Source organism: Apium graveolens, chromosome 11, assembly GCF_009905375.1.
Source record: "Apium graveolens cultivar Ventura chromosome 11, ASM990537v1, whole genome shotgun sequence".
NCBI lineage: Eukaryota > Viridiplantae > Streptophyta > Magnoliopsida > Apiales > Apiaceae > Apium > Apium graveolens.
In genome coordinates, this window is record NC_133657.1 from 109,794,967 (window position 1) to 109,867,055 (window position 72,089).

The window sequence follows — 72,089 nt, forward strand, 5'->3', positions numbered from 1 at the left end:
AAGTAATAAGATCCCGGGTATGATCCCTCAAACGATAAATGAAAACGAAAGTTAAGCGAACCGTATAACAGATCAGCGGTCATTAGGCAAACAATTAGGAAGTTAATCAAAGGGATTAGAGAGGATGATGTCACCCAACCAATGAGAAGAGGACAAGGAGGGAAAGATGACATCATAGCATGACATAAGCATGACATGGGAAGGAAGGAAATGTGGTGGAATATTAACCACACAAAAACAAGGTTAAATTGGTAATTAACCAAAAACAACTCAAATATTCAACCAACCAAGCTAAACAATTCATTTTTCATCAAAACAAGAACACAAGGCATTTTATTTTCTTCATGCTCTCGGCTTTTTCATTTTCAAGAAGCTAGAATTTTCGAAACTCAAGATCAAGGCTTCCTAAATTGGTAAGATAATTCCCTAGTCATCCTTATGCATAGTTATGGCTATATTATGAGTTTAAGCCTTCAATTCTTTCTCAATTTTCTTCAATAAATCAATGAAGAAGATAATGAATAGTGACTTCAAGAATTTTAACTTGATTTTCTTGTTTTTCCTTTAAGATCCAAGCTTCCCTAAGACTTCTCAAGGCTTCTTAAGGCTTCTTAGCTACTCACACCACTTCAAGGAAGGTATACCATCTCCAAACCCTAGCTTTAATTTGTATATTAGGTTGATTATGGTTGTGAGGGTAAAGGGTAGCTTGAAACTTGTTTGTTTAAGAGTTTGGGTTGGAATGGTGGTGATTGATTTGTTGAAATCTTAAGATTTGGTTAAAGAATGTAGTATAGTTTAAATTCAAGTTTTAGGAGTAAGTAAATGGATTATAATGAGTTGGTTTGGGGCTGTTGTAATGTATTTGGATGGAGTTTTGATTGGGTTGTGAATTGGGGTTGAATTGTGATTGTTTTGAGTTGGTTTAAATTTGGGAAATCGCGTAAACATAGCCGTCGTAATGTCCGATTTACTTTAGACTGCTTTTGTTCATAACATTTGGAACCGAGAACTCCCTGCTAGATTATGACCATTGCCATGTTTATATAGTTCATGTTACGAGCTTCGTTTTGATATGTAGTTCGTTTGATTCCGATGTACGGTTTAGGAGAAACGACCGTTTTAAGTAACGGCGTTTCGCGAACGAAACTTTTCCCCTCGCCTTACTTTGAAACATAGGTTAAAGACCAAAAAGGGTTAATTAATGTATGAAACAATTATGGTAAGAGTGTTAGGCAGTTGGTAAGACACTCGGGAAGGAATCGCCTTAAAACTCGTAATGGTTAAATTATTAAAAATGGTGGAGCCGAGGGTACTCGAGTGACTTAAGAGAATCAGTGAGCGCAAAACGAGCGTTAGAGTCTAAGTTGGTTAAAGTATAGATTTACAAGTGACTTTGGTTTAATTCCAACTTACTTGTTGTTTATAGGTTACCAGACTCGTCCCGAGCCTCTTATATCCCCCAGTCGCTCAGGCAAGTTTTCTACCCGTTATACTGTTGTTGTGATGTATATGTGTATATGCATGATCTTGCGATAAATGCATATTTGTTATTAGCAAGTTCTTGCGATATATTGTAGCATGTGATATGGTATATATACATGCCTGTTTCATATTCTTGGATTATATATCTGTTGGTTAAAATGCTTACAGTTGCATAATACCTATGCTAGAGATAAGCGGTATTGAGTTTACCCTTAGTATAGGGGATCAAAAGGTGAACATATTTCTAAACCGGGAGTCGATGTTCCCGAGTATAATATATATATATATTTATATATATATGGCTATAGTTTTCAAAACTATTAATCGAATAAGATTTATTCGATAACTTTAACTTTATTTTATTTTTGAATATTATTTCGAATATTCATCCGAGGACTTATGACTCCTTTATTTTATTATTGAATATTATTTCGGATATTCATCCGAGGACTTATGACTCCTTTATTTTATTTTTGAATATTATTTCGAATATTCATCCGAGGACTTATGACTCCTTTATTTTATTATTGAATATTATTTCGAATATTCATCCGAGGACTTATGACTCCTTTTATTTTATTAATTGAATATTATTTGAATATTCATTTGAGGATGTATGACTCCTTTATTTTATTTAATGAATATTATTTATAATATTCATTCGAGGTATTATGACTCCGCTTATTATTGAAACATATTCTTTATTTTATTAAAGAATAAGGTGTCAATAATCAAACTTATTTTCGATTATTCAAATAAAGATAGTACTTTCATATAAGTATATCTTTGGTTATTTAATATCCATTTCAAGTATAAGTTTTAAAACTTCTACTTCGATTATTTTTATAAGAATTATCTTTATGAGAATATTATTTAAATAATAATAGTCAGATATTTTCTAATATATCGGGACTGATTTATTTTAATAAATCAGCAGTACTCCAAACATTCTTAAAAATGTTTTCGAGTCTTCAAAATGATTTTTAAAGTTAGAGTGGACCCCAAAACTCATTTTTTTATATTTAAGATCTTCCTTTCAAAGGGGATTTAAATACTCGCTCAAAACCTGGGGGATCCAGCTCTGTGGTGCATTTTACATTCGCAACGCGGTTGCTGTTTTGAGAAAACAAATGAATTGATTACTTACCCAACGTTCGGGAAGTAAGCCCATCTAATTGAGTCGGCATAAGCGACAGGCTGCGGTACGGTCTATCAAAGTGTAAGTGGCTGGGTGGCAGTCCATCAATGCGTAAGAGGTCGGGTGGCGGTCCAGCACAAGGTCCTTATGTGGCCAGGGTGATGACCGGTGGGGGATTCATCCATCTACTAGTAGAAAAGGTTACTTATTGGTATATTTGCCTGATCAGCAAGATATCGGGTTTATGCCAAAATTCTTTTCCTTTCCGAAATTCATTGGATGTTACAAACTCTGTTCATACTTTACATAACAGAGGTTCCAGGAAATGTTTAAGAGATATATATATGGATATATATCGGGACTAAATAAAGTATCTCGTAACTTTATTTTGTGGTCTCATCTATGGGATGACGTTTTTTTAAACCTATAATACTTTGAACAGTGGTAGTTCAAGTAGCTTTATAAATGATATAAGTATAGTGAAGTATTTGGTAACTTCATCTTCCTTTAAGCTTATATCCAGTAAGTAATTATCTTACTTTTGATAAAGGTTTTCAGTATGTTATCTATTAGATACTTGCATTATTGATTACACTATATATTATCTTGCGAGTTGTAATGCTCACTCTTGCTTTATTTCCTCTTCACACAACAACAGTTAGGAAAGATGGCCAGACTCCAGCAGACCCAGTGCAAGCGCGTGAAAAGCGCCCCGCGCCTTCCCGTTGAGATCATAGCTGCTATAGCTGCAGAGGTAGATCTATCTGTAGATCAGACCATCTACTTTTGAGAATCAATTATGTATAATTATAACTTGTGGCAGATAATGGCAATTTATTGTAAACTTATTAAGTAATCATTTTGGGTTATAATAACTTTTAAATTGTGGATTCAAAGACTTGTACTTATTTCAATTTCATCTCTGAGACTATAACGGGTTGTGGTGTGTGTTAGTGTGGGGTCACAGCATAAGGTTATTTATTATTAATTAAGTGAAGTGATAATGTGGAAAGAAAGACCGTGACGACCCGGATCCCTGACCCCGGATCTGGGGGTGTTACAGAAATGTTATCAGAGCTAAGCGTTATAAACCTCAGAGATGATGCGACGATATAATAACAAACTCACAAAGATAATAAGAACTCTTGCCAAGTTCATGGTTGGACTACTTAAAGTAGTGCTGACAGTTAAAACCCTTACGGGAACCCTTATATGTATCATGATAGTAACTTAGCTCGTTTAATGTGTAGGCGCCTGAGATAGAGGACCCTGAGATGTTCGAGCGTGAGCATGATGAGGCACTGCTAGATGTTGAGGATCAGGAGGAGCCTGAGATGGAGGAGGATGAGGAGGACCCCTCAGAGGAGTCAGAGACGGAGGTCATTGTTATTTCAGATGAGGAGGACCCCTCAGAGGAGTCAGAGACGGGGGTCATTGCTATTCCAGATGAGGAGGACCCGGATGAGGTCCTAGTAGCTGAGGAGCGTGTCGGACCTATGGTAGTGTATGCTGGTACCCCTTTACCCACACTTCCGGTGGTCAGAGCTCCTACCCCTCCACCACTATCTTGGATCCCTTATGATGACAGCTCAGAGACCCATACTTCCGAGCCTAGGCAGACTAAGGACGCACCCCCAGCGGCTCCGGATTCACCACCTCTTGACCCTGCCCACAGGGAGTCTTCGTTAGCCCACGGCTATGTTCAGGATATATACTGAGGACCCGAGTGGCTGTTGCTGAGGCCCGACTGGATGAGGCCAGGAGGGAGTTGGATGCGGAGAGGGCGGGTAGGCGCACCCGAGCTTATGAGACTAGGGCTTCTATACCCCGATCCTTGAGGAGGGAGCTTACGGGGATAGAGCTCACGTCCCAAGCGAGGCTCAGATCGCTCCAGGGGGACAGGCATGGTAGGATCTCCAGGCGGCAGGCCGACTATATCTTCCGTCGTGCGATGGAAAGGGTATGGGAGCTGACCCGCTCCGGTGTGTGATTCAGGACTGACGATGGAATAGTCTAGTTGTCTAGTTAGCCGAGGCCTTAGTAAGAGCCAATTTTTCGGGATAGTTGACTTGTATATAGCATCCCTTTTTCTGACTAGACAGATAGACTCTTGTGTATCACTTTTGGGACAGATGGCTGTAGCACTGTTGTACTTTTGACCATATCAGACTATGTATTTCTCGCATTATGTATATATTTATTTCCTTTCGGTTTAGTTCCTTAGTGACGAGATCACTGTTTTTATCATTATTATTACTGCCCTTCGTATTAGAACTGTCATAAAATAATAGAATTGTGATATACGTTCTCCCCATTATAAGAGCTGTGCAAGGCACAATGTTGTATATGATTGTGACCTAACGTTGAATTTCCCAATAATATTTTTTTTATCAGTATCATGCCGCCAAGAAAGATTGGAACTAGGGCGAACCCTGGATCTGAGGACCAGGGAAGCCATAATCAGGACAATAGAAACCAGGAACACAGTGAAGAGGAAGACGAGGACTATGTGGAACAGGATGACTCTCTGTATGAAGAGGAAGAGGAAACATATGATGTTGAGGGATTTGAGATAGAGGCTGAAGAAGGAGAAACTGAGGTTGAGCAACCAGTACCAAACCCAGGCATGGATCCCATGGGCCAGTTCATGCAACTCCTAAGGCAAAACTTAGAACGTCAACCCAACCCACCCCCTCAAGGAAATAACAATGTTGTGGCAAACTCTTTCAGGGCTTTTAAGTCCCTTAAGCCCCCTAAGTTCCACGGATCAGCCGACCCAGTTGAGGCAAGGGCATGGTTAAAGGAAATGGAGAAATCCTTTGAGATTCCGAGTATCGATGAGGCACAGAAGACTGTATTTGCTACCTACCTTCTGAAAGGAGAGGCTAACTACTGGTGGGAGGCCAAGAAAAACATTATAACCTGGGAGAGATTCAATCAGTTGTTTCTAGGAAAGTATTTCCCGAGGTTTATGGAAAACCAGATGGAGCTCAAGTTCTTGGAGCTAAAGCAGAATAACTTATCAGTAGCAGAGTACGAAGCGAAATTTACTGAGTTATCAAGGTTTGTGCCGGAGTTTGTGAGCACCGAGGAAAAGAAAGCTAGGAGGTTTCAGCAGGGACTGAAACCGTGGATTCAGAATAGGGTGGCAATCCTTGAGCTTACGGATTATGCCACTCTGGTGCAAAAGGCAACGATTGTCGAAGCCGGAAGTGAATAGATGCAGAAGGAAAGGGAGAAGAAGGGAATAAAGAGGAAAAGTATGAGCATGGGTGGGGGTTCAGCAGGAAGGAGCTTCCCAACTAGATTTAATCGAGGAGCAGTGTCCCTACCGGGAAAGAACACTGGGTTTAAGCGGCCAATGAGCGTGAATGTGAGCCAGAGTGGCCAGAAGTCAAGAATGTCCTATTCCCACCAGTCTCGACCCCCATTGCCAGCCTGTAACACTTGTGGAAGGATGCATTCTGGGGAGTGTAAAGGAAAGCCGGTAATCTGCTTCAAGTGTGGTCGAGAGGGTCACTATTCGGACAAGTGCACTTCGCCAACCCCCATTACCCGCCCAACCACCACTTGTCATCAGTGTGGACGCCCGGGTCATTGGAAGAGGGAATGCCCAATGAACAAACCAGCAGCTTCAGGAGCCAGCAGGGCTGCCTCCAATAAGCCACCTACTACGAGGACTTTCAACATGACAATCCAGGATGCTATGAAAGACTCAGACGTGATAGCAGGTACCCTTTCTCTAAATTCAGTCAGTGCAAACGTTTTATTTGATTCGGGAGCAACTAAATCTTTTATATCAAGGGACTTTGTGTGTAAATTAAGACTTAAAGCTGAACCCTTGATAGAACCCTTACAAGTAGAAATAGCCAATCATGAAATTATTCCTGTTAACCAGATTCACCCCGCCTGTGAGATAGGCATAGGGGAGCAATCTTTTAGTGTTGATCTGATTCCTTTTAAATTAGGGGAGTTTGATGTAATTTTGGGAATGGACTGGCTATCTAGCAATGATGCTCAGATAGACTGTAAAGGGAAGAAAGTTAAGTTAAATATCCCAGGGAAGAAAGAAGTTATATTAAGAGGAAAGAGGCAGACGCAGAAATTTTTGACTATGGCCCAGGCTAGAAGGATGCTACGAAAAGGAAATGAGGCCTACCTAGCCTATGTGGTGGACACGCAGAAGGAGGTGCCCAACTTACAAGATATTCCAGTAGTCAACGAATTTGAAGATGTATTCCCACAAGACCTTCCGGGATTACCACCCGATAGAGTGATTGAATTTGCTATTGAATTGGCCCCCGGGACGGCGCCAGTTTCAAAAGCACCTTACCGGTTAGCCCCGTTAGAAATGAAGGAATTAGCTATCCAATTGCAGGAACTCTTGGATAAGGGTATGATAAGACCCAGTGTGTCTCCGTGGGGAGCACCAGTTTTATTTGTTAAGAAGAAAGATGGGATCATGAGGCTGTGCATCGACTATCGAGAGTTGAACAAGCTAACCATAAAGAACAGGTACCCATTACCTAGAATAGACGATCTGTTCGACCAGCTAAAGGATGTTGTTTATTTTTCCAAGATCGACCTGAGAACTGGATATCACCAACTAAAGATTAAACCCGAAGATATTTCCAAGACAGCGTTTCGTACCAGATATGGGCATTATGAGTTCTTGGTAATGTCCTTTGGATTAACCAATGCCCCAGCGGCTTTCATGGATTTAATGAATAGAGTATTTAAGAAGTACTTGGACAAGTGTGTGATAGTTTTTATCGATGATATTTTGATCTACTCCAGGACTGAGGCAGAACATGCAGAGCATTTGAGGATAGCTCTAGGAATACTCAGAGAGGAGCAGTTGTATGCCAAATTCTCGAAGTATGAATTCTGGCGGAATGAAGTACAGTTTTTAGGACATGTGATCAATAAAGAAGGAGTATTGGTCGACCCCTCCAAGATAGAGGCGGTCTCAAATTGGGAAAGGCCAACCACACCCACAGAGGTAAGGAGTTTCATAGGATTGGCCGGCTACTATCGTAGATTTGTACAGGACTTTGCGAAGATCGCAGCCCCTTTGACACGACTTACTCGTAAGACAGAAAAGTTTGAATGGACGGAGAAATGCGAGAACAGTTTTCAAGAATTAAAGAAAAGGTTGGTAACGGTCCCGGTGTTGGCATTGCCGGACGGGAAAGGAGATTTTGTGATATATAGTGACACGTCGCACAAAGGATTAGGGTGTGTGCTTATGCAGCACGGTAGAGTGATTGTGTATGCATCGAGACAACTGAAGGAATACGAGATTAGATATCCTACTCATGACCTTAAGCTCACGGCAATAGTATTTGCCTTAAAAATTTGGAGGCACTACTTGTATGGAGAGAAGTGCGAGATTTTCACAGACCATAAGAGCCTCAAGTACATATTTACGCAGAAAGAGCTCAACATGTGCCAGAGGAGATGGTTAGAACTAATCAAGGACTATGATTGTGAGATTCTCTATCATCCGGGGAAAGCCAATGTGGTGGCTGATGCCCTTAGTAGAAAGGAAAGACTCAGAATGATAACGACTTCGGAAGAATTGATAAGGGATTTTGAGAGAATGGAAATAAAAGTAAAGGTAACCGGAACCGGAACTGAAAAGCTTTTTAAGATCTCAATACAGCCAGAGTTATTGGAAAAGATCAGATTGTGCCAAGAGAAAATAATGAATGAAGGCAGAAAGTCAATGACTGGAGAGGAGATCCATACTGAGAAAGATGATAAAGGGATAATGAGGTACTCTTACCGGATTTGGGTTCCGAATGTTCAAGAGCTTAAAGATGAGATTTTGGATGAAAGCCATAGTTCAAGGTATTCCATTCACCCGGGAAGTACCAAGATGTATGGATTTGAAGGAATATTACTGGTGGCCCAACATGAAGAGGGACGTAGCAGAATGGGTAAACAAATGTTTGACTTGCCAAAGGGTAAAGGCAGAGCACCAGAGACCCAGTGGACTTTTACGACCCCTGGAGATTCCCGAGTGGAAATGGGAACAGATAGCGATGGATTTTGTTGTAGGCTTGCCAAGGACGAAAGCCAATCATGACGCCATATGGGTAATTATAGACCGACTGACAAAGTCAGCTCATTTCATTCCTATCAATGAGAGATACACAGTCGATAGACTGGTGGACATTTACCTTAAGGAAATAGTGACGCGACATGGAGTCCCAGCGTCCATTGTCTCAGACCGAGACCCCAGATTCAACTCCAGATTTTGGAGGAGCTTTCAGGAATGTGCGGGGACCAAGTTAAATATGAGTACCGCGTACCATCCCCAGACGGATGGGCAGAGTGAAAGGACCATCCAGACACTAGAGGATATGTTGAGAGTCTGTGCAATAGACCTTAAAGGAAGTTGGGATGACCACTTGCCGTTGATCGAGTTTTATTATAACAATAGCTTTCATGCTAGCATCGAAATGCCGCCTTATGAGGCCCTGTACAGAAGAAGGTGTCGATCTCCCTTATACTCGGATGAAGTAGGAGAGCGGAAGATGCTTGGACCCGAAGTGGTCCAAAGGACCAAAGACATAGTGGATCTTATCAGAGGACGGCTTGTAGCAGCCCAAGACAGACAGAAGAAATATGCAGACCTAGCCCGAAAGGACAAGGAATATGAAGTCGGGGACTTAGTACTGCTAAAGGTATCCCCTTGGAAGGGATTAATGAGATTTGGAAAGAAAGGAAAACTAAGCCCAAGATATATTGGACCTTTTAAGATATTAAGACGGATTGGAAAGTTAGCTTACGAGCTAGCCTTACCCCCTAACTTGCAACAAGTTCATAATGTGTTCCATGTGTCAATGCTAAGGAAGTATCATCGGGATGCCAGACACGTAGTGGAGTACGAGCAGGTGGATATGCAACCAGATCTGACTTACGTGGAGAAGCCAGTAAGGATTATAGATAAGAAGGAGCAGGTGCTTCGGAACAAAGTGATCAAGCTAGTCAGAGTGCTATGGCAGAATCATAATGTGGAAGAATCAACTTGGGAACTAGAGAGCGCAATGCTAGAGAAGTACCCCCATTTATTTTCTATTTGATTCCGGGACGGAATCCTTTTAAGGAGGGGAGACTGTAATAACCCCCAAAATTTTCAACTTTTTATAACCCTTGTGAATAGTGTTTTTGCTGAATGAGAAAACTTTTCATGCCACACTATGTAGGGGTTCTGTTATGGATATTCTGAGATTTTATTAGTACTCTACATGGTATATAAGTGTTTGTAAAGATCGTCAGAATCCAATTCTGAACACTTTGATTTTTCCCGAAAATCCACTAGATACGGAAAGAATTGAGTATAAGGTAACATGATAAAAAGGATTTAAATTAAAGGATTATAAGAGAGGATCATAAAAGGAATATAATATATTAAGAAAGGTTAAGGGAACCTAAGTAATAAGATCCCGGGTATGATCCCTCAAACGATAAACGAAAACGAAAGTTAAGCGAACCGTATAACAGATCAGCGGTCATTAGGCAAACAATTAGGAAGTTAATCAAAGGGATTAGAGAGGATGATGTCACCCAACCAATGAGAAGAGGATAAGGAGGGAAAGATGACATCATAGCATGACATAAGCATGACATGGGAAGGAAGGAAATGTTGTGGAATATTAACCACACAAAATCAAGGTTAAATTGGTAATTAACCAAAAACAAATCAAATATTCAACCAACCAAGCCAAACAATTCATTTTTCATCAAAACAAGAACACAAGGCATTTTATTTTCTTCATGCTCTCGGCTTTTTCATTTTCAAAAAGCTAGAATTTTCGAAACTCAAGATCAAGGCTTCCTAAATTGGTAAGATAATTCCCTAATCATCCTTATGCATAGTTATGGCTATATTATGAGTTTAAGCCTTCAATTCTTTCTCAATCTTCTTCAATAAATCAATGAAGAAGACAATGAATAGTGACTTCAAGAATTTTAACTTGATTTTCTTATTTTTCCTTTAAGATCCAAGCTTCCCTAAGACTTCTCAAGGCTTCTTAAGGCTTCTTAGCTTCTCACACCACTTCAAGGAAGGTATACCATCTCCAAACCCTAGCTTTAATTTGTATATTAGGTTGATTATGGTTGTGAGGGTAAAGGGTAGCTTGAAACTTGTTTGTTTAAGAGTTTGGGTTGGAATGGTGGTGATTGATTTGTTGAAATCTTAAGATTTGGTTAAAGAATGTAGTATAGTTTAAATTCAAGTTTTAGGAGTAAGTAAATGGATTATAATGAGTTGGTTTGGGGCTGTTGTAATGTATTTGGATGGAGTTTTGATTGGGTTGTGAATTGGGGTTGAATTGTGGTTGTTTTGAGTTGGTTTAAATTTGGGAAATCGCGTAAACATAGCACTCGTAATCCCGAGAACTCCCTGTTAGATTATGACCATTGCCATGTTTAGATAGTTCATGTTACGAGCTTCGTTTTGATATGTAGTTCGTTTGATTCCGATGTACGGTTTAGGAGAAACGACCGTTTTAAGTAACGGCGTTTTGCGAACGAAACTTTTCCCCTCGCCTTACTTTGAAACATAGGTTAAAGACCAAAAAGGGTTAATTAATGTATGAAACAATTATGGTAAGAGTGTTAGGCAGTTGGTAAGACACTCGGGAAGGAATCACCTTAAAACTCGTAATGGTTAAATTATTAAAAATGGTGGAGCCGAGGGTACTCGAGTGACTTAAGAGAATCAGTGAGCGCAAAACGAGCGTTAGAGTCTAAGTTGGTTAAAGTATAGATTTACAAGTGACTTTGGTTTAATTCCAACTTACTTGTTGTTTATAGGTTACCAGACTCGTCCCGAGCCTCTTATCACCCCCAGTCGCTCAGGCAAGTTTTCTACTGGTTATACTGTTGTTGTGATGTATATGTGTATATGCATGATCTTGCGATAAATGCATATTTGTTATTAGCAAGTTCTTGCGATATATTGTAGCATGTGATATGGTATATATGCATGCCTGTTTCATATTCTTGGATTATATATCTGTTGGTTAAAATGCTTACAGTTGCATAATACCTATGCTAGAGATAAGCGGTATTGAGTTTACCCTTAGTATAGGGGATGAAAAGGTGAACATATTTCTAAACCGGGAGTCGATATTCCCGAGTATAATATATATATATATATATATTTTTATATATATATGGCTATAGTTTTCAAAACTATTAATCGAATAAGATTTATTCGATAACTTTAACTTTATTTTATTTTTGAATATTATTTCGAATATTCATCCGAGGACTTATGACTCCTTTATTTTATTATTGGATATTATTTCGAATATTCATCCGAGGACTTATGACTCCTTTATTTTATTTTTGAATATTATTTCGAATATTCATCCGAGGACTTATGACTCCTTTATTTTATTATTGAATATTATTTCGAATATTCATCCGAGGACTTATGACTCCTTTTATTTTATTAATTGAATATTATTTGAATATTCATTTGAGGATGTATGACTCCTTTATTTTATTTAATGAATATTATTTATAATATTCATTCGAGGTATTATGACTCCGCTTATTATTGAAACATATTCTTTATTTTATTAAAGAATAATGTGTCAATAATCAAACTTATTTTCGATTATTCAAATAAAGATAGTACTTTCATATAAGTATATCTTTGGTTATTTAATATCCATTTCAAGTATAAGTTTTAAAACTTCTACTTCGATTATTTTTATAAGGATTATCTTTATAAGAATATTATTTAAATAATAATATTCAGATATTTTCTAATATATCGGGACTGATTTATTTTAATAAATCAGCAGTACTCCAAACATTCTTAAAAATGTTTTCGAGTCTTCAAAATGATTTTTAAAGTTAGAGTGGACCCCAAAACTCATTTTTTTATATTTAAGATCTTCCTTTCAAAGGGGATTTAAATACTCGCTCAAAACCTGGGGGATCCAGCTCTGTGGTGCATTTTACATTCGCAACGTGGTTACTCTTTTGAGAAAACAAATGAATTGATTACTTACCCAATGTTCGGGAAGTAAGCCCATCTAATTGAGTCGGCATAAGCGACAGGCCGGGGTACGGCCTATCAAAGTGTAAGTGGCTGGGTGGCAGTCCATCAACGCGTAAGAGGCCGGGTGGCGGTCCAGCACAAGGTCCTTATGTGGTCAGGGTGATGACCGGTGGGGGATTCATCCATCTACTAGTAGAAAAGGTTAATTATTGGTATCTTTGCCTGATCAGCAAGATATCGGGTTTATGCCAAAATTCTTTTCCTTTCCAAAATTCATTGGATGTTACAAACTCTGTTCATACTTTACATAACAGAGGTTCCAGGAAATGTTTAAGAGATATATATGTGGATATATATCGGGACTAAATAAAGTATATCGTAACTTTATTTCATTCAATAATATTTCAAAGATTGAATCTATTCAAGTCTTAACTTGTGGTCTCATCTATGGGATGACTTTTTTTTAAACCTATAATACTTTGAACAGTGGTAGTTCAAGTAGCTTTATAAATGATATAAGTATAGTGAAGTATTTTGTAACTTCATCTTCCTTTAAGCTTATATCCAGTAAGTAATTATCTTACTTTTGATAAAGGTTTTCAGTATGTTATCTATTAGATACTTGCATTATTGATTACACTATATATTATCTTGCGAGTTGTAATGCTCACTCTTGCTTTATTTCTTCTTCACACAACAACAGTTAGGAAAGATGGCCAGACTCCAGCAGACCCAGCGCAAGCACGTGGGAAGCGCCCCGCGCCTTCCCGTTGAGATCATAGCTGCTATAGCTGCAGAGGTAGATCTACTTGTAGATCAGACCATCTACTTTTGAGAATCAATTATGTATAATTATAACTTGTGGCAGATAATGGCAATTTATTGTAAACTTATTAAGTAATCATTTTGGGTTGTAATAACTTTTAAATTGTGGATTCAAAGACTTGTACTTATTTCAATTTCATCTCTGAGACTATAACGGGTTGTGGTGTGTGTTAGTGTGGGGTCACAGCATAAGGTTATTTATTATTAATTAAGTGAAGTGATAATGTGGAAAGAAAGACCGTGACGACCCGGATCCCTGACCCCGGATCTGGGGGTGTTACAGAAATGGTATCAGAGCTAAGCGTTATAAACCTCAGAGATGATGCGACGATATAATAACAAACTCACAAAGATAATAAGAACTCTTGCCAAGTTCATGGTCGGATTACTTAAAGATGGTCTGATATAATAACAAACCTCAGAGAATTATCTGATTTTTCTGATTTTTGATAATTAATTAATAATAATTAAATAAAAATTAGGCTATTTATAGTAGTAAAATTAATACTCCTAATTAAAATTAAGGCCCTAATTATACATCTATTAAAATTAATTGGCCCCTAATTTATAATTTTTTAGTATTAATTTCAAATTTTTAAATATTTTATATATACAATATATATGCCAAAAATTCCCAAAAATTGTGAATAATACGAAAATGCAAAGAAATAGTATATTTGAAAGTCCCATAATTTATTAAAAATAAAAATATGATTTTGTGGGGTTTTTAACACCCAATGGGGCCCGGAAAAGTCATTTTTCGCGAAACGAGAAAATTTATAAAATATCTAGATGTTCAGAATAACGCGACGGTACAAGTCGTTCTAAGAAAAATAAGGTCAATATTTTATTTGAAATATGAACTACTAAAAGATAGTTCAGGTCGTATAACTTTTGATACGAAGGCTTTTAATACAAAATAAAATATCTGAAAAATACCATGAAAATACCCGGACAATACATAATACACATAGCACGTAACAATTAGGGTTTTATAACTAATTACACATAAATGACATAATAAAATACATAATTCATCTTTATTACGATATAATACAAGTATAATTTCCCAGTCGTTACATCCTTCCCCCTTAATAGGATGCTGTCCTCGGAATCTCGCTAATAAAATAACTAGGGATATTTTTCTAACATTTCGTTCTCAAGTTCCCAGGTCGATTCTTCAACCATAAGATTTCTCCACAAAACACGCACTAAAGATACATACTTATTTCTCAATCCTCTTTCTTGCCGATCTAGAATTCTTATTGATGTTCTACATAAGACAAGTCTGGTTGAATCTCTATCGGCTCATATTCTATTATATATCTAGAACGGGATTATATCTCTTAAGCATTGACACGTGAAATACATTGTGAATATGCTGCATATGAGGTGGTAAGGCTAATTCGTAAGCAACTTTCCCGACTTTCTTCAAGATTTCAAATGGACCAACATATCGTGGCTTCAGTTTATCCTTGTTACCAAATATGGTCAATCATTTCTATTGCGATATCTTGAGTAATACATGCTCTGTTAGGAAATGAATAACACACAGGGGGGGTGAATGTGTTTTACTGTTTTTGGGCTTTTCTTGAATGTTTATGGTTGAACAAAGTAAATTAAATCTTGTAGTAAAATGTGTTCATGCAGAAATTAAGCTTGCAGAAAATAAAGAACACAAATCTTCATAACTCACTTAGTTTTATATTAAAATTAAGAATGCTTTGCTACAAAATTTCTAGGCTCTTTGTTGATAAAGAGCTTAGCTTCTCATTGAGAGTGTTACAAGAAATTTGATCTAAATTGTTGCTGCTGAATAAAGGACTGGTGTTAACTTTATAATTCAGTTAACTGCTGGCTTACACAGTGTACAATAAGACATGCTATTAGCTTTTTCTAAACTGACACTTGTCATTTCTATTTATAGAAAAGTAGATCTTCCATTTCTGGCTTAGCATATCTTTAGCATCTTGTGATAATTTTAAACTTCCTCTGTCAGTTAATCTTCACCATTGATCTTGCACATATTTCAAGCTGCTTTTTGTAGACTTGTCAATCCAGCTGTTTAGATTGTTTGTTGATTGTTAATCTTGAATATTGAACTGGTCTGTGATTTTGTACTTTGAGAATTTTACTCGAGATCTCCAATTAGGCATATAGAAATCTTGACATCTCGATAAGTATAATGACTTATCAAGATCTCTAATGCTCTAGTGAATTTGACTTATAGAGGTCTCTGAGTTCTCGAATGAAACTTTAGCTTGTCGAGATCTCTCAGCATCATGTCTTCACTCTGTCTTGTCGACAACCTAGAGTTCTCTAGTGAATTTTGACTTATCGATATCTCTGAGTTCTCTAGTGGACTTTGACTTATCGATAACTCAGAGTTCTCTAATGAATGTAGACTTATCGATAACCCTGAGTTCTCTAGTGAAGAAATGACTTGTCGATATCTCCAACCTTCATGTCTTCTTGACTTGTCGATATCTCTCTGAGTTCTCTAGTAGCTTTCCTGACTTCTCGATAAGTCATTTGGAGTTCTCGAATGACTTCTCTATAACACTAAATATGTGACTTGTAGAGATCTTGACTTAGAGTATTTTTATCTAAACAGATTTATTCAACTCCAACCTTCTTCAAAATTTTTCTGAGGCATGATCATCTTGATCTTCTTCCAGATAGAATCCTTAGGCTTGATACTGTTTCAAGAAAAAGACTCTAGTCTGCTCCTTTGCATTTTTACAGACTTTAAGTGTTAGAAGTACAAATACAAACTAAAATAACAATACAACTTACCTAGGGTTGACAAATTGTCTTAGTCTTGTTAAGATACAGGCATATCTTGCATAACAATCTCCCCCAATTGGTGAGAAGATTGCTTAACACACATTCATGCCTATTAACAAGACTAACCCCAAGCTTGACAGATTATGAAAAGTAACAGTTCATTCTTCTCCTTAGATCAAATGTCCATTTAGCTTTGCTTCACACTTTGATCAGGAACACTAATGATATTGTTATCTTCAGTAATCTTTGACATCATCACTTATATATTACAATCTCCCCCAACTTGTTCATTATGAAATTATGCACAAGTTCTGATTGATGATGTCAAAACTCTAACTAAATACAGAAGTCAATTTCCCCAGTGCATTTAGATTTACTCTTCTCTCCCCCTATAAAGAAGAGAGTATTATTGTCTGGAAACAACCAACAGCTATTTTTGCATTTAGATATATTCTCCCCCTTTTTGACATTATATCTAGGTGGAAAGATTCAGCTAGAGGCACGTTGTTCAAGCTTTTGTCATTGTCCATTTAGAACAATATATGCAGCTTCAAGCTTCAGTAATTTCTGTAGTGATGAATTCAACAGGTAAAAGGAGACTTTACTTAGACCTGCAGAAAAAGGCTTCCAATAATAAAAGTCCTAAACCCTCTGTTCTTTTAATAAGTAGTCTCACTACTTCTCACTGCACTAGTCTCATGACTTTTAAGAGTCAGAGTTTCCTCACAAGGATTACTAAATCCAGACACTCATCTACCTCTCCTTTTACCAGGAAGGATCCTGCCTCTCTTATTTTCTATTTTTCTCTCAGTCTTTCCTCTCATCCTCACATAAAAAGGATCAAATGTTGTTTGACCTATAGAAATAAGGGGTGGCTGAGAAGAGTTGTTTGTGATCATATGATTACGGGTGATCCATATAGGTCTAATCATACTCATTTCACCAGAAGTGTGAGTATGCATTTCATACCTTGTGAGATTCTGAAGAATCAGTTGATTGATTTAACATTAATATGCAGCTACATCTTTCATCATTTTCAAATGTTCTCAGTGATTCTGCCTTCATCACCATTTTGAGGTAATGGTTCTTGTGTGACTGGAGATTCAAGAGTTGCTGGATTACTTTAACATCCAGGTTCTTGTGTACTCTACTCCACTGTCTGAATTCTGAGCTTCAGTTAACATCATTTGCAGTGTAGGTGTATCATGTTTATCAAGAAATTGTTCCTTTTCTGCTATACTTTATAAAATATAGGTTCTTGTGGAACATGGATCAGGAAATGATGGTGCTAATATACCCCATTAAGACATAGGTTCTTGTGTGCATAATCCAGGAAGTAAAAATCTTTTAATAGTATCATCTATATGTCCAAGAATAATCTCTTTTACTCTCTTTTAGCTTTGTTGTTGTAGGAACTTCTGACAGTTTTCCTTAGCAAATCTTCCTCAAGTCTGACATAACAGGGTTGATGAGCTTCTGTGAAGACCAGTATTAGATGAAGTTATGGTACTTTCTTTGGAGATGAATCAGAATAGCCATTGTAAGCATCTTGGACAGGAAAGGTTGTTCTAGTCATGTAGCAGTTCTGATTTAGTAAGCACAAGTATCCCCTTCATGAATTCTGAAGGATTTAGATAAGAATGAGGATCTTGGCTTATTATATCCTTCTCTTCTCAAACAACAAAACAAAGGAAGAACATTTTGTGAGGTTTCTGTCCTTTTATAAAACAAGTTCCTTTCGAGAGTCACCTGAGTGGGTTTGTGTTTGTGTTGCTGTGCTTGGGTGAACTGCAGTTGGGTTGTGAAAGATTTATAATCTGCAGCTTAGCACAAATGCCTGTTGAGTGATCCATAGATCTCAGAAATCTTGTAATTAACAAGTTTCTTGCAATTACAGGCAAATTCAGTGAATTTTGCAAAAAAAATATTTTCAAAGATGTTTACATACAAAAGTTAAGGAATTTAAATCAAAATCAAGAATGATTTTGTGTAATATTCTACTTTACTTATCCGTTGATATGTCTGATGCATCAGTTGAAACCAAATGTGTTATCTCTGCTTTGATTGATTTGTCTGAGTTTCCTGTTGTTGTCATGAAGAGATTGTGTTTAACCTGAACTGCATTGAACATATGTAACTTTATGATGTTTAGTTTGACATATGCAGTGTACGATTTTCAGTTGCATGCAGTATTACAGGAAAAATGATAATCGGATAAATTATTAACATAGCAAAAAAGACACAAACAGCTTTGAAATAGAGAAGATGAAAGATTTTTATATAGAAATAGAGTACAGGATGATTTAGATTCTAAGAATTAAACCTTAATCCTAACTACTCTAGTTTTCTGCTTCTTCTCTGCTTCAATCCTCCTTGCCCTACGTTGGTACGCTCCAGACATGGAGTGTGCAAGAGAAATGATTCTCTCTTGCAGCTCCAGAGCAGCAAGGCGTTCCCGCTCAGCCTCCAAAGCACGTCTCTCCTGTTCGAATGAGACTTCACCCTCGAAAAATAGAAAATTTATTTGATCATCCCAAGAAAGTTCTTCAAAAACTTTAATGGAAACATTAAAAGGACTGCAGACTATCCCTCTGATGCGGACACGAAGCCCAACAGGGTCATAGTAGACCTTGTTATCAGCCAAATGAAGGGCTGGTAGATAAACGCCATTGTTTAGCTTGAAGAATACAGGAGCAGCCATTTGAGAGATTTGAATGAGATGAGGGTTTGGAGTTAGGATGTTTGTTGAGAGAAAAAGTAGTGATGAATAATGAAGAGAGAAGGATTTGAATTTAGAAGGAGAAAAGAAACCAAGAGACACTTGAGTTGCCCGACTAATATGTGTTATAATCACACAAACATATTTTACACGTACCTAGCAGTTAAAAGTGACTTTCCTTTCTAGATTAACTATTCCCCATGCAAGTACTCAAGAACACTTACACAAAAGGTAACCCTTCCTAGCAGCAAAAGATATTCCACTAGCTCACTAATCAAATCAAATACTCCGTACTGAGAAAGATTTATTTTGAATAAATTCAAAACACATAATTAGCACATAGTCAAATAAATTCAACTATTATCAGTATTCTCAAAACATCTCATAAAATATACTAGTCTACTTAAATTATACTAACATATTCCATATTTGATCAAAAATATGCACGTAAGCACGTAAATGTGTCAATAAGTCTGAGTAATTATAGAAAAAAACAAGTGACTTAATGAAAAATCTGAAAATACGCATTGGGATTTGTTCGAGAAGTCATTTTGAACATTGTTAGCATATTCGAGAAGTTATTTTATATAAAATTAGAACAGATTTTATGTCAAAAGTATTTTGATGAACTTAATTTATGAATTAAATTATTCCATTTTTTCATACATTTTGCTTCTTTTGATCTGTTATATATTAACTTCATATATTTAGGATATGAATAATAAATATACAGTTTACTTAGAATTTTGAAAGAAAAAAATCCAAGTTAAAATATGTATCGAGAAGTCTGAGTATTTATAGTAAAAGCAGATGACTTGTCGAGAACTCAAAAATAGACGTTTGGAGTTTGCTTATCGAGAAGTCATTTTTAAGAATTGTAATACATATCGAGAAGTTATTTTAAATTACTCTTATAGAGAACTAAAAAAATTGACTTATCGAGATGTCAAATAAATACCCAGTTTGTCCAAAAATGGACTGAATTAATTCCAACTTTTATTTGAATAAATTCAACATAAAATTAGAATAACTTTTCCAAAATTATTTTACCAAAATAATTTATAAAATTAAATTATTTCAGTTCTGAGTTATTGATAAATCAAAAATTATACTTGTAGAGAACTCTGTGAATTAACGCTACTAGGAACTCTACAAGGACTTATCGATAAGTCATTTTTAAGCCTATCGAGAAGTCAGTAAATTGACTTATCGAGAACTCACTCGAGATGTCCTAAAATGACTTGTCGAGAAGTCAATTAGACTTTATCGAGAACTCAGTTCTATATATACTTTTGATTTTTGTAATTCTGCCACTTATTAATTTTACATATTAAGAATGCAAATTAACAACTGAGTAGTTTACTTAGAATTTAAAAAATTCCAAGTTGAATTTGAATTAAAAAAATGCAGAGATTTCTGAAATATTTATAATTCATATTTCAGTTAATTTCCAATTAAATCAAATTAATTTTGATTTACTAGAAATTGATCTGCTGCAAAACATTAGCTGAGTTCTTGCCTTAGGATGAAGAATTAAGCATTCTGATTTCACCTACAAGTCTAGTGAAAGTTGTTTCATCCAAAGATTTAGTAAAAATGTCAGCTAATTGTTTTTCTGTTGGTACAAAAATGAGCTCAATGGTACCATTTGTAGCATGTTCTCTAATAAAATGGTACCTTACATCAATGTGCTTTGTCCTAGAATGATTAACTGGATTAGCTACAATGGATATAGCACTAGTATTGTCACATATAATAGGAATTTTATATAACACTAGGCCATAATCCATTAACTGATTTCTGATCTAAAGCACTTGAGCACAACAACTTCTTGCAACTATATATTCAACCTCAGCTGTAGAAGTTGATACAGACTGTTGTTTCATGCTGTACCAGGATACAAGTCTTTGTCCAAGAAATTGACAGCTTCCACTAGTACTTTTCCTGTCAACCCTGCATCTAGCAAAATCTGCATCTGTGTAACCAACGGCTTCAAAACCAATTCCCTTAGGATACCATAATCCCAAGTTTGGAGTTCCCTTCAAATATCTGAAAATTCTCTTTACAGCCATCAAATGTGATTCTTTTAGATTGAATTGAAATCTTGCACATAGACATGTTGCAAATATGATGTCTGGTCTACTTGCTGTTAAATAAAGCAATGATCCAATCATCCCTCTATAGCTTGAGATATCTACACTTTTGCCCTTCTTATCTTCATCCAACTTTGTTGCAGTAGACATAGGTGTAGATACAGGTGAACAATCAACCATACTTGTGGCGCCCTCCAAACCCGGGTCAGAAGTTTGGGGTCCACACACACACCTTAATTATAACCAGCTTAACAATAATAAAGATAATAATAATATGCAGTGACCCTACTTACCAACTACCACGGACCGCAACAGGTTAAAGTATGCACACAAGCCAAACACACACTTACTTATATTACAAATGTTCAAATCCCGACTATTCAAACTCAAAACTGAGTATTAAACATTATTACAAACTTTTACAAACTTATATTATCCCAAAAGATGCCTACTAGCTTAACTTGATCAACCTGAACCCCTAGCTCTCCCACTGGACTGGGGATCCTCACTACCAACTGGTTCCATCTTAACTGGAAAAGAACATAAACAATATCGAACAAATGAGCTAACTAGCACATCAAGTCACAATGACAAAACTGAGAATAATGATCATCAAGTGAAAAGGGTTATGATACCAAGTGAACAATGAATTATGATTTAGAATTGGATATTATATTTTCATTTTAAAAACCAAGGTTAGGCTGCTAATCAGTCACGCACTAACTCCGAGCAAAGCACACAGCACTGCTCTAACTACTCGATCCAAATCACACATTGGCCTAACTTGACCATTATATGGTCTGGCCACGAATCTGTTCCATAATTTTATAAAAACAATCCAATTCTAACATAATAACTGGATAAACAATAATAAGCAATAAACAGAATCATTAACAATATTGGACATTCAATAATGAAATGGTTTCAATTTTTCATAAGAATCAATATGGCATTTTCAAAGCATGGCTGTTAGGTAATGAAAGAATTGGATAACAAAAGAATCAATGTTTCAGGGTTACCAAGAATTGGTCTTTCAAATCATAAGGTATAATGGTTTGAGTATATAAGTAATTCGATTCAGTGTTTGGTATTTAGTTTGTATGTATTTGTGGAGTAGTATCGTATGTTTATAGTTCATATCTGGGTATACAACAATCAATGGTTTAGAACGAATAAAGTTTACGGCTCAAGATCAATAACTGAAATCAGGGTTTTGGGTTCATTGCTTCAAAGCACTTGCAATATAGAACATGACTATCAATCCACTACAATATATCTTGAGAAAGTTCAGAACACTTGCCTGGTACTAGCTTGCTATACTGCACTCACTTTCAATCACAACTGTTTTACTCCTCGACTATTTGTTTCCTTTTCCTATGCCTTGCCTCTTCTGCTCATATATCACAAGCATCTATCAATATTTAACTCATACGATTCTATTCGACATGTACTTCTATCTACCCTTCGTTTTTCCCAAATCCGATTAACGGATTGAAAGTTATACTATAAACAAGTAAACATCGAATATATAGACCGATAGTTAACCAACAAGTCACATATAGCACATACCACGTCAAATAATCAATGATATATCATTTATAAAGAAGTCTCGGGTCATAAACATGCTTTCAGGTATTTAAAATGATTTTTAAAACATTTTTCGGAATTAAAACGGGTCGTTGGATCAATTTCGGAGTAATAAACAGGGTTTGGTTGGCCAAATATGGCTTCAAAATAATTTTATAATAATTATCGAGCCTTGACAATAATTTAAAATAATATTTTAAAGCTCGAAACTATTTTTTGGAAATTTTAAATCATTTTAAAATAATTTAATCTAATTAAATAATTAATTAAAATCAATTAATAATTAATTAAATCAATTAATCAATTAATTTCTGAATTAATTGACCAATTAATCAATTGAAAATTAACTAAAATTAATTAACTAATTAATTCAGATTTATTTTGAATTAAAAATAATTTTTGGGATTAAAATAATAATTTTTGGAATTTTCAGAAATTAAAAACGAATTTTCATAATTAAAATAAATAGAAAATATAATTTTTGAATATTTTTAAAACAGGAATCCTAAATTTGCAAATTCTGGAAAGTTCAGGGACTGAACTTCATCGTCCCCAAAAGATAAGGTACTAAACTGTAATTCTACAGTTCCAGTCGCCGGAAAATACAGGGGCGGCGGGAGAACACGGTTCTGGCACCCTCACCTCACCATCTGCTCCAGATATATTCTACACAACACCAGGAATCTATTCGTGCAATCAAAACATATTAATCATCCATGTCCTGGCCGAAAAATGGCCAAGAACATCGCCGGTTTCCAGCGAACCTACGAAAATTTAAAAAATAACTCCCTTCGATTCAGACATCCCCTGTTAACGAGCTATATACCAATCGATTGCAAATTTCATAAGGAACACAACCCACTATAAATTAACAGCTAATAACCCCTAAATCAAAAAGCCTCAAATTTCAATTGAAAACATTCATACGGATTATAAACCCTAATTCTAAAATTCGAAGATTAAACTCAATTTTGAATATGTTATTGAACTCCAAATCAGACATATGACATATGAAAATCATCAGGAAAACAAGCTCTACAATATGCAATCATCAAATCATTCAAACAATCATCCGAACAAAAATTCATATTTTTAATAAAAATAATTCGAAAATAAATAAATTTCCAGAAAATAAACCTCGATTTCTGCAGGTATATGGTTCACAGAATCTGATAGTACACCTCAAGACCTTTGTTTTGAGTACTAGAGCTTTCCAAACGCACTCCGGTAACACCTCCGATTGTTGGTTTGATTCTCAGAAAGGTTTATGAATATAATTATTTTCTCTGGAAAATTTTATAATTACTGATTGCAAATGATTTTTGATACGGAATAAAATACGGTAAAGGCTATTTATAATTACGGAAATTAGTATCCCATTGGATCATTCCGGATATAAAATGGTACGTTTATTTATAAAAATTGATCCAAACGGTACCGATTTTCGGGATAATTATCCAAATCAGTACAATTTGTACTGCGGTCTTGGTCTCAGCGCCTGGTTACACGTATTACGAGGTGATAATTGTGATAGTTTAATAAAAAGATCCCGTTTATCGAAAATACGAGTTTTATTGATTTACCGAAACAAATAATGTATCGAAAATATTGCGCCGGGACCCGCACAGGATAAACCATACGTCGGATCGAAAAAGTCGAAACATGGAAAATGCTCGGAATATTGCAATTAGGTTAGGAAGGAGTTCTCAGAAGAGTTTCGGGTTATAAAAACGTCGGTTGGTTCTCGTTTGTATAAAATAGTTTTTAAATACTCGGAATTTTTTTTTATAAAATCCATATAATTCCTATAAAATCATAAATCATCATACAAATAAATAGGAAGATATGAAAATTATCTATATTTTATTTTGGACATATAAAAATTAAAATACTCAATTAATATTATTTTTAAACATCCAAACACATTTAACACTTAACAAATAATTTAGAGAATAGATACTGAACACATATAATAATTATTTATTAGCAAAAATAATTACACAATATATCCCGGATATTACATCCTTCCCCCCTTAAAAGGATTATGTCCTCAGAATCTCCTAAGAAAACAAATGAGGGTACTTTTCCTTCATATCACTCTCTAACTCCCAGGTTGACTCTTCAACCTTTGGGTTTCTCCACAATACTCTTACTAACTTTATCACTTTATTTCTTAATACTTTCTTTCTTTCCTCTAGAATCTCTATTGGACTCTCTACATATGACAAATCTGCCTGAAACTCTATTAGCTCATATTCTATTACATGCCTGGAGTCTGGATTATACTTCTTAAGCATCGATACGTGAAAAACATTATGAATGTGCTCCATGTGCGGAGGTAACGCCAACTCGTAAGCTACTTTGCCAACGCGCTTTAGAATCTCAAAAGGTTCGAAATATCTTGGGCTCAACTTTCCTTTCTTTCCAAATCTCGTTAATCCCTTCCACGGTGATACTTTCATTAATACCAAATTTCCTTCTTTGAATTCTATGTCTTTCCTTGACTGATCTGCATATTTCCTTTGACGGTCCTGTGCGGCTATCAATCTCTTCTGGATAACTTCAACAACTTCCTTTGTCTACTGCAATAATTCAGGTCCAAGTATTTTGCATTCTCCTACTTCATCCCAATATACTGGAGATCTGCATTTGCGTCCATAAAGGGCTTCATAGGGTGGCATCCCAATACTGGCGTGATAGCTGTTGTTGTAAGCAAATTCTACCAGAGGTAAATGCTCGTCCCAACTCCCTTTGAAGTCAATAGCACAAACATGTAACATATCTTCAATTGTCTGGATCGTTCTTTCACTCTGGCCGTCCTTCTGTGGATGGTAAGCCGTACTCATATTCAGTCTTGTTCCCAAACATTCTTGAAAACTTTTCCAAAATCTTGAATTAAATCTTGGATCTCGATCAGATACGATAGACACAGTAACTCCATGACGAACTACAATTTCCTTCAGGTACATATGAACTAACTTATCGAGCGAAAATCTTTTATTTATAGGCAAAAAATGAGCTGACTTGGTAAGTCTACCCACTATAACCCAAACGGCATCATGATTAGCCCTTGTCCTTGGTAATCCAACTATGAAATCCATGGCAATATATTCCCACTTCCACTCTGGAATCTTCAATGGCTGTAGCAATCCACTTGGTCTCCGATGTTCTGCTTTAACTCTCTGACATGTATAACATCTGCTAACCTATTCCGCAATTTCCCTCTTCATATCTGGCCACCAATAATTTTCCTTTAAATCTCTATACATTTTGGTACTCCCTGGATGGATTAAATATTTCGAATTATGAGCTTCCTGTAAAATTTCATTCTTCAGTTCCGTCACCGGTGGAATCCAAATTCTAGAAGAAAACCTAAGAATACCTCGATCGTCCTTTTGTGTACACAATTTTTCACCTACCAAATGATTTATATCTTGATCCATTACATCTTCCTGACACTTCTTTATCTTTTCTAATAACTCTGGCTGGAAAGTCATACTATACACTCTTGCTTCACCAGGCTTGCAAACTCTAATTTCCAATTCCAATTTCTGAAATTCCTTATATATTTCTTCGGGCACTGATAACACATTTAACTTTTCCTTCCGACTCAACGCATCTGCTACAACGTTCGCTTTACCGGGATGATAATTAATCGTGCAGTCGTAATCCTTGATCAATTCTAACCACTAATTTGACTCATATTAAGCTCCTTTTGTGTGAATATGTACTTCAAGTTTTTGTGATCCGTGTAAATCTCGCACTTTTCTCCATATAGATATGTCTCCAAATCTTTAAAGCAAAAACTATGGCTGCTAGCTCCAAAATTTCTTCACAAAATTTCTAAAAGCCTTTTTGAATAAAATATGTTTTAAACCTTGGTTGTCAAGTTACCACTTGAGTGTCTTGACCCGGATTACCTGGAAGAATGCTGTTTCAGACTCAGTATTGTTAATTCGGAGAACAAGGTAACCTGCGATTATGAAGAAGTTAATTATTCCTAACAGCAAGGTGCAAGTACTGTTTAATAAGATTAACAACAGAACCAGCGTACGGAGTAACTATTCATCTAATTACTGGGATTATCAGAGTTCAAAGAATTCATTGATTTAACGGAAGCCTGAGCATGACCGAAAAAGATGGGGAAGATTTCCATATTTTTCTAAAAGAAGAATATTATTAATAAAAAGATCGCTATATTGAATGATTCATGGTTATTCCAAATTAAAAAGAGGAAACTCAAGGTTATCTGATAAGAATGCCATTATGATCGAATTGTTAAAGTATTATACGTGTAGGTGTGACGTTACAAACGCGAGACTTAACAAGTAAGAATCTACCATAATGCTTAGTTGCGAAGGCATTTTAGCATACTTCTAAAGTTGTTATATGATACAATTGGGATATGATCGATCAAACTCGAAAGATGAATACTAGTGAAATGTGGATGGTGACCAATGGTATCATTCTTGTCCTCAACATTACAGCGTATATTCCTTTTTAATTCCTAAAAATGTATGAACTCCTTTTCTTAATAAATTCTTTCTAATGATATCAAAATGGAGGATTTTGCATTCCTTTCAAATTTAATTGTTCCCCTCAAGTTTTGCTTTCTGATTGGGACAAACAGTGTTATGATGAGACACTTTGTCGGAATGACGAAGAGTCGGGTGGGACGCCACCTAATCATGTGCTGTATGCCATACGGTATAAAAGACTGGCCATCTTAAGTACCAATGTGGTTGTCTCATTCATATTCAAATCATTACTTCTTCTTTCTCTTCAACTCCAAGTTTATTAAAATTGTGAATCCTTCTAGTTCTTTCGTTATACTGTTGTTCCTTGCGAGAGCTTTAACATGGGAATATGGTGAGAATTGCAAATCGCTGGCCTTAGCCAGGGATGCATTAACAGTCAAGGGAATCTACTTCAATAAGGGATACATCTCCGAGAATGAAAATTTGTGATATGTTATTTAAAGTATGGATGTGATGACGTGGGAGATTATTGCGGATACCTTATGCGTTAAAGTGTTGAAAGATGTGGGAGCAATTTGATCATATATCTCTCAAGGTAAGATGAATTATTCTGTTGAATCAATAAGTTTATGACTAAAGGACTAGCAAGTTAAGAACGTGCAGTTATTGAATAAGTAAGTACCAATGGCGGAATCGATATTTCTGGCAATAAGTTGTGAAGAATTGATATCATTTGAGATAAGGATTTGACATTATTCTAAGGAGTGGATTAACTATTCAAGTGTGATGCCTAGGTAGACCGTCGTGATGGAAGATAGTTCTGAAAACGCCAAATGAGAACATAAAAAGTTTAAAGGACAAAGGAAGGTAAAGAACTTGTTAGGAATAATTTAAGATTACAGTGACCAAAATATAAGTGTTGTGGCGATTATAAATAAGAGTCGGGAGCAAACCGAACTTGAAGATTTTACAGTCTCAAGACATGTTTTCAGACGAGTTACCAATATTTCCTTTAGATAAAGAAAATGCGTTTATGATTGATTTAGCACCTGAAATGAAGCCAGTGTCCAAAGCCCCGCACAGAATGGCACTAGATAAAATAAAGGAGTTACCAGAGCAAACGTGGGAGATAATTAGAAGAAAAAGCAACTGGACCTAGCATACCCCCTAAAGTGCACCGGCACAATGTGTTAATAAGAAAGATGGAAGTGTGAAATTATATATTAGCGAAAGCTCAACAAGTTTACTATCAAGAGCAGATATCTGTTACCTCGAACTAATGATTTGTTTAATTAAATGAACGAAGCAAGGTAATTTTATAAGATTGATTTAAGACTGAGTATATTACCAAGTGAATATTGAACTTAGGAACATATCAAAGATAATTTTTAGAATTCGGTATTGTTGTTATAAAATTCTAGAAATGTTAGTTGGATGAACTGATATACCAGTGATATTTAAATTTGATGAGTAGAATCTTGAAGGAGGAATCTAGATAAGATGTACTTGTGTTACTTAAGAAGAACCATGCAACCTATACAATGATAACTGAGGAATCAAAGAAGAAAGAAGCGGTATAAAAAGTTTACCAGGTGAAAACTTTAATGGCAGGAAGTATAATTCTTAGTATAGACAGTCAGTAAGGAGGAGACAAAAAGGGGATTTAGCAGAAAAATTTAAAGATAGTATGAATGAAGAAAGACCAGAAGCACCAACAAAAGTAAGAAGTTTTATCATGGTCTAGTTACTATCAGAAATTTGTGCAAGATTTATTGAAAGTTGCAATATTTTGGATGAAGCTAACCAGGAAAAGCAAGAAGGTTATATGAAATGGAGAAGGGCGAAGAAAGTTTTGCGGAGTTAAATGAAAGAATGGTTATAACACTTATTTTATCACTTTGAAAGTATCAGGGAGATTTGGTAGTTTATAGTGATACTTCTCGTAAGGGAATAGGATGTGTGTTGACGCAAAACAATAAAGTTATTGCATATACATCAAGACAACCGAAACCTTATGAGCAGAAGTACCCTACTCATAACTGGGAATTAAAAGCAACAATAATATTCATTTTGAAAGATTGGGAAATATTATAAGTATAGAGAAAGATGTGAGATATATACGGACCATAAGAGTTTGAAGTATGAACTCCCGAGGAAAAGCAAATGTAGTGGCAAGAGACGAGTAAGAAGGAGAGAGAATGAACATAGAGACTGTACCAGTAGAATTATCTATGGAAAACCTAGAAGTTGGAATTGGAAGACAGGGTTCATGATCCAAAATGAGTAAGAATGTATAAGTATGACTTTTCAGTTGAAATTGTTAGAAAAGATAAAGAAGTGTCAGGAAGAGGTAGTAGATCAAAATATAAATCGTTTAGTAGATGAAAAATTGTGCACGCAAAAAAGGATGATCAAGGTATTCTTAGGTTTTCTTCTAGAATTTGGATTCCGCCAGTGACGGAATTGAAGAATGAAATTTTACAGAAAGCTCATAATTTAAAGTATTCAATCCATTCTGAGAGTACCAAGATGTATAGAGATTTAAAGGAAAATTATTGGTAGCCAGATATGAAGAGGGAAATTGCGGAATGAATTAGCAGATGTTATATATGTCAAAAGAGTTAAAGTAGAGCATCAGAGATCAAGTGGATTGTTGCAGCCATTGAAGGTTCCAGAGTGGAAGTGGGAGCATATCGCCATGGATTTTATAGTTGGGTTACCAAGCACAAAAGCTAATCATGATGCCATTTGGCTTATAGTGGATAGATTTACCAAGTCAGCTCATTTTTTATCTATAAATGGAAGAGTTTCGCTCGACAAGTTAATTCATATGTACTTAAAAGAAATCGTAGTCCGTCATGGAATTCCTGTGCCCATCATATCCGATTGAGATCCAGGATTTAATTTAAGATTTTGAAAGAGTTTTCAAGAATGTTTGGAAACGGAACTGAATATGAGTACGGCTTACCATCCACAGGCGGACGGCCAGAGTGAACGAACGATCCAGACAATCGAAGACATGTTACGTGGTTGTGCTATTGATTTCAAAGGAAGTTGGAACAAGCATTTACCTCTGGTAGAATTTTCTTACAACAACAGTTATCACACTAATATTGGGATGCCACCCTACAAAGCCCTTTATGGACGCAAATGCAGATCTCCAGTATATTAAGATGAAGTAGGAGAACGCAAAATACTTGGACTTAAATTAGTACAGCAGACAAAGGAAGCTGTTAACATTATCCAGAAAAGAGTGATAGCAGCACAAGATCGTCAAAGGAAATATGCAGATTAGTCAAGGAAAGATATGGAATTCGAAGAAGGAAGCTTGGTATTACTGAAACTATCACCATGAACGGAATTAGCGAGATTTGGAAAGAAAGGAAAGCTGAGCCCAAGATATGTCGGACCTTTTGAGATTCTAAAGCACGCTGGCAAAGTAGCTTACGAGTTGACGTTACCTCCGTACATGGAGCACATTCACAATGTTTTTCATGTATCAATGCTTAAGAAGTATAATTCAGACTTCAGGCATGTAATAGAATATGAGCCAATAGAGCTTCAGCCGGATTTGTCATATGTAGAGAATCCGATAGAGATTTTAGAGGAAAAAGATAAGGTATTGAAAAATAAAGTGATAAAATTAGTAAGAGTATTGTGGAAAACCCAAAGGTTGAAGAGTCAACCTGGGAGTTAGAAAAAGATATGAGAGAAAAGTACCCTCATTTATTTCTTAGGAGATTCTGAGGACAGAATCCTTTTAAGGGGGGAAGGATGTAATATTCGGGATATATCGTGCAAGTATTTTTGCTAATAGATAATTATTATATGTATTCAGTATCTATTCTGTGAATTATTTGTTAAGTGTTAAATATTTTTGAATGTTTAAAAATGTTATTAATTAAGTATTTCAATTTTTATATGTTTCAAATAAAATATAGCTAATTGTCATATCTTCCTAATTATTTTTATGTTGATTTATGAATTTATAGGAATCATATGAATTTTATAAAATATTTTTCCGGGTATTTAAAACCTATTTTATAAAAACGGGAACCAACCGACGTCATCCGTTGTTACGTTTTTGGAACCCGCAACTCTTCCGAGAACTCCTTCCTAACCTAATTGCAATATTCTGAGCATTTTCCATGTTTCGACTTTTTCGATCCGGCGTACGGTTTGTCCTGCGCGGGTCCCGGTGCAACATTTTCGATACAATATTCGTTTCGGTAAATCAATAAAACTCGTATTTTCGATAAACGGGAGCTTTTTATTAAACTATCACAATTATCACCTCGTAATACGTGTAACCAGGCGCTGAGACCAAGACCGCAGTACAAATTGTTCTGATTTGGATAATTATCTCGAAAACCGGTACCGTTTGGATCAGTTTTTATAAATAAACGTATCGTTCTATATCCGGAATGATCCAACGGGATACTAATTTTCCATAATTATAAATAGCCTCTACCGTATTTTATTTCGTACCAGAAATCATTTGCAAACAGTATTTACAGAGTTTTTACAGAGAAAATACTATAATTCTATTTTGTTCTTCGTAATCAAACACAAATTCGGAGGCGTTATCGATATACGATTTTGGCGAACATATACTCAAAACGAAGCTACTGAAATCTAGAATCCAAATCTTCCATCAATTTCAACCCAGAAACATCAGGTGATTTCCTATTTAATTATTTATATTCGAATTTCTTGGTATTTAAATTATGAATTTTTGTACGGATGATTGTTTGAATGATTTGATGATTGTATGTTGTAGAGCTTATTTTCCTGATCAATTTGGTATATTATACTCTTGATTTGGAGTTCAATAACATGTTTAATTTTAGGTTTGATTCTTTGATTGAAGGAATTAGGGTTTATATTGTTTGAATGTTTTCAATTCGATTTGGGGGAATCTTTGTTAGGGGTTTTCAGTCGATCTTGATGGGTGCATCGTGTTCCTTATCAAATTTGCAATCGAATCATATATTCATATGTCACAAACGATTCCTGATAAGCTCGCAGTTGTCTTTTGAAGTTCTCGTCGGAGTTCTTCGCCTTTTGGCCGGCTTTTGGTCGAAAATCTGATTGAATGATTGTTGTTGATAGATTGTTGAATGGTTAGGTTTCTGGAGGTGTTTAGAATGATTTTGCATCGAAGAACAGATCAAACAAGGTTGTTTTGAACCCCGATTAAGGTCGTCGGAATCCGGAAAGGGTCACCAGATTCTGGGTTCGTCCGGCGGTTCATCCCGACCCGGCGACCCGGTTCCTGACCCATTTCTTTTTATTAAAAACCCGGTTTTGATTCAAATTATTCCTAAATCAAAGTTGTTTTTGGCGTTTTTGCAAGTTAGTACCTGAAGTTTCCAGAATTTTACAAATTCTGGATTCCTGATTTGAATTCTTTTAAAATTCGGGTTTCTTTTTATAAATTATTTTAAAAATTGTTTTTAATTTCAAAAAAATTCGAAAATGATTATTTTAATTCCAAAAGTTATTATTTTAATTCCAAAAATTATTTTTAATTCAAAAATAAATCTGAATTAATTATTTAATTAATTTCAGTTAATTTTTAATTGATTAATTAGTCAATTAATTCAAAAATTAATTGATTAATTGATTTAATTAAATATTAATTGATTTTAATTAATTATTTAATTGGATTTAATTATTTAAAAATGATTTAAAAATTCCGGAAAATAGTTTCGAGCTTTAAAATATTATTTTAAATTATTTTCAAGGCTTGATAATTATTATAAAATTGTTTTGAAGCTAGATTTGGCCAATCGAACCTTGTTTATTACTCCGAAATTGATACAACGACCCGTTTTAATTCCGAAAAATGTTTTAAAAATCATTTTGAATACCCGAAAGCCTGTTTATGACTCGAGACTTCTTTATAAATGATATACCATTCATTATTTGACGTGTTATGTGTTATATGTGACTTTGTTGGTTGAATGTCGGTCTATATATTCAGTAATTACTTGTTTATAGCATAACTTTCGATCCGTTAATCGGATTTGGGTGAAACGAAGGGTAGATAGAAGTGTATGTCGAATAGATTCGTATGAGTTAAATTTGATAGACATTTGTAATGCCTAGCAGAGTAAGCAAGGCGTAAGAAAGGGAAGCAGGTGATCAGAAAATAGAATTGACATGTAGAAAATACAGCAAGTAATCGGAGGATAGAAGCGAGGCATAAGAAAAGCAGACGAGTGATTGTTGAATGGAGTCATTAAACAAGTACAAGTGAAGTTGAAATCGATTATGATAAGGCAAGTATTTCTAAACCTTTCTCGAGATATAAAGCAAATATTTTTAAATTCTCTTGTGACATACTGTTAATACCCAAAATAGCTCTGTTTTATAATGTAAGCACTTTGAATCCTTCAGCCTTGAACCTGAGCCACATTATTTGATCTTTGAGCCGTAAGCCTTATTCTTTGTGAACCATTTCTTGTTGATTTACCAGATATTAAACCACACAAATACGATACTACTCCACAAATATATAACCATCATATACCAAACACTGGAACATAATTGTTTAAACATATAATAACTTTTATACTCAATCATACCTTGTGACATCAAAGTATTAAAACCCTGTAAAAACATTATTCATTTAATACCCGATTATCCTACAGGCTGGAGGGCATTTCTTTTATATCCTTTGACATACCCTTTCTGGTACCCATGAATTTTCACCATGCTCTTATACAAATATTTTATTGCTATTGATTATGATCTGGTTTTATTGAATTATACTTTTTATCAAATTGAACTGCTTTAGAATTGGATAGTTTTCTTTGTGTGGACCAGATTCGTGGTCAGACCATATCGATGGTCAAGTTAGGCCAATGTGTGCCTTGGATCCAGTAGTTAGAGCAGTGTTGTGTGCTTTGCTTGGGGTTAGTGCGTGACTGATCAGCAGCCTAACCTTGGTTTTAAAATTTTAAAATGAATATCCAATTCTATTGGTTGTTTAACAAGAAACTTGTTTCTTTTGAATCATCTCGTTTGATCATTGTTCAAACTCAGTTATTGCTATTATGACTTGCTGAGCTAGTTAGCTCACTCTTGTGAATCTTTTTATATATTTTACAGTTAAGAAGGATACGGTTGATAGCGAGGTTTCCTAGTTCAATGTACGAGCTAGGATTTCAGATTATGTTGGATCGAGCTAGCAGGAGCCTAATGCAGTAATGAGATCATAAGGTTGTAAGAATAATTTCATATCAATTGTAAATTAAATTACTTGGGATTTGGTACGTTGTAATAAAAGTTAAGGTTGTGGCTTTTTTCATACTTTAACCTGTTGCGATCCGTGGTTATGTAAAGCAGGGTCATTGCAAATAATATTTTATATACAGGTTTATATATTGAGTATGTGTCATGGACCCCAAACTTCTGACCCAGGTTTGGAGGGTGCCACACAACCTCTCGACGTTCTATCTTTCTATTCCTTACTTCTAATCCTAGCCCTCTACCCATTCCCATTAATCTAGGCTTGTGTTAGTGACTTATAACCTGTAGCTCTGATACCAAACATGTGGCGCCCTCCAAACCGGGTCAGAAGTTTGGGGTCCACACACACACACACCTTAATTATAACCTGCTTAACAATAATAAAGATAATAATAATATGCAGTGACCCTACTTACCAACTACCACGGACCGCAACAGGTTAAAGTATGCACACAAGCTAAACACACACTTACTTATATTATAAACGTTCAAATCCCAACTATTCAAACTCAAAAATGAGTATTAAACATTATTACAAACTTTTACAAACTTATATTATCCCAAAAGATACCTAGTAGCTTAACTTGATCAACCTAAACCCCTAGCTCTCGCGCTGGACTAGGGATCCTCACTGCCAACTGGTTCCTTCTTAACTGGAAAAGAACATAAACAATATCGCACAAATGAGCTAACTAGCTCAGCAAGTCACAATGACAAAACTGAGAATAATGATCATCAAGTGAAAAGGGTTATGATACCCAGTGAACAATGAATTATGATTTAGAATTGGATATTATATTTTTCATTTTAAAAACCAAGGTTAGGCTGCTGATCAGTCACGCACTAACCCCGGACAAAGCACACAGCACTGCTCTAACTACTGGATCCAAGGCACACATTGGCCTAACTTGATCATTATATGGTCTGACCATGAATCTGGTCCATAATTTTATAAAAACAATCCAATTCTAACATAATAACAGGATTAACAATAATAAGCAATAAACAGAATCATTAACAACATTGGACATTCAATAATGAAATGGTTTCAATTTTTCATAAGAATCAATATGGCATTTTCAAAGCTTGGCTGTTAGGTAATGAAAGAATTGGATAACAAAAGAATCAATGTTTCAGGGTTACCAGGAATTGGTCTTTCAAATCATAAGGTACAATGGTTTGAGTATATAAGTAATTCGGTTCAGTGTTTGGTATTTAGTTTGTATGTATTTGTGGTGTAGTATCGTATTTTTATGGTTCGTATCTAGGTATACAACAATCAATGGTTTAGAACGAATAAAGTTTACGACTCAAGATCAATAACTGGAATCAGGGTTTTGGGTTTAGTGCTTCAAAGCACTTGCAATATAGAACAGGACAATCAATCCACTACAATATATCTTGAGAAAGTTCAGAATACTTGCCTGGTACTAGCTTGCTATACTGCACTCACTTTCAATCACAACTGTTTTACTCATTGACTATCTGTTTCCTTTTCCTATGCCTTTCCTCTTCTGCTCACATATCACAAGCATCTATCAATATTTAACTCATACGATTCTATTCGACATGTACTTCTATCTACCCTTCGTTTTTCCCAAATTCGATTCACGGATTAAAAGTTATATTATAAACAAGTAAACATCGAATACATAGACCGACAGTTAACTAACAAGTCACATATAGCACATACCACGTCAAATAATCAATTATATATCATTTATAAAGAAGTCTCGGGTCATAAACAGGCTTTCGGGTATTTAAAATGATTTTTAAAACATTTTTCGGAATTAAAACGGGTCGTTGGATCAATTTCGGAGTAATAAACAGGGTTTGGTTGGCCAAATCTGGCTTCAAAACAATTTTATAATAATTATCGAGTCTTGACAATAATTTAAAATAATATTTTAAAGCTCGAAACTATTTTTTGGAATTTTTAAATCATTTTTAAATAATTAAATAATTAATTAAAATCAATTAATAATTAATTAAATCAATTGATCAATTAATTTCTGAATTAATTGACCAATTAATCAATTGAAAATTAACTGAAATTAATTAACTAATTAATTCAGATTTATTTTAGAATTAAAAATAATTTTTGGGATTAAATAATAATTTTTGAAATTTTCAGAAATTAAAAACGAATTTTCATAATTAAAATAAATAGAAAATATGATTTTTGAATATTTTTAAAACAGGAATCCTAAATTTGCAAATTCTGGAAAGTTCAGGGACTGAACTTCATCGTCCCCAAAAGATAAGGTACTAAACTGTAATTTTACAGTTCCAGTCGCCGGAAAATACAGGGGTGGCCGGAGAACACGATTCTGGCACCCTCACCTCACCATCTGCTCCAGCGAACCTACGAAAATTTAAAAACACAACTCCCTTCGATTCAGACATCCACTGTTAACGATCTATATACCAATCGATTGCAAATTTCATAAGGAACACAACCCACTATAAATTAACAGCTAATAACCCCTAAATCAAAAGGCCCCAAATTTCAATTGAAAACATTTATACGGGTTATAAACCCTAATTTTAAAATTCGAAGATTAAACTCAATTTTGAACATGTTATTGAACTCCAAATCAGACATATGACATATGAAAATCATCAGGGAAAACAAGCTCTACAACATGCAATCATCAAATCATTCAAACAATCATCCGAACAAAAATTCATATTTTTAATAAAAATAATTCGAAAATAAACAAATTTCCAGAAAATAAACCTTGATTTCTGCAGGTATATGGTTCACAGAATCTGATAGTACACATCAACACCTTCGTTTTGAGTACTCGAGCTTTCCAAACGGACTCCGGTAACACCTCTGATTGTTGGTTTGATTCTCAGAAAGGTTTATGAATATAAGTATTTTCTCTGGAAAATTTTATAATTACTGACTGCAAATGATTTTTGATACGGAATAAAATACGGTAAAGGCTATTTATAATTACGGAAAATTAGTATCTCGTTGGATCATTCCGGATATAAAAGGGTACATTTATTTATAAAAACTGATCCAAACGGTACCGGTTTTCGGGATAATTATCCAAATCAGTACAATTTGTACTGCGGTCTTGGTCTCAGGGCCTGGTTACACGTATTACGAGTTGATAATTATGATAGTTTAATAAAAAGATCCCTTTTATCGAAAATACGAGTTTTATTGATTTACCGAAACAAATAATGTATCGAAAATATTGCGACGGGACACGCGCAGGACAAACCGTACGCCGGATCGAAAAAGTCGAAACATGAAAAATACTCGGAATATTGCAATTAGGTTAGGAAGGAGTTCTTGGAAGATTTTCGGGTTATAAAAACGTAAAAACGGATGACGTCGGTTGGTTCCCGTTTGTATAAAATAGTTTTTAAATACTCGAAAAAAGATTTTATAAAATCCATATAATTCCTATAAAATCATAAATCATCATACAAATAAATAGGAAGATATGACAATTATCTATATTTTATTTTAGACATATAAAAATTAAAATACTCAATTAATATTATTTTTAAACATCCAAACACATTTAACACTTAACAAATAATTTACAGAATAGATACTGAACACATATAATAATTATTTATTAGCAAAAATAATTACACGATATATCCCGGATATTACAATACCAATCTTTTTCAATAGATCCTTGACATACTTAGTTTGGCTGATGAAGATACCATCACTTCTTTGACTGACTTGAAGTCCAAGGAAGTAACTCAGTTCCCCCATCATACTCATTTCATATTCACTTTGCATAAGCTTGGAGAATCTTTGGCAAAGCTTTTCATTAGTAGAACCAAAGATGATATCATCCACATAAATCTGAACTAGGATCATATATTCACCATGTTTCTTGTAGAAGAGAGTCTTGTCTATGGTACCTCTAGTAAAACCATGCTTCAGTAGGAAATCTGACAGTGTGTCATACCAAGCTCTAGGTGCATATTTTAGTCCATATAAAGCCTTGAGTAACTTGTACATAAAATTTGGAAATTCTGGATCTTCAAAGCCAGGTGGCTGTTGCACATAAACGTCTCCTTCTAGCTCACCATTCAGAAAGGCACTCTTGACATCCATTTGATACACTTTAAAATTTGAATGTGCAGCAAATGCTAGAAAGATTCTTATTGCTTCAAGTCTTGCGACTGGAGCAAAAGTTTCATCATAATCAATTCCTTCTTCTTGTGAGTAGCCTTTTGCAACCAACCTTGCTTTGTTTCTGGTAACTATACCATTTTCATCCATTTTATTCCTGAACACCTATTTTGTTCCAATAATGCTTCTATTCTTTGGTGCAGGAACTAATTCCAGACTTTTCTTCTTTCAAATTGATTCAGCTCTTCCTACATGGCAGATATCCAGTACGGATCCAGTAGAGCTTCATCAATTTTCTTAGGATCTACTTGAGACAGAAAACATGCATATAGGTACTCATTAGCAGTTACACTTCTAGTCCTCACACCAGCAGTAGGATCACCAATAATTGCTTCTCTAGTGTGACTTCTATCCCACTTCCTTGTATGAATTTGTTGACTTGTGCCTTCATCATTTTCTTCATTGTTGGTATAACTGTTGGATCCTTCTTCTCTTTCTCCCCCTGAGTTTGTGCTCTCAAATTCAGGTGTTTGAGATGAGCTTTCATTTTCATGGTTTTCTTGTTGAGTAGTCTTTTTATTTAACATCTGTTGTGCATCAACTCCATCTTCCCTATCAGAATAACTATCAATGTTGGGGTTTTCAAATGCAAGGGCTTCAGCTTCATTGTCATCAAGGCATTCCAAGCCTGGACACTTGTCATCATCAAAAGTCACATATGTGCTCTCCATAATCTTCTTTTGGTCAATCACATAAACTTTGTAGGTTGTTCTTTCCAGTGAATATCCCAGAAAAATTGCTTCAAAAACCTTTGAGTCAAATTTTCCCACATATTCAGAGTTGTCTTTCAAAATGTAACACCTGCTTCCAAATACATGAAGATGCTTCATAGTAGGCTTTCTTTTAGGAATGATTGAGTAAGGTGACTTGCCATGTGCCTTGTTAATGAGATATCTATTCTAAGTGTAACATGTAGTGTTAACAGCTTCTTCCCAGAAACATGTTGTCAATTTGGCATCTTGCAGCATCGTCCTAGCAGCTTCAACTAATGTTCTGTTCTTTCTCTCAACTACTCCATTTTGTTGAGGTGTTCTAGCAGCTGAGAATTCTTGAACAATGCCTTTACCTTTGCCGAATTCACTCAATGTTGCATTTCTGAATTATGTTCCATTGTCACTTCATAATCTTTTCACACAATTATAATCTCCAACCTATTTTTATATCTTCTTGATGTGCTCAATTATGATATGTGGAGTTTCATCTTTAGAGTGCATAAACTGTAACACCCCCAAATCCGGGGTCGGGAATCCGGGTCGTCACGAGTTCCATTTCCCTTAATAACACTCAATCTTAATAAACAACCAACTACTGCATACTGTGACCCCACAATAAACACACGCCACAAGTTATAGTCTCAGAGATGAATACCAAATAACACAAGTCATTTTATTCCACAATTATAAACCATTACACCTTAAAAAGGGTTTCTGAATAAATTTACATTTTCCTTGCCATTATTACAGTTCATAAATATACATCAATAGTTAAAAACCTAACCTACTGGTAGTTCCTACCTCAGCTATAGCGTCATCCACGCCTACAGGAAACTGCGAAACGTTTCCTATCCGCTTGTGAATTCGGAGCTTAATTCTGTTCATTTTGTCTATCTGTTGTTGTGTGATGAAAGAAGAAAGCAAGGGTGAGCAACAAGCTCACCAAAATAATATGTATAATGATTAACAATATATGAGCATTCCCATCATAATACTCATGAAAGTCTTGGTCAGGCAGATATGAACCAAGTTTGATATCTTAACGCGACCAAGTCGCAAAATATTCAGTATATATGTATATATACTTTTCAAAATTTTGGAAATCCTCTTCCATGCATAATATACACAGAGTTCCATTCTATAACTGTATAAAGATATCGTTGTAAGGTGATCTCATATATCTAACCTTGTATCAACGTTTTTCTGGAAATCTTTGTCATACATAAGATAATCATTTACTAGATATAAGTTAAAAAGATGAAGTTACAAGATACTCCAATATACTTATATTTTTTCCGAATACTACTTGAACTACCACCATTCAAGGTATAATCAGTTTCAAAAGTTCATCACATAGATGAAACTACGAGATAAGACTTATATAAATTCAATCTTTGAAATATCATTCAAAAGAAATGAAGTTACGAGATACTTCATTAGGTCCCGATATATATACACCTATATATATATCATACATTCCCTGAAAACCTCTGTCATGACAAGTATAAACAGAGTTGTCATATCCAATGAATTTGGAAAGAAGAGAATTTTGGCATAAACCTGATATCTTGTTGATCAGGCAAAGATACCAATAAGTAACCTTTTCTACTATTAGATGGACGAATTCCCCACTGGTCATCACCCTGGCCGCATTAGGACCTATACTGGACTGCCACTCAGCCACTTACATATTGATGGACTCCTACTGAGCCCCACTTACACTTTCATGGACGCCCACTGAGCCCATGTTGCTTATGCCGACTCAAATAGATGGACTTACTTCCCGAACGTTGGGCAAGTAATCAAAATGTTTTCTCAAAACAGCAACCTCGTTGCGAATATAAAATACACCACATAGTCGGATCCCTCAGGTTTTGAGCGAGTATTTAAATCCCCTTCGAAAGGAAGATATTAAATCTAAAAATGAGTTTTGGGATCCGCTTTAACTTTTAAAATCAGTTTGAAGACTCGAAAACATTTTAAAGAATGTTTAGAGTAATGATGATTTAATAAAATAAATCAATCCTGATATATTAGAAAATATTTGAATATTATTATTTAAATAATATTCTCATAAGGATAATCTTTATAAAAATAATTGAAGTAGAAGTTTTAAAAACTCATACTTGAAACGAATAATAAATAACAAAAGACATACTTATACGAAAGTACGATCTTTATTTGAATAATCGAAAATAGTTTGATTATTATTCAACACTATCGAATATACCTTATTCAATTAATAGTTATAGAAAATTATATATATATATATATTATACTCGAGAACATCGACTCCCGGTTTAGAAAAATGTTCACCCCTGGGTCCCCTATACTAAGGGTATACGCAACTACTGCTTATCTCTAGCATAGGTATTATGCAGTTTATAAGCATCTGAATTGATAAATGAATATCAAGATTTCATAACATGCATATATCTACCATATCAACATGCTCCAATATATCGCAAGATTTTCTAATAACAGCCATGCACTTATCTCAAGATAATGCATCAATATGTTTACAGCACAACAACAGTATAACGGGTAGAAAACTTGCCTGAGAGTACGGGGGTAGTCAGGGGTCTGAAATCACTCTGGTAACCTACAATGTCATCAATGTACAAGGTTAACCTTCGGTCACCATGCGACTACTCAATTCTTGACACTTAGGAGCGCTAACGCTCGACTTCTAGGTTGTTTACTAACGGCGTCGCTTACGCACCCTCGGCTCCACTATTTTTATTAAATTGAGAAATAGCATTTTTAAGGTGACTCCAACTCGAGACTCTTATTTACTGTCCCGTACAGGTTATCAAAAAGAGGTGATTTTGGATTAGCTCCTGGGATTTCGGGTTGTTTTCGGGACAACGAAGCCTTTTACGATTTCCGAAAACATTTTACAAGTTCGGCGTTTAGTAAAAGTATCACCGCGAAATGCCGTTTACTAAAATGGTCGTTTCTCCTAAACCATAAGTCCGTTTTAGGCGAATCACATATCAAAATGAAGTTTACAACATGCTCTATCTAGTCATGGTGTGGGTCGGGTTTGGACAGTGAGTCTTGCATGCCTACTGTCTAGTTCAAATTCGGTTTAAAAGAAATCGGGCATTACGACGGCTACGTTTACATGCTTTTCCACTTCTAGACTATACCAAAACAACAACCAAGCATCAACCAATCAAGACCTTGTACTATAATAATTAACCAATTCAAAACTCTTTCATAACCAAACCATTTCAAACCACTCCTCCAATGTTTTCAACCAACCACAACAATAACCACTAAAAATCAACCATTAACTAACTATACATACATAATCAAACTACTCATCACTTTTAACCACAAATATTAAATAAAACTCAAAGTTAAGATCAAGATTCTAGAGTTTATACCTTCCTTGGAGAGTGGGTAATGCTTAGATGATCCTTAACTAGCCTTATAATGATCAAAACCTCAAAACAAAATCAAGAACACAACATTAGTTCTTGAGTTAACTATTCATCTGAACTATAAAATATTAAAAACGGAATTGAGAATCAAGGAGGTGAGGAGAGGGGTTATCTTAAATGTGTAGAGATTCTCGAGGGCTTCGATTTGATAGGTAGAACGCGAAAAACGGCCAAGGAAAACTCAAGATACAAGTATTTCATCTTCCTCCATTTTCATCTCTCTTTCCTCTCGGGTTTTTTTGATAAAAATGGGGGAGAGAAAGTGTTTGACTTGGTTTGTGGTGATAAGGAAGTGATGAGAAGATATTTGTTTGGTTATTAGTTGATTAATGTGAGTGGAAGGTGACATAAGCTTGTTTGGTCACCAATGAGCTCATCTTGCCTTACCACTTGTCAAGAGCTTATGGTGGAAGCATCTTTTAAGCTTAATCCTTGAATTAAGATGTTAATTAAGTGTCTTTATCTTGCACTAATTGTCTTTTTTTTCCACTTGCATTACTTAGTCGCTTAATTATTTTACGATTCGTTTATCGTTCGTTCTCGTTAATCGTTCGAGGAAATGTATCTGTGGTTTCATTGTAAGGGGCTCTATAAATCCTTCTTAATATCCTTTATTCCTTCTTTAATCACCTTTTATAATCCTTGAGTTTAAATCCTAAATTATTATTCCTTCCACATAATTCCTTCAGTATCTGGTGGATTCTTGAGAAAATGAAATTGTCCGGTTTCGAATTCTGACGACTTTTACATACACTCATTCTCATTATAGAATATTAATACGAATTCAGAATTTCGATAAAAGGACTCCTATATAGCGTGGTCTGATAATTTTCCTTAATCAGCATTATCAGCAAAAGTTACTATTCATCAGGGTTTCAAAAATTCCAAAAATTGGGGTTATTACATAAACTCTACCCGAGTGTATCTTGAGAAATCATCCACCATCACAAGTGCATATTTGTTCCTTGAAATTGATAAGACATTTACTGGCCCAAACAAGTCCATATGAATTAGTTGCAAAGGAGTCCTTATAAAATTCACAGATTTTGACTTGTGACTTGATCTTTTCATTTTTCTTTTCTGACAAGCTTCACAAACTTCAACTTGAGCAAACTCCAGTTTAGGCATGTCTCTTACCAACTCCTTTTTGACCAAGGTGTTAATTGCGTTGAAATTCAAGTGAGATAGCTTTTTATGTCATAGCTTGCTTTGTTCTTCTGATGCCTTGATATAGAAGCAACACACGGCATCCTTATTTGTTGATTCTAAATCTGCAACAAATAAGCTTCCTTTCTTTGCTCCTTTCAGAGTAACTTCACCAGTTTTCTTGCTGATAAAAGTGCATTCTTCTTTGTTGAATAAAACTTCAAAGCCTTTGTCTGTAAATTGGCTAACACTGAGAAGATTCACTTCAAGATGATCTACCAGTGCTACATCATCAATGACAACATTTTCAGAAACAATCTTGCCATATCCCATTGTGAATCATTTGTTGTTGTCTCCAAAGGTCACCAAAGGGCCAGCCTTCTCCTCAAATTATGATAGCAGGGCTTTATCACCTGTCATATGCTTGGAACATCCACTGTCTATGATCCAGATAACTTTCTTCACTTTACCCTACACACAATGAGTTTTAAGCGTGTTTAGCAACTCAATCATTGTTAGGTACTTTCTTCTTGTTAACTAATTTAGCAGAAGTAGAATGAGTTGTTTTACAAAAAATAGAGTTCAATGACTGTTGTGCATGTTTTCCATCTGATGCAGACTCAATTCTTGTTTCTTTAAGATCTACTCTCAGTGTGTGGCAACTCTTCATTACTTTCAAGTTACATGGAATGCAATCAAACTTGTCACAAAATGAATAGGGATCATTTGCATTTGCTTCATTATATTTGCAGGCTCCCACAGTTGGCTTGCTAACTGCCTTTCTAAAAAGGGGAGTTAGGTGATTCACAGAGCCACATTTTTCATACTTCTTTCTTGGAGCATCTACAACATAAGCAAAATTGTTTATTTTATTTATCCCTATTTTCCCATTTCTATTTTTCTTTTTCTTTCTAGCATCTTCACTGTTGGTTTCTTTGACAGGAGTCTTGGGACTTTGTTTGTCCATAAGCTTCTCTTCAGTATTGGAAGACTGAGTTCATTTAGCAGTTTTCTCCTCTTCATCCTCATCAGCAATTTCTTGCTTAATTATCAATTCCTCTTCAATGAAGTTGACTTCACATAATTTGAATATTGGTGCATTAACCTCCCTCAAAAAGATTGGAGCATTTTCAGTTTTCTTTGCTTTCCCTTTGTCACCTATAGTCTTCTTTTTGTCATTCAAAGCATCATAGTCGAGGCCAATAGCAATGTTTGCACATGGCTTGTTTTTCTCATGGTACTGTCCAACCAGTTCAGATGCATTTCTGAAAGATTTCAGCTTCACTTCATTCTTTTCCAGTTTCTCCCTTAACACTGCCTCAATGTCACTAGCACACTTGAGTTTGTTCTTTAGATATGCATTTTCTTGTTTTAAAGATTCAAGTTCCACCAACAACAATTCAGTTTCTTGCTTCTCACTTTCAAGCTTCTCATTTATCTTTGTTAATCTGCTAACTTCTTCATTGGCAACAACCATGCTTGTGTGGATGTGAAACATTTCTGTGCTCATCTTTTCAACAGTTTCCTTATATTGATTCACATTTAAATCAATGGTGGTAAGAGTTGGTACCTGTGATTTAGATGAGGATGATTCTCCTTGCTCCAAGGCCATGAGTGCATAATTTCCAAATTCTTCATCTTCATCATTTTCAGAGTCATCCCAACTTTTACCCTCTGTAATATAAGCTTTACTTTGATGTTTCTTCAGATTAGCTTTATATTTTGCTTCAAGTTCAAGATAAGCTTTATCCTTCTTTGCTTTCTTGGGTTTCCTACATTCTGTAGCAAAATGGCCTGGTTCATCAAAATTGAAGCATCTTATCTTAGATCTGTCAACAGATCCAATTTTGTAGCCATTCTTGCTATCAGAACTGTACTTCCCTTTTTCTTTCCAACTGCTATCTTTGTTGAAAGACTGTCTTTTGCTCTTGAAAAATCTTGGCTTTTTTACTCTAATGTTAGAGAATTTTCTAGCCAAATAAGTCATTGACTGATCTAGCTCATCCAGTTCTTCAATAGTGTAGAACTCATCTTTTTCCAATTCCAGAATGACTTATTCATGTGAATCATTTGTTCTTTGCTCACTTGTTGAGGAAACTGGAATTTGAGATCTTGGCTCATCAGTAGATGTTTGGCTTTCATTAACAATTAAAGCACTTGAGCCATCTACAACATGTCCTTGGCCAGAGCTCAATGATTTTCTCTGAATCATTTCAATTTCATATGTTTTAAGAATTCCATACAGAACTTCCAGTGTTATTCTACTCAAGTCTCTCCCTTCCCTGATTAATGAGATTTTATATTCCAGATGATCAGGGAGAGTAAGCAAGAACTTCAAGTTTACTTCTTCAGCTTCATAATACTTACCATGAAGCTGCAAGTCATTTTTCAGCTTGTTAAACCTTTCAAACACTTCAGTAAAATTTTCTTTTGGCTTGGCCATGAAACCCTCATATTGTGAAATCAGTATTCTTCTTTGGTTTGACCTAACTTCTTCAGTTCCCTCACACAATATCTCTATCTTTTTCCAGATCTATTTTGCAGTGTCACAGTTGATAATATTGTTATACATTACATTGTCAACTGACTCAATTAAGATTAACTGCAAGCCACTATACAGGGAAACTTTCTCTTTTTCAAGCTCAGTATACTCAGAAGGATCTTTTGGAGCATAATGAGCTGGGATAACCATGTCTCCATCTGTAGATTCCTCAACTCTAACCATAGGAATGGAGGGCCCATTCTTGAGGATCTGAATGTAGAGGGGATTGTCCATCCTGATAAATAGCATCATTTTCTTTTTCCAAAGAGTGTAGTTAGCTTTGTCAAAGGTAGGAATTTTGATGCCACTGATTTTCTATGTATTCATTCTTTCAAGATCTTGAATCTGTTTACTTTCAGATTTTGCTCTGATACCACTTGTTAGGAAATGAATACCATACAGGGGGGGTGAATGTGTTTTACTATTTTTGGGCTTTTCTTGAATGTTTATGGTTGATCAAAGTAAATTAAATCTTGTTATAAAATGTTTTCATGCAGAAATTAAGCTTGCAGAAAATAAAGAGCACAAATCTTCAAAACTCACTTAATTTTATATTAAAATTAAGAATGCTTTGCTACAAAATTTCTAGGCTCTTTGTTGATAAAGAGCTTAGCTTCTCCTTGAGAGTGTTACAAGAAATTTAATCTAAATTGTTGCTACGGACTAAAGGACCAGTGTTAACTTTATAATTCAGTTAACTGCTGGTTTACACAGTATACAATAAGACATGCTATTAGCTTTTTCTAAACTGGCACTTGTCATTTCTATTTATAGAATAATAGATCTTCCATTTCTGGCTTAGCATATTTTTAGCATCTTGTGATAATTTTAATCTTCCTCTGTCAGTTAATCTTCACCATTGATCTTGCATATTCTTCAAGCTGCTTTTTGTAGACTTGTCAATCCAGCTGTTTGGATTGTTTGTTGATTGTTAATCTTGAATATTGAACTGGTCTATGATTTTGTACTTTGAGAATTTTACTCGAGATCTCCAATTAGGAATATAGAGATCTTGACATCTCGATAAGTATAATGACTTATCGAGATCTTTAATGCTCTAGTGAATTTGACTTATAGATGTCTCTGAGTTCTCGAATGAAACTTTAGCTTGTCGAGATCTCTCAGCATCATGTCTTCACTTTGTCTTGTCGACAACTTAGATTTCTCTAGTAAATTTTGACTTATCGATATCTCTGAATTCTCAAGTGTACTTTGACTTATCGATAACTCAGAGTTCTCTAATGAATGTAGACTTGTCGATAACCCTGAGTTCTCTAGTGAATAAATGACTTGTCGATATCTCCAACCTTCATGTCTTCTTGACTTGTCGATATCTATCTGAGTTCTCTAGTAGCTTTCCTGAAATCTCAATAAGTCATTTGGAGTTCTCAAATGACTTCTCTATAACACTAAATCTGTGACTTGTAGAGATCTTGACTTAGAGTATTTTTATCCAAACAGATTTATTCAACTCCAATCTTCTTCAAAATTCTTTTGAGGCATGATCATCTTGATCTTCTTTCAGATAGAATCCTTAGGCTTGATACTGTTTCAGAAAAAAGACTTCAGTCTGCTCCTTTGAATTTTTACAGGTTTTAAGTGTTACAAGTACAAATATAAACTAAAATAACAATACAACTTACTAGGGTTGACAAATTGTCTTAGTCCTGTTAAGATACAGGCATGTCTTGCATAACAATCCCCCCAATTGGTGAGAAGATTGCTTAACACACATTTATGCCTATTAACAAGACTAACCCCAAGATTGACAGGTTATGAAAAGTACCAGTTCATTCTTCTCCTTAGATCAGATGTCCATTTAGCTTTGCTTCACACTTTGATCAGGAACACTAATGATATTGTTATCTTCAATAATCTTTGACATCATCACTTATATATTGCATGTTCTCCTTCTTGGGAGTCCATATCTTTCCTGGCTTGGTCTACATATTTGCGTTGTCAATTTTGCGCTACTTTGAATCGCTTTCGGATAAGTTCTATCTTTTTTTTGGTTTGCTGGATCAGTTCTGGTCCTAAAATTTAATCGCACATACACGTAACATATCTTCAATTGTTTGGATAACTTTCACTCTGTCCGTCTATTTGTGGATGATAAGCGGTACTCATATTTGGTTTGGTACCAAGGCATTCTTGAAATTGTCTCAAGAATCTTGAATTAAAACATAGATCTCGATCAGATACAATGGATACAAGAACTCCATGTCGCATCACAATTTCTTTGAGGTATAAATGCACTAACTTATCAAGTAAAATGTTGATCGGTAGAAAATCTGCAGACTTTGTTAGTCTGTCGATAATCACCCAAATTGCGTCATGATTTGCTTTGGTCCTTGGAAGTCCTACCATGAAATCCATTGCTAAATGTTCTCATTTCCATTCTGGAATATCCAGTGGTTGTAGTAATCCGCTTGGACGCTGGTGTTCTGCTTTGACTCGCTGGGACGTGTAGCATTTACTTACCCACTCCGCTATCTCTTTCTTCATATTTGGCCACCAAAAGTTTTCCTTCAAATCTTGATACATTTTTGTACTACCTGGATGTATGGAATATCTTGAGTTGTGAGCATCTCATAATATTTCTTCTTTCAATTCTGGCACATTAGGTATCCAAATTCTTGATGAGAATCGTAGAATTCCTTTATCATCTTTCTGACTTGTGATTTCTTCTCCAGTTAAGTTATCGTCCTCTTGACTCATTACTTCTTCTTGGCATCTTCGAATCTTTTCTAATAGTTCTGGACGAAATGTCATTGCATAAATAACTTCAGTGGATTCATTTGGAATACGAACCTCAATTTCCAACTTCTCAAATTTTCTGACCAATTCTTCTAAAAAAGTCAATACATTCAATCTTTCTTTCCGGCTTAATGCATCTGCCACGACATTCACTTTTCCTGGATGATAGCTGATAGTAACATCATAGTCCTTAATCAACTATAGCCATCATCGTTGTCTCATGTTAAGTTCCTTCTGCGTAAAGATATACTTTAGACTCTAATGATCCGTGCAAATTTCACACTTCTCGCCGTAAAGATAATGTCTCCAAAGTTTCAGTGCGAACACGATTGCTGCTAGTTCCAGATCATGCATAGGATAATTTTGCTCATGAGGTTTCAGTTGTCTAGAGGCATATGTGATTACATTACCGTGATGCATCAATACGCATCCTAGTCCTCGATATGAGGCGTCGCTGTAAATAATAAAATCTCCGTGCTCATCAGGTAACACAAGTACTGGTGCGGTCACCAATCGATTCTTCAGTTCTGGAAAACTTTCTTCCCACTTATTGTCCCATATGAACTTTTCACTCTTTCGAGTCAACTTGGTTAGTGGCCTAGCTATTTTCGCAAAATCTTTAACAAATCTTCTATAATAACCTGCAAATCCCAAGAAACTTCTGACTTCTGTCGGTGTCTTTGGTCTTTCCCAGTTTAATACAGCTTCGATCTTTATTAGATCAACTTTAATTCTTTCTATGGTGATTACGTAGCCTAGAAATTGTACTTCTCTTAACCAGAATTCGCATTTTGAGAACTTCACAGAAAGTTGTTCCTTTCTTAAGATTTCCAAAACAATCCTCAAATGTTCGGCATATTTTTCTTCAGTCTTCGAGTAAATCAAGATGCCATCAATAAATATAATCACAAATTTATCCAAGTACATCTTGAACACCTTGTTCATTATATCCATGGATGCAGCTGGTGCGTTAGTCAAACCAAATGTCATTACGAGAAATTTATAATGTCCACATCTGGTACGAAAAGTAGTCTTAGGAATATATTCAGCCTTGTCTTCAATTGATGATATCCCGATCTTAAGTCTATCTTGGAAAACCATGTGGCTCCTTTCAGTTGATCAAACAAATCGTCAATCCACGGTAAGGATATTATTCTTGATAGTTAGCTTATTCAATTCATGATAATCGGTACATAGTCACATGCTGTCATTTTTCTTCTTCACAAACAATACTGGTGCAACTCATGGGGATACACTGGGTCTTATAATTCTTTTATCCATAAGATCTTTTAATTGCATTCACAATTCCTTCATTTCAACTGGTGTCATCCGATACGGAGCTTTCGAAACTGGTTCTGTAACTGGTACTAAATCGATAGTAAACTCAATTTATCGGTCTGGCGGTAACCCTGGAAATTCATCCGGAAAAACGTCAGGAAATTCACACACAAATGGAATATCTTCTATCTTTGGATTCTCCTTTCCCTTATCTAACACATAGGCTAGATAAACTTTACATCCTTGTCGTAACAATCGTTTAGTCTGTATCATGGTCAGGAATTTCTTCCGCTGTTTTTCACCTCTAAACATTACCGTTGCATTTTCCGCAGTTCACAATTTCATTTTCTTATTCATACAATTGATCTGGGTATTATGGTAAGTTAACCAATCCATTCCTAAAATAATATCAAACTCTCCTAACTTGAAAGGAATCAAGTTCACAGAGAAATGATGCCCGGATATATCGATATCGCATTCAGGACATACTCGATTGACAGGAACTTGGTCGTCATTCGCTAATTTTATAATTAACATCTCGCCCAACCTTTGAATTTCACAACTTATCTTATCAATAAATTCTTCAAAAATTAAAGATCGTGTGGCTCCAGAATTAATTAATACTTTTGCATCTACTGAATTCACAGAAAGCGTACTTGCAATCACACTAGGACTATGCAAAACGCCTTTTATTTTCATATTAAAAGTTCTTGCTCTAGGTTGATTGTGCTGTGGTGGCAGAGATAATGCCAATACTTTGGGAACACTAGCTGTCATAGCTGATCCTCTGCAATCCTTAGCAACATGTCCTCTATTTCTACACTGGAAATAAGTAACCTCTGTTCTTCCTGCTGGACATTCATTGGAGTAGTTCCATTTCTGTTTACATCTGAAGCATGTCATATTTTCCTTAATACAGACGCCTGTATGTTTCTGACCACATGTTTTGTAGTACGGCAGTGGAGGTCTGATAATTCTCTGCTGGTTGGGAGCTTGGAAATGATTATCTGCTCTTCGGTTGCCTTGTCCTGTTCTTTTGAAATTCATATTTGTCCGGGCTTGAAATCCCGGCTTCCTGTTGAAACGGTTCTGAAAACTTCCTTGTCCTTTTTACCTTTGGGACATCTCACTTTCCCCTTCAATGATCATGGCTTTCTGAACCACGGCGGTGTAAGTCATCAATTCAAATATGGTCACTCTGCGACGAATCCATGGCTTCAATCCTGTTGGAATCTCTTAGCCCATTTCTCTTCAGTATCAATCTGCTCTGGAACAAACCTAGCCAACTCAGTAAACTTGGCTTTGTATTCTGTCACGGACATATTCCATTACTTCAGTTCCAAGAACTTGATTTCCATCTAGTTTTTCATGTAGCGAGGAAAATACTTCTCCAGGAACAATTCTGTAAACCTATCCCAAGTCACAATGTTCTCACCCTCTAACGCTTTCTTAGACTCCCACCAATAATTTGTTTCTCCTTTCAGGAAATAGCTAGCAAAATCAGTCTCCTGATCCTTTTCAACTTTCACGAGCGCAAACGCTTTCTCCAGTTCTTTTAACCAAGCCCTCACTTTAGTAGGATCTGTTGTACCCTCAAACTATGGAGGCATAACTGACTGAAACTGCTTAAAGGTAAAAATAGGCACAACTGGTGGTATCTGAGGTTCAGTAAAAAATGGTTGTTATAATATCTGTTGCTGAATCTGTTGTTGTTATTGTTGCATCTGCTGCTGCATCATTACCATCTATTATTGTATCAGATGGAACATTTGGTTCATTGTATCATTATTCTGTCCCTCGGAGTTACTGTTGAAGGTTTCAGTTCTGGTCTTTCTTTTTGGTGTCATTTTTCTGATATTAAAACAGATATTTCTTTTTAACCATTTATTGAACAATTGATAATAGGTAAAGAAACAATTTGTCTGGTATTAAAACAGGAAATTTATACAATAAATAGTGGAAAAAAAACAATTTGACTAATATTAAAACAAAAATTTAAATGATTCAAAATTTAAAAAATCAGTTAAAATGATTTTAAAGTTTTAAATGATAATAATTATACATTGTTTTAAATTAAACAGAATTGAAAATATGGAAAACTGTAAAACAATAAAATAAATTTAAATGTTGTAAAGACTGGAATTTAAATAAATGAAAAGAAAAAGTTGAAAAAATTTATTTTATATATATGATACAAGCCTCACGTGTAAGTGCTTGATACAAAAGGTCTAGGTCAGATCTGTCATGGCTTCTGTTGATACAAGTCAAAACTAGATACTACACACATACACACCTAACATATCATACTATGATGCATCTATCTACATATGTCATATATAATACAACAACTAGTCTCCAACTGTCAAACATCAAAACCCTGGCGGAATGCGCCTCAACTCATCACGAAACATCTCAATAACCGACTGTGCCAAACAAGTAGCTCTATGATACTCTGCATAAGAATGCGGCCCAACATGCATCAAAGCATCTAACTCAAGAGTGACACTATACACTATCGACTGAAATCTCTGCCTCATCATGTAATTTGGCTGAAGTGCAGGTAACGGTCCTCTATCGCTCTGGTCAAACAAACCCATAATCTCTCTATACTGAGATCTCCAATACTCAACATCCTCTCTCATAACACTGTACTCATGATACGGTACCATATGTGGCTCTGCAACCTGTCCCACGAACTCCTGAGATGGAACTCTAGGTATCCCTGCCATGCCCTGCTGTGGCAAACCCATCTGTGATCCCACGTCGTGCTCATCCATCCCCTCAACCGGGCCATCTGAAACACCTCTGGCTCTGGAGCATATACAGGCAAAGGGGGTAGAACTGCTGGTGGAATCTCTGCCTCCATCTCTGATATGAACTAATACTCTACCGAAAGTGGAGATGGAAGCATCGACTCAAAGAACTCTAAAGGATCAAACATCTCCAAGGGATCTGGTAACAACTCTGGAGCTGGTGGTGCTGACTCCTGGGGCAATGGTGATGGTGATGGATGTGGTGGAAACATCTGTGCTGATGGTACCTGAACTGGTATCTCGGCGGATACTGGCGGCATAACTGGTGCAATCGGCCCAGTAACAGTCCTATTGGAAGATGCTGACGATGCCATCTGATAACATAACAAGGAAAGAGAAAGGGTCACTTAGCAATCCTAGAACTTATAATTTCCTAATCTAAGACAATCTAACCCTATTACTCATATTCCTATCTTATGTGATCTCCCTATCTTATCTTAATCTTAATGTTCTTGTTTTCAGGAACCTAAACCTACAGCTCTGATGCCAAACCTATAATGCCCTCCAAACCCGGGGTATAAGCCTGGGGGTTACTAGCTAACAACCAAACATGTACAACCTGTATAATAATAAAACAGATATATATCTAACCCCTTTAAATACTAACCAGAATCTTTTCAGGTTAAAGTATGAAAACGAGAACCACAATCTAACTTTATACAAACCAAATTTTAAATCTCACAAACTCTCTTTATTACAACCCATTATCTAACAAGTTTTAAACTAAATTCATCTTTATTCAAACACACATATTATCTATCTACACTACACCTGCTCTGGTAACTCAAAATCCTGAATCGGCATCAGCACTCTTGGTATGAGAGGGTCCCGCGGCTTGACTCATTTCTTTACCACGCGAGTCCTGATAGGTTTCATTTTCCTTCTTAACTGAAAATAATAAGGTGAATAACAACAAAAAGGGTGAGCCAAAAGTTGCTCAACAAGTCCACAATATATAAGCAGTGTTATAATAAACTAAATGAACCGGTAACTTGGTTACATCGATAAAGATATAACCTCGCAAGTCAAGAACAAAGGCCATTATCGGCGAGTATCAATAAACTAAACTGGACACAAGTTCGCACCTATATCCTGATGATCAGCTAGGATACAGTGCAGATCCATACCTCGATGTGTAGATCCAGTTGGGTACCCAGGCTCTACGGCACAACACAAAGATCCGGTTAATTCCCGGTCCTTAGGATCAAGTATAAACCTGGCCCTAATCGTCACTATCCATTTCACCGATGAGAAACCGGAATAATCGGTATGCTTTAATGTATCCCAATATCGGAATATATCAGGATATATTTATATTTATATATCTAGTTTTGGAATATGAATAGAGGATTCAACGGATTAGAAGAAATCAGAAATTGAAATGAATTATGAACTAAGTCATGATAATTGTGTGACAGTGATTGTGAACAAGGATTATCAGTGTGTAATTGAGATAAGAATCTGAAAGTACTTCACTATTCTGAAATTAGAATAGGGGAAAAACTTGCCTTTCGCGTACTCTACCACAAGTACTTCACCGTCCTCTATCACCGGCTTGATTCGCCTAGTTGGCTTTGCTTTTATCAAAGAAATAGACTTATTTAGTCATCTCGCATCTCAATCGCGTCTCAAACCGACTTCACATAGCCCTTATCCTTTACCCCTACGTGTATTACTAACTCGTATAATAATTATTAGCAGATAAGACTCGATTAACCACATAATTCACATAACACACAAGTTACATAGTCATTCTAGGTTTAAAATAGTTTTTAGAATCGAAATCAACTCGTTATTCGTCTTACTGAACAATATTTGACTTGTTTCATATTTTTCGAGATTTATTGGGTTCGTCTCTATACGTAATAAGGCTTACAAGTAAATAAATATAGAAAGTTTACTCGCTTCCAAAAGAAATTAGGATTTAAAACTATTTTTAATGAAAGCAATTCGTTTTTCTGAGTCGAAGGGCTTTCGTTTCGCTCAAATCGGATAAATGGTTCAATTATTATTCAATAAATACAGATAAATCAATTTATTATTCAATATAAATAATTATTCCTAATTATTGAACCCTAAAATTATTTTTAAATAATTATTTGGGAAAAATCAAAATTAAAAATGAATTTTCCAAAAATTTTAGAATTAAAATAAATTTATTATGATTTATTGAAAATAATTTGATTAATTATCAAAATAATAAATCATTTTTAAATAATTAATAAATAATAAATAATAAATAATTAAAGAAATAAATATTTTTGAATTTTATAAAATATTTCAGAATTATTTATAATATAAATCAATTAATTAAATAATTAATTAATCAATTTATTAAATAAATAAAACTGGTTTTTATAAATAATAAAAAGAAAAATAAAATAAAATTTCCAGAAACATCTGTCAGAATTGAATCTTCTGACAAAATGGATCAAAGGAGGGTCAAAAACCGGTTCACCAAGAACAGATTCGGGTCCCCAAGAACCCAGAATCCAGCGACAATCCGGCCATCAGAAAAACTTTCTGGCCACCCTATTCAGGCTAATCCAGACATGGTTTGTTCAGTTTTTCAACTGGAATCGATCCCAAACCAGTTCAACAACTTCTATCAATCATTTAATCAGCAGAATTATCACGTAATCCTGACCTCCGATCAAACCGACTCCAATTTCGGCCAAACTTCGAAATCACAAAATCGTACATGAAAACTCGAGATTAATAGCTTAAAATAAAGCCTGAAACATGTAAAATCAAAAACCATATATTCAAATATACCTCAGCTATCTCTAAAATCAAAAAAGATTAATTGAAAATTAGGTATAAACCCTGGAAATCAAATTCATCTATTCAGGTATCGTTTGTTAAATTAAATACCATGAATCAACTGTAAACATCACAAGAAAGTTATATCAATCATCAAATCCTCCTAATAACCCTAGAATCAAAAAGACCCAATTCGAATATAAACCCTAGAAATCGAAAATCAAAATATACGATTTAAAACATAAAATTGATAGTAGAAACAAAAAGAACAGATCAAAATATTTGAGTTGGGTACTTGAATCACTCGGTTTGGTGCAGAAATCAACTTGAAATCACGGTTTGATTTTTCGACCCGACTGCAAAGATCCGACCCGAATTTCAGAGAATTATCTGACTTTTCTGATTTTTGATAATTAATTAATAAAAATTAGGCTATTTATTGTAGTAAAATTAATACTCCTAATTAAAATTAAGTCCCTAATTGTACATCTATTAAAATTAATTGGCCCCTAATTTATAATTTTTGAGTATTAATTTCAAATTTTTAAATATTTTATATATACAATATATATGCCAAAAATTCCCAAAAATTGTGAATAATCCAAAAATGCAAAGAAATGGTACATTTGAAAGTCCCATAATCTATTAAAAATAAAAATATGATTTTTGTGGGGTTTTTAACGCCTAATGGGGTCCGGAAAAGTCATTTTTCGCGAAACGAGAAAATTTATAAAATATCTAGATGTTCAAAATAACGCTACAGTACAAGCCGTTCTAAGAAAAATAAGGTCAATTATTTTACTTGAAATATCATCTATTAAAACATAGTTCGGGTCGTATAACTTTTGATACGAAGGCTTTAAGTACGAAATAAAATATCTGAAAATACCCTGAAAATACTCGGACAATACAGAATACACATAGCACATTACAATTAGGGTTTTATAACTAATTATATATAAATGACATAATAAAACATATAATTTATCTTTATTACGATTTAATACAAGCGTAATTTCCCAGTCGTTACAGCGAGGGCCCTGCCCCCCAAGTGTTGCCCATAAATCCCTTCATGGGCTACTTTAAGCGCCTCATCTGCTTCAAGAGGTCTTAAGCAATTCAGGTACGGAATAACAAAGGACCTTTTGTAGAGAAGGCCTTCAATCAATGAATATCTCAATGCTCTCACCGACAGCTTGTGTGCCTCCTGGGCGTCGTCGGGGAGCCATCCAGTCTCTAGGTGAATTTTGATCGGTTCTATCCAACAACTTGCCACACCAACCGGTGTTATCAGATTTATGACATGTATAGTATGGGCCTTCAGGACCTGAAAGTAAATACTTCTTGGATAGTTCTCGACTTCAGACGAGGCGAACTGGGATAGGGCATTAGCTGTAGAGTTCTCCTCTCTCGGAACATGTTTCGCGTACCATTCATCAAACTGAGTCAGTATCCCTTTCACGACTCTCAGGTACTTGACCATGATATCATCTTTGGCCTCAAACTCTCCATTAACTTGAGCAACTACAAGTCTTGAGTCTCCACAGATCTTCAGGTTTTTGGCCCTCACGGCTCGAGCCAAGCCTAAGCCAGCTATCAATGCTTCATATTATGCTTCGTTGTTCGTATTTGGGAAGGCTAACTTCAAAGCATACTAAATCATAAACCCATCGGGGTTTTGCAAGACTATGTCTGCACCCTAGATATTATTTTGGACGCTCCGTCAAAATGGAGAGCCCAATACTCTTTCAGGGTCGTTTCTTTACCCTTCTCCTTCTCTCTTCCTTATTATGGGGTTATTATCTCCTACCCCCAACTTCTTGGTTATTAATGGTGCATTCGACCACGAAATCTGCTAAGGCCTGAGCCTTGATGGTCGTTCGAGACTTGTACTTGATGTCAAATTTCCCTAAATCAATTGCCCACTTAATGAGCCTTCCGCTAGCCTTCGGGCTATGAAGAATATTTCTCAAGGGTTGGTCCGTCAGGACTTCGATCTTGTGAGCTTGGAAGTATGGCCTCAACTTCCTCGAGGCTATAATGAGAGCAAGCGCGAACTTCTCCGTGGTGGAGTAATTCAACTCCGCTCCATGGAGCACCTTGCTTACATAGTATACAGGCTTCTGGAATTTTTGTTCTTCCTTCAATCTTGATGATTCTTCCCTGGAGGAGCCGGGGGATTCGTCCCTTGTGGTTGAACCTCGGTTTCCCCTATCAGGGTTCCTCCTTGGGTGGAGGCATAGGTTGAGTGCGGTGGCACCTCTACCGCTGATGCGATTATTCGCGATGGGACATAAGTGTCTATTCCACTATTGTTTCTGCTCTAGTGTGTTCACCATGGTTGTTGTAGTCTTCCAACAGACGGCACCAAATGTTGTGGAATAAAAACTCGAGTGTGTTAGTAATTAATGTTAGGGTTTGTGAGTTTCGAGCTTTAATGGCTGCTCTCGCGTTCGGGATTATCGGTCCTGACAAAATGCCTACGTATCTCTGTGTAGTAGAGAATCAAGTCAAAAATGTAGTTCTAGGTTGAGGGGTAGAGACCTTTATATAGAGATGAGTCTAGGGTTAGACTTGTGTTGGGAGACTTGGTGGACAAGTCTCCAACTTAAATGGCGATTATGAGTCCTTTAAGGGAAGGAACTCCAGAACCTTTTATGTAGAACTTTGAGTCCGTTTAGGACACATGTCTCTTCTCTTCCAGCCGTATTGGGCCTGGTCCGTGAACAGTTTGTGTTCGTGGGCCTTGACGACCTCTGCTGGTGGGCCTTGTCTACATTGGTCGTCTTGAGTTTGCTACGAGCTCGGACCAGACAGGCATGTACTGGACTTCAGACAAAAAGCCCAAGTATAATTAATGTGACATTTAATGTGTCTTTAGGATATATTTTCTATCCATATCAATAACTTTCATTGATTCGGCTAAAAAAATCAAATTAAATATAATTAATTGGATTTTGTCAGTATTATGAGTCTCAGAATAAAAAAAAATTAAGATAAAACTTATTGTGATTTATATATTATTGACCCGGTATAAGATCGGTATAAGATTTATTGTAAGCATCTCTCCAACTAGAAAAAGGGCCATTACCACTAAGAAAAAATTTCCTTCGTACTTAAGCTTATAAAAATAATAATAAAAATTTCGTAAACACACATAAAAATGACAATAATAATATATATTTCAATTAATAATATTATTTTTTCAAATTTAAATACCTCTAAGTGAAAATATCAAATTATGTCTTTGTTATATAATATTCATAAGTGGGATCTTATATATCCAAATTTTTTATAGTTATTGTACTTGTATTATTAATTTAATATGAATATAGTTGGATTTTTCTTTTTGCAAATATATTTGTGTATGGTAGAACAAATTTTGAATAAACTTATTCCGCATATTAAAAATTATAATTTAATTTATATTAAAAAGTTTTATAATTTTAAAAAAAAAATCGTATATCCAACGGATCTTAAACTAGTATAGATTTAATTCAATATATTATCCGTTTCCTGTACTGTGTGTCTGATTCTAGATTCTTGAATATAGCTAGAATATCAGTTGATGTCTCCTCATTTTTTAAAAGAAAATGTATTAAAAAGGTGAATCACACGTCCATAAATTTTGGTCTACTAAATCATTTACACCGACCTCATCTCCTCATTTCTTTAATAAGCAGTATAAATGTATCTCTCAACAAAATATTTATATTTAATAAAAAAGAAAAAGAAAAGACAAAATTAGAACTCACGCGTCTTTGACATAATTTTGTGATGACTTACTATTGAACAAGAAAATAGAAAAACATTGATAAGATAAGAATTTAAATCGACCAGTAACCGTCACTACTTTCATGTTACTTGCGCTATTAAATTAGTTACTAGGAACCTTTGCCCGCGCGCTACGCGTGCTATCAAAAAAATATTAATTTTATTATTTTTTATGATTAGCATTAAATAAATTATTTTACCATTTCTTTTTATGATTTGAATATTTTACTTTTCACTGGAAATCATGGTGTCGAGTTTAGGTAAAAGCCTCTCAAATAATATTGCCACGAATAATTGCGATATGATGTTAATTTATTTTTTTGTTGCTAATATATAAGAGAAAAATAAAAGTTTCAAATTAGACAATAGCATAAATTAATTAATGTGATTTAATTTTATGAAAAAATATATATATACCAAATTGTGACCAAATTGAAATATAATTGACATATCTCATATTCTTTTATCAGGTTTCAACACCAAAAAATTTCAGTTATTATCTTTACTACAACTACAGATTAACCATCACTTGAATAAAAAAAATGGAGGTATGATTGTTATTCACCGGATCCATTTTGTTACTTCCTCATCTATATGCACCCTTATATCATTGATTTTTTTCACATATGGTATTACATATGATACTTTTTTGTATATCTTTAGGTTTGTTGAACATTAGTAATGAGCTTGATTAAGTAATTGTTTTAATCTGATTTTATTCATCCATGCATATTCTTCATATCATAAAATCAAATAGCTATTAAGCAAGCATATAATGATTTAACATTTATAGATGAAAATGAATTGTAACTAAAACTTGGGGATTGAGTCTGAGTTGAAAGAATATTTAATACCAAATATTACAATCATGCATTTGAGAAATCCATAGAATAATTAAATGCAGAACAAACATGTTATAATCCAACTTGTACTTATAATACGCATACAATATATGTATTGTGATATATATTTTTGATAAATACAGTTTGGAAGAAAAACTTTAAGTGCTACATCTCATAGAGGTACATATTTGTTATTTTATTAATTTACATGAAAAGTTTTTACCAAATAAACTGCAACAATCGAGTACGATCTGACAGCATTCTATGATCTTGTTGTCGAAGATTTGGAGAAGAAGAAAACAGAAAATGGGTAAGATGAAAATGTAAAAATATATTTTGCAATTGAGGTACTAATGTAACATCGTCATCTGTCCCAAACTTCCTTACAGTACTAAAGCCTTCTTTTTTGTTGTTGTGTGTAGATGAAAATTGAATGCTTAGATGTTACACGATTCATCATTATTCTCGATCCTTATTAAGAAGATAATAATATTATGGTACGCCTATATGTACATCTAATAAATCCCTATATGTTAAACAAATGTATTAGAAATCCCATACTATAATGCCTGAGAAATATGATCTCGTACTATGTCAAATGAACTTTCTTAAGTATTGTTAAAATAAAATATTTAAGTTATACATATATATATAAATATATAGAAAATTTCTATGGAGACCACTATTTAATCGGAAAACTCGGAGACCATCTATGTTCTACAATTAAAACACTATAAAATATATTATTTTGTGAATTTTGCTCTACGAATATTCCCAATTTATTTAAATTATATATATATATTAATATGTATATTTGAAGTACTAAAATATGTATATTTAACAAAAAAAATATGAATTAAAAAATAATGCAAAATTTTGCAGTTCACAATTTCGGTCATTACATTTTATAAAAATCAGATCATGTCAATTTTTTACTTATATTTTTTTCTAAATAATTTTAAAATTTGACTAAAATCAAAATCAGATATTTATTGATAATAACTCGTCGTCGTCTTCGACGATATTCTATCACTAAAAAGGTATAACAAAGGATACACAATAATTTTAAAATTGGAATAAAATTAATATAAGATATTTATTAACAGTTTCTCTGCGTCGTTGGTCGACGCCTATATTCTGTAACTAAAATGGAATAAAAAGGGAATTACAATAATTCAGAAATTGTAATAAAATCAAAATATGTTATTAATTGAGTGTTTTTTGGCTTCGTTTTCAAGGACGCCTCGTATTATATAACTAAAAGTATAGTAGAGGATAAACAATAATTTTAAAATTAGAATAACATCAAAATAAAAAATTTATTGATGGTTTCTCGGCATCGTCGAATACGACGACTCGTATTCATCAACTAAAAAGGTATAAAGAGGACGTATAATAATTTTAAAATTAGAATAAAATCAAAATAAGATATTAATTGAATGTTACTCGACTTCTTTTTCGATGATACTTCATATTCTATCAATAAAAAGTATAACAGAGGATATACAATAATTTTGAAATTATAAAAAAATCAAGATAAGATATTTAATGATAGTTTCTCAGACGAAGACAATGCCTCGTGTTCGACAACTAAAAAAGTATAAAAGAGGATTTACATTAATTTTAAATTGGAATAAAATTAAAATAAAATATTAATTAATTGTTTCTCATCCTCGTATTCAACGATACTTCGTAATCAATAACTTAAAAGTATAATATTAGAGATATAATAATTTTAAAGTTGAAATAATATCAAAATAAGATATTTATTGATAGTTTCACGGGCATCATCGAAAATTACTTCTCGTATTCAGCAACTAAAAAGGTGTAAAGAGGATATACAATAAATTTGATATTGGAATAAAATCAAAATAAAATATTCATTGAATATTTATCGGTTTCATTTTCGACGATGCCTCGTATTCTATAACTAAAATGTATAATCTACTATATACAATAATTTTGAAATTGGAATAAAATCAAAATAAAATATTCATTAATAGTTTCTCGACGACGCCTCTTATTCTGCAACTAAAGAGATATAAAAAAGGGTATAAAATAATTTTGAAATTGGAATAAAACTAAAATAAAATATTAATTTACAGTTTCTCAACTTTCTTTTCAACGCCGCCTCATTTTCTATCACTAAATATTTTAAGTGTAGTGACAGGTACTCAAAATTGGTTTCAAAAATGAGTTCCAAAATAATGTGCCATTGGTGATGTGGCAATTTAGGCTATTTTAATTAGGAGAATTGATGTGAATGCATGAGGTCCATCTTATTTAATTATGTCATGACCAATAAACACGTGACACATGAAATTTTGGAATGCTTTTGGGATTCAATTTTGGGTACCTAGCATATTTAACATCATAACAAAGGATATATAATAATTTTGAAATTGAAATAAAATCAAAATAAGATATTTATTGACAGTATCTCAGCGTCATTTTCGACGACGCCTCATATAGTGCAACTAAAACAGTATAAAAGAGGATATAGAATAATTTTTTTAATTGAAATAAAATTAAAATCATATATTAATCCATACATTGTACACCGATGGATAATGCTTACTTAGTACCCCGACGGATAATGTACACTTTGTACCCCGATGGATAATGCACACTTTGTACCCCGATGGATAATGCACACTTTGTACCCTGACGGATAATTTACACTTTGTACCCCGACGGATAATCCATACATTGTACACCGATGGATAATGCTTACTTAGTACCCCGACGGATAATGTACACTTTGTACCCCGATGGATAATGCACACTTTTTACCCCGGTGGATAATGCACACTTTGTACCCCGGTGGATAATGCACACTTTGTACCCCGACGGATAATGTACACTTTGTACCCCGACGGATAATGTACACTTCGTACCCCGACGGATAATGTACACTTTGTACTCCGACGGATAATGTACACTTTGTACTCCGACGGATAATCAGTTCAGTGCATTTGTACCCCGGTGGATAATTAATTCAGTGCATTTTGTACCCCGGTGGATAATGCACACTTTATATAGTATGAATGAAATGAAATCTAAAAAATTATTAGAAAAAGGATAATTTTAGGTTGATTCCCAATATAGTGTATAGAATATTTAATTAAAAGTAGTTTGATTAGTCGAGACTTGAATATAATTATCTGACAATAGGTCATTCATTAATTAAATATTTATATCATTTATATATAGAGATATAAATTTAACTAAATCAACTTAGTTGAAAATGATTTATAAATTAATTTATCTTTAATTTTTTTCATATATATTTATATAATGAAGGAGCAATTGCCAAAAAAAATCATCAAAATTAAAAAAAAATGTTTTGTGCCTGGAGACCATACAAAAGACACTTTTTTTTCTTTTTAAATATGACTCTCAATTCATTGACTTAGAATATATTTTAGAAGATTTGCTAACATTTTTTTTACTAAATTATTTGTTATCTACCTTCTTGTGAGAAAACATTTTCAACCAACTTCATCTCCATAGTCTTGTATCATATAATTGACATTATATTTACCTATATAGTTAGACCTAGTGTACCAGATGGACTATGCATAGAAAATTTACTCAGGTTGTTGTTTCAAATCTGATGCATCTGCCAAATGATAATTTGATCAATTAACTCTTATAAATCCATGGCCTTTCTTGCTCTATAACTTTTAAAACAAATTTATTAAGTGAATCTTGTCATTTGTAAGTGCTTGTAAGAGCAAGCTATACCACCAGGAAATTTAATATATAGAGGCAAAACGTATAAAGAATAATGTACACAGTTTGACAATATTATATATTAATCGGAAATCATCCTCAAATTTTGTATCAACAGAGGATTCATCCAACAAAGTATAAAGTAAATTTATAAACCTATATAACAAAAAATAAATTTTGAGTAATGTTTAATGATTAACCCAATATTTTTTAAAGATACAGTACTCAGAGAATATAATCAATTAGCATACAAATTATTTGAACCCCTGGATACAACAAAAAGGTACTTGTAACCCACATAGGAATTAGATGAGGGCTAAACTCCCATTTCTTTTCCTCACGTAAAATAAAAAGGTTCTTGTATCCAACAACTTTACCACCTGTGAATGTTGAGCCCTCTTGATACGTGATGTGGTATCCCTCGATCTATTTTGACCTAGCTGAAAATACAGAGTCAACATGAACACATACAAACATACCCAGCATTACCCGAAACTATGAAATAAACCTTGCTCGTCCATGTTGCAATAAGCTGAGAAAAAAAAGACCAATGTCCAAAAAGATGCTCATGTTCATGCATGAATTGCATCTATCTGACATGTCAAATAGTGAAAGAAATTATTATTTGTGAAACATCTCATGTAATATTGCTTTGTCCTTTCTATGTACCTGGGTGATTGTAGACAAACTTTATAATTTTCAATTGATACAACATCAACAAATTGTCCATCACCCATCTTGGAAGTTGTCGATATAACGGTGCACATGCAATACAAACCTGAGTAGGAAGAGGCTGAAGGTGTTAGGTTGTTCTCATTTTCACATGCACGTATTCTAACATCAAAATGTATTTTACATATTATCTTCAAAATCAAATGAAAACAGAAACTAAGAAAACATGTGTTACTTAACATAGTTGATAGTACAAAAGGACATTTACCTGGATCTGAGGGATTCTGCATTTATTAGAGGAGTTAGACCACATAGATTAGGCATCATATACTTTGTTTCTATAGTCGGCATATATAATAAAAAATTTCTTTGATAATCATTATGAAATTGAATAATTTCAAGATTTTAATAAAAATATCATGACAAAGCTACATTGCATTCAATAATCAACTTTCTAAAAATTTAAATATTCTGAAGAAAATATGACAAAATAGAGTTAACGTATTGTAACATTCAAATAATACACGCAATGTGCGGGTATATAACCTGGATGGTTGCAACAGTATAAATTTTCTCTTCAAATCTCATATCAATTTTCTCGAGCTCTTGCAATCCCCGTTGTCCATATAAGGGGAGATGCCTCTTCAAAGTGTTTATTCTATACAAAAATAATAATAAAATATCACGTAGTCATGAAGCTAAAAATTAAAGATACATGTCTTCGAAAACTTTAATCCCTCTTAAATAATAAGAATATAGAGTCAAAAGGCATTAAAAATACCAGAAAAAAATACATAGAAAATCATGAAGTGAGGGGCCTTTTCAAGATTCTTCACCGGTCCAAGTTTTGTAATGTACCGGATTAACAAAGTACTGATCTGGAACCTCCATTTCAACATAGAACATGTCCACAATAGTGCTTTAGAAACTGCTAGTGACATGTCCTTTAGAAGGGTGAGAAAACTTGATTCAGTTTTTAAAAGCAGAATCTACAAAAAATGAAGTAGTTACCTAAAGTTTGCATTGTGTGTCCTCCACCATTGCAGATAATTGTACCACTGGTTTGATATTCTTGATGAGTCTAAAATCAAAACATAATAAAAAAATTGTTGCATACTTTGCGGAGCCAATCCTGGCACTGCTGATTCGCTGATCTAGCATTGCTACGTGACAATCCTACAGAACCTGAAATAGAAGAAGTAAAATAATTTTGCTGCATACTTTGCTGAGCCATTGCCATTCATACATCAAAATTCACTGTCCAAAATACATAACCTAGATATGTCAACATAATATGATAAATACAATAACATATATAAACATTGTCCAAACCCGCTGAACTCTAATAACAATGAAAGAAAATAAATACATATGGAAAATGTTTAATCTGAATTCTAATAAAAAAAAATCTTGCAAGGTTGTAAAATACTTCCTCAAAAAAAACATTTGATGTTATATTCTCACGTGATCAATTTTTGTTGATGTATTGAGCTAACTATTTTTTAGTACTTGGTCATAGATATATCTATAAAGTCTTAGAATATTAGGGTGACATGATGGAAAGGTGAGAAAACTTGATTCGATTTTTATAAGAAGAATCTACAAAAAATGAAGTAGTGACCTGAAGTTCGCATTGTGTGTTCTCCACCGCTACAGATAATTGTACCACTGGTTTGATTTTCTTGATGAGTATAAAATAAAATCATAATAAAAGAATTTTGATGCATACTTTGCTGAGCCAATCCTAACATTGTTGATTTGGTGATTTAGCACTGCTATGCGAAAATCCCACAGAACCTGAAATAAAAGAATTTTGCTGCATGCTTTACTGAGCCATGGCCATTCATACATCAAAATTCACTGTCCAAAATACATAGCCTACATATGTCAACATAAAATGATAAATACAATAGCATATACAAACATCATCCAACCTGCTGAACTCTAATAAAAATGAAAGGAAATAAACACAGATGCTAAATGTTTAATCTGGACCCTAATAAAAAATTAAATTCTTGGAAGGTTGTAAAAAACCTCCTCAAAAAAAATTATTGTTATATTCTTGCTTGATCAATTTTTGTTGATGTATTGAGCTAACTATTTTTGAGTACCTGATCATAGATATATCCATAAAGCCTTATAATATTAGGGTGCCGTGATAGTTTTGGATACCTTCTTTGTGGCGTAGCTGATGCTCCATCAGGGCCAACTCATTGTGCATATACTTTTCAATCACCACACAATCATTAAAAAACAAATATTTAGTTTTTTACAAAACAAAAAGACAATATATGGTGGGAAAGTATATAGAGATCATGTATATGAATCCAAATGCTTATACGAAAATAACCTAAGTTCAAGAATATAGAGATTGAAAAAAGGACTGACCCTCTTTTCCCTCAGTAGATACACATGCCCAAACTTTCCTCTTCCAAAAGGCTTTCCAATGTCAAAGTCAATAAGCGTCAACCGTTTTTTCTTCGCAGATGCAACCTCAGTGGATGCTTACAAAATCACATTATCAAAAACAACAATTGAGGTCCACAACAAAATAAACAAATCATTCAGTTTCATCAAACTTTAACTTTTATCTAAAACCTACGAATACGAAAATATAGTTGTTCCTAAAATCAAATTATGAAAATGAGGCAACATCGTAAGACAACATTTACATATACACAATTAATAATCAAATAATTAAACTCAACCTAATTTCGACAAACTCTAATAATCACCTGCTTACTAAAAACACAAAAAATCATCTTTGGTTAGACTAATAATCTATAATAACATTGAGAACAAATTAGTTGAAACAATAAAAAAACCAAGTAACTATCTCTAGATAGATGAAAAATACAAACATACATAAGATAAATTAATTTACACTTCCTCATCCTTCATTTTAAAACCATTCTTTAAGAAAATAACAAAACAGAGTTATTTAGAATCACAATCAAACAGTTGGAGTGCAAAACCTAAGTTTTTACATAATCGAAACATTAATGAAAACATAGGCATACTTTTGAATCATTAATGAAATACAATGATTACCCGCTTTTTAGAGGCAGCCATCGGTAATCATCTGCAAAAATACAATTCAAAATTATGAGGATCATACAAATAAAGAATCAAATACACGGATAAGTATATATATATATATATGTGTGTACATATTACAGATTCACAGAGATATGTATGGATAATGATATTATGATTGTAGACGTAGTCGACGGAGCATGGAACGAATGAGAAGATCAGAGGAGGCTGGAGTTATGCAGCAGTTCTGAGAGAGAATAATTTAAAACAATTCAAACGTACTATTCAGTTGCTACAATCAGGGAGTGGGTTAGGTGTATATTAGGTTAGTTTCTAAATGGTTATAATAAATTTAAATGTGAAAGATCCATGGATATGTGTATAATATAAAGTTTTATGTGTAAAAAAATAAAATGGATCATGGGTCATAGGTCATGGGTAAATTTAGTGGATAAATTCTAAATGGGCATTAGTAGCCTTTAAGATAATATAGATTCATTCCCTGATAAAAAAAATTATTCACTCATTCATATGATCAGTTTATTCTATTTAAAAAATCTTTCTTATTCGTATATTTAACATAAACTATCTAATATTTTTCTGTCAAAAAAACATATATCTAATATAATATTATTTATATATGACAGATTCAAGGTCTTTGCTGTAATACCCGGAATGCGTGTGGGAGTGAAAGATAGGCTGATCATATTGTGTATTACAAATGAATTTAGAAATAATCTATATTATACTATATCAATATTATTATATATCTATACTATATATATATACTATAATAATTGAAATGAGATATAATTTGGTTCAACGGTTATTCTCTCGTTTTGGTTATTAAAATAAATAAAAATGTTATATATCCGGTATACTACTAAATTATTAAACTACTACACATATATTCTATTTATCCTACTAAACTACAATCACAACTTATCCTATTATCAAAAAAAGTTGGCATTCTATATCTGCTATACTACTAAATTATTAAACTACTAGATATAATATATTTATCCTACTAAACTACGACCACATGTTATTCTATTATTTTTTTAAAATTTTTATTATTATTATTATTATTATTATTATTATATAAATATTTTAAAATTATAATATGACGGGATAAATAAAAATTTCAAAATATTAACGAGAACTCGTTTATCGCACGAGATTTAAGCTAGTATATATATATACAATACTATTATAAGCATAACACCCTCTATTTAGTAGTTGTTGGTTGGTCGTTTGGTACGACAAATAACAACCGTCAGATCTAATGTCAGATAGATGGAACAGTTGGATGCTATAATAACATAATATTATTATAATATTTAAACCGCTCTTATTGATTCAGGTTCGAACCCCGTCAACGGCTTATATATTTAAACTTTTATATTCTTTATTTTTAAAACAATTTTTACAGGTTCGGAGCTCAAATCCCGTTAACAACATATTATATTATATTATTTATTTTCAGTCAAGTCTTAAATGATCACAAAACATTTATTATTATAACTGTTCTTTAATTTATTTTTCCAACTATTGAAAATATATATATCAAAATATAAATAACCCTATATTTGGTAGTTATTCTTCGGTTGTTCGGTACAGTTGTTTGGTATGATAATGTTAGATATATTTGTGATATCATGTCTAATATGATTTGTGTTTAGTTTTCAGATCTTACTTAACAGGACAAATCAGGATTTAACTGGAAATCAGTACTTATACTGAAGTCAGGACTTAAGATATCAGAACTTAAGTTGTCAGAACTTAAGTTATCTGGAGATATTTATCAGGAGATAATATCAGGACTTAAGGAAACGTTCAGATAAGGAAGGCGGCTGATTGAAAGGAAAGAAGATCAAGACAAACATAAGAAGAGATATGCATGGAGAAGAATCTATAAGGAATAGAATATTTGGAAGAAAAGATAACTGATTGATATATATTTGGAAGCAGAATTATATTCGATATCAGTTAGAAGATTATCTTGTAACTATGTAGTATATAAACACAGGCATAGGGTTTACACTATATGTGTTATCATAATCGAGTTTATTATTTATTGTAACCCTAGCAGCTCTCGTGATAATTTGTTCATCACTGAGAGAGGACAGTTCTTTGTTACGGAGTTTATTGTGTTGAATAAAATCTGTTTTCTGTTACTTGAGTTCTTATATTCGATTTGATTATAGTAAACACTGTATTCAACCCCCTTCTACAGTGTGTGTGACCTAACAAGTGGTATCAGGGCTTTCTGTTAACATACATACAGTAAAAATCCAAAAACAGTCATGTCTGAAGAAGCACAAACTTCAACTAAGCCCACTAAAACTGAGGAAACTCCAAAGACTCAAATCCATAATCGATATGAGACTATAAGGGTTCCCATACTGAAACCTTCTGAGTATCCCATATGGAAGGTAAGGATGTCTATGTTTCTGGAAGCTACAGATCCAGAATACCTTGACAGAATTAATAAAGGACCACATAAGCCAACCAAGCTCTATGTTATAGTTGCAGATCAGCCAGCACAGACTGTACCAAAGGAGAAAAGTGAATATACAGCTGAAGATATCTCATCTATTGCAAAGGATGCAAAGGTAAGACATTTGTTACACGGTGCCATTGATAATGTAATGTCAAACAGGGTAATTAACTGCAAGACTGTAAAGGAGATATGGGATGCTTTGGAGATAAGATGTCAGGGAACTGATTCAATTAAAAAGAACAGGAGGACTATACTCACTCAAGAGTATGAGCACTTTGACTCAAAACCTGATGAGTCATTAACTGGTTTATATGATAGATTTGTCAAACTCTTGAATGATCTGTCACTGGTGGATAAGGAATATGATCTTGAAGATACTAATCTGAAATTCCTTTTAGCTCTTCCTGAAAGTTGGGATTTGAAGGCCACAACTATAAGAGACAACTATGCTCTTGATGAAACTACTCTTGATGAAATTTATGGTATGCTCAAGACTCATGAACTTGAGATGGATCAAAGAAGCAAGAGGCATGGGAGAAAGTCAAGGACAGTTGCTCTTAAGGCTGAGGAGGAATCCCCTAAAGTGGTTGTCTCAAAGAAAGGCAAAGGAAAGGCACTCATCACAAAGTCTGATACTGAGTCATCAAATCCTGATAGTGATGAGGATTCAGAAACTGAAAGGCTATCTGAGATGGACCCTGATGAAGAGATGATGAAGCTGTGTGCTCTTATGGTGAAAGGAATCACAAAGATTGCATACAGGAAATTCAGAAATGGAAAGAAATTTTCCAGGAAAGGTGCAAGTTCTGATAAGAAAGGTTTCAGAAAATCTAAAGGTAAAGGAGGAAAGTCTGACAGAGGAGATTACTCAAATGTCAAATGCTACAACTGTGATGAGAAAGGCCACATATCTCCTTATTACAAGAAAGTGAAGAGTGACAAAGGCAAGGCTCTTGTCACAAAGAAGAAAAGCTGGACAGACACTTCAGATTCTGAAAGTGAGGTGAACTATGCCTTGATGACAAATGTTGATAGTAGCTCTGAAGCTGCTGAGTTAAAGGTACCTCAAACAACTTATGTTTTTCATACTGATGATATTACTGAGTTGAGAAGATATCTTAAAACCATGTTCATTAGTTATAGAGATCAAACTTTAACATGTGAAAGATTAACTTCTGAAAATCTAGCTTATAAAAAGAGGAATGATTATTTAGAAAAAGAGTTAGTTATGTTCCATCAAACTCAGAAAGATAGAGATGATGCTTTCTATGTTAGAGATGAAGTGCTTAAAATGAATGAATCTCTAAAAACTAAGTTAGAAAAGGAAAGAGAGATTATCAGGACTTGGACTAACTCTGGCAGAACAACTCAAAATTTGTTAAGTAGTGGAAACTGGAAAGAGGGCTTAGGTTATGGAGATGATAAGAATGATAAAGGAACTGTAGAAATTGAGCCTATAGTTGTTAAACAAAAGCCAAAGGTAAATCATGTTA